The 64,971-nt window shown below is 41.6% G+C and overlaps 2 protein-coding genes and 1 pseudogene across 2 annotated transcripts; 2 read left to right on the forward strand and 1 right to left on the reverse strand.

Annotated features, from left to right (window-relative positions):
* Positions 1-5,669: 5,669 nt before the first annotated feature.
* Positions 5,670-34,672, reverse strand: LOC133107336 (odorant receptor 131-2-like; annotated as a pseudogene).
* Positions 34,673-55,597: 20,925 nt separating this feature from the next.
* On the forward strand, positions 55,598-56,560 carry LOC133107337 (odorant receptor 131-2-like). Its single transcript, XM_061216327.1, has one exon. The coding sequence runs from the start codon at positions 55,598-55,600 to the stop codon at positions 56,558-56,560; it is 963 nt and encodes a 320-aa protein (XP_061072311.1).
* A 6,053-nt stretch (positions 56,561-62,613) lies between these two features.
* On the forward strand, positions 62,614-63,576 carry LOC133107338 (odorant receptor 131-2-like). Its single transcript, XM_061216328.1, has one exon. The coding sequence runs from the start codon at positions 62,614-62,616 to the stop codon at positions 63,574-63,576; it is 963 nt and encodes a 320-aa protein (XP_061072312.1).
* The last annotated feature ends 1,395 nt before the right edge of the window (positions 63,577-64,971 follow it).

Genomic DNA, 64,971 nt, shown 5'->3' on the forward strand with positions numbered 1-64,971 from the left:
GACCATGAGTCTGGTGAACTTTACGCACTATTAAATCCACAATGTGATGCCGTTTCGGTAGGATAAGAGGATGCTTCATTGTCTCCTCAAACTCCCCCCGTGAAATCCTTCCTCCGACCACCAGTAGGTCCTCATCAGAGACACAAGGACTGAGAGAAGCTAGCATGCCTCTCTGTGGCAACTCAACGGAAATTCTTTCTTCTGAACAAAGCAAATTATGGCAAGCTCTGCCTTTTCCATCTCCTGAGAATTAACTGCCAGGGAAATATCAGGTACATCGCCATCTGAGACCTTGAATCTTAGCCAAGCCTTGACTCTTAAAAGCAAGGCAACTCTCCTCTTGAGTTGAAACCATGACGAGTGATACAAGATGAAGTCCTGAACAATATTACTAGCAACACTCAGACTGACTTGTGGTGGCTGTTTGACCTCAGGATCATTTGGATTTACCGTAGCCTTAACATCTGACATAGGCCAGTACTCTACAGGCTTAGTCAGAAACCATGGTCCCTTCATCCACATACTGCTGTCAATGAGGGACTGCGCTGTTACACCACGAGAAATGATATCTGCTGGGTTATCGTGAGAAGCCACATGGCGCCACTGATCAGGCCTGGAACCTGCCTGAATGGCCGAAAACCCTGTTCGCAACAAAGGTGTGATACCGCCTCTGGGGGTTTTTGATGTAGCCTAAAACTATCATACTGTCAGTCCAAAAATATGAGTTCTCAATCTCAATACACAGCTCCCTTCGTAGCATACTGCCAAAGATGCGGCAGATAACTCCAGCCTAGGAATACTTAACTGCTTCAACGGAGCAAGTCTGGACCTTGACATCAGCAAATGACTATCAACGCTATTGTCCACCGACAGGACGCGTAAATAAACGACAGAACCTTATGCTTTGGTTGATGCATCGGCAAAGTGATGCAACTGAAACTTCATTGCACTAGTAGGTTTCACACATCTGTCAATTCTAAACCCCTGCAGCACTGGTAACTCAGCTGACCAATTCTTCCAATCTGTCACAATAGCATCTGGAGGCTGAAGGTCCCTTGACCACAAATGGCGTCACAAATCCAAGAGGGTCAAACACAGCACTAACCCCACTAAGCATGCCTCTTCTAGTGTGAGGTTCGTCTCCAGTATGTACACTAAATGACAAAGTGTCTGAGCCCAGTTCCCAAATTAGTCCTAGGGCCTTCTCATAAGCTACTTCATCTGAATCAAGGTCAAGATACTGAACACCCTTAGCCCTGTCCTCTACAGGGATTGAATCCACAACTTCCCGGGAGTTGCTAGCAAACTTAGCTATTCTAAAGCCGCCTTCTGAAAGCATACCTTTCAAATCTTGAACTAGACGTACAGCACCCTCAACTGTGTCAACAGCCACAAGGCAGTCGTCAACATAGAAATTCCTTTTGACTGTCTCTACAGCCAAACTACCATATTTGGCACTACCCTGGTCGGCAACATGACGCAACACAAACCCACAACAAGCAGGCGACCAAGTACCACCAAATAGATGTGTCGTCATGTGATAGACTACCACATCATCATTCAGGTCCCCGTCCCTCCACCAAAGAAACCGGAGAACATCTCTGTCCCTGGGACAAACCTTGACCTGGTAAAACATAGCTTCTATGTCCCCCTGTACTGCTATTGGTCCAAGTCTGAATCTGAGGAGAACACTAGCTAAATCATTGGTAACATCTGGGCCTTGCATGACATGCTTATTCAGTGAAACATCATTAACCTGTGCTGCACAGTCAAATACTACTCTCACTTTCTTTGGAGAAACAACTGGATGGTGTGGCGAGTACCACACTGGGTCATCAACAGCATCACACTCTGATACCTCCTCTGCATGACCGTTCCTGAACAATGCGGTCATAATCCTGATCCCTTACTAACCTCTTACGGAGCGACTGAAGTCTTCTCTCAACAAGAGGACGGCTATCTGGAAAACTGGGCTGGCCCCTGAATGGAACCGGCAGCACATAATGGCCATCCATATCCTGAGTAATGGTACTGTAGGAGGGAGGCGAAGTGTGACTCTGCCATCTGTGAGGAGCCTGTGAGCTGGGGGTTCTGGAGGAAGCCAAAGTGTGACACTGCCATTTGTGAGGTGGGGGTTCTGGTGTGTGTCAAAAGGGACAAAGGACAATGCTGTTTGTAGTACCTTTTGACGAGTTCCAGACCAGTGACGCCAAGAAGATAAGGGATAGATATATGGTGGGTGGATGAGCGGTTCCCGGGCAATTAGGCCATGAGGGCCATTAAAACTCCTGGGAAAAGAATGTGCCTAAAATCTTATGACCCCACACCTGGTCACTTCCAGGGGGAAAGACTCCGGGCAGTACCACAGTGCCCTCCTTTGGGCACTGCTGTCATTACCCCAGGGACTACTCTATTGGAGGAAAACCAAAAAACTGTTGTTGAGATGGTCAATAGACCCGGTAAAATATTGTAAACATTGCCCATGTGATCCTTGTTGTATTGCATTATGCCCATTGTAGTAATAACATGAATTACATGTAAAATGGATACACAGGAGTGAGGTTTCATGATAACTGCACCATAACAAAACATTAGGATAATCTGTTTGGTATGGATGTGATCCAGTAAAATCAAGGAATCAGATGAGATACATTTCATACCAAATGGATTTTAATAAACCATTGTTTCAATAACTCAAGGGAAAACCTACACGTCCTCTCTTGGTAATCATCTCATTTTCCCTACGCAACAACCCCCAACGGTGGGGGTCTAAATTCCAGATTCGACAACCCCACCAGGCTAATTTATGGCACTGCCACCTGGATCAAACACATGATTTGGCATAAAAGCCAGGGAGACGAGCCTATCAGGGAAGATCGCACTCGACTTCCCACACTGTGCATACTTTGTATATGTGTGTCGCGAAAGCAGGCTGGGTAAGACTATTTCACTCTATTCTTTTTATCTTTAATTTGTCTTTTCGTAATTGACTGTATGATTCTACGCTAACTGCCTACCCGTCTGCGAATAAATTATTTTGTTTGTAACTTGCGTGATCTCCATGACTCAAATTCATCTTGTACCGTTTCAGCCTAAATTACAACTGAATATTGAGGGGGACAATGGGGACCAAAGACTGACCGATCGGCAGTCCCTTGGTACAGGTGATAGTTCTAAGCTGTGAGGCCAGAAAGTTTCTGCCAACGTAAAGGGTCGGCTAGGCACGGCTCTTGTGGTTTGACGCGAAGGGAACCCCTGGGCGTTACGGCGCTGGTTCCTGTCAAATTATCTCTAAGGAGCCCAGTTAATGCTACGCCGAACTGGGCTCGCAACTATCATGACTGTGTTGCATGTATTGTGTTGACTGGACCCTCAGCCTCTGAGTTCTACACCGAACTGAGAGCTTGGTACCCATGTGATAGTTCTAAGCTGTGAGGCCAGCAAGTTTCTGCCAACTTAAAGGGTCGGTTAGGCACGGCTCTTGTGATTTGACGCGAAGGGAACCCCTGGGCGTTACGGCGCTGGATCCTGTCAAATTAGCTCTAAGGAGCCCAGTTAATGCTACGCCGACCTGGGCTCGCAACTATCATGACAGTGTTGCATGTATTGTGTTGACTGGACCCTCAGCCTCTGAGTTCTACACCGAACTGAGATATTCAGCAATAATGTTAATCGCGAGAACAGATATTGAGTAATGGTGGCGCAGGTACGAGTCGAGTGTAATCACTCCCGAGGTTCTCGTAAATTTCAAACCCAAATTTCTAAATTATATATCTTAAATGGAGTCAGATAAACGAGTGGAACGAGAGTAACCACTAAGCTTTCAATACGGCCCCGTTTACGAACGGAGAATATTAGGAATTTTACTGATCTGTTTCAGGCCAGTTGTAAGCGGGATATAGGGCAGGTCAATCCATATCCGACCCGTGGCAACAGACCCAGTATATTCCTAAACATAATTGTGCTCTGTTCGTGTGCGGAGGATGATAATTAAAATCTTTCATTCACTTCCAAACAGCCAGGAAAGAACACGTCGTCCCTTCACCTCTAGCTATTCCCTCATAGGTCTAGCTGTGCAGGTTCTACAGTACCCTTCCACAAACTCAAAGTACGTTCATCCTCTAATGATAACGACTTCTCTGGACCATTCCGCTGTTCCCAACCCTCAACCTTCCAGAACTTTTCGAACTGGACCTCTAAGTGACACTCTACAAAATTTGCTGACAACGACATACCTGTACCTGGCGAAAGTGGCCCATTCAAAGCCCAACCTAATCTGGTCTTGACAGCGTATGGCATGCCAGGACCCGTTTCTTTCCTGACCTCCAAGGGTATCATCAATTCGGCGTTGTCTTGCCCAATATGAATCATGACCTGATCACTTCTCACATCTGGTAGACGTAACCCTTTCAGGTGGGGGAATCTCACCACATCAGCCTCAGTGGCGATGTGAGTCTTGTCACAAGGGATAGCAAACCTGGTGTACACAGGATTCAACAAATAAAACCCATCATGATTAACAGCAGATATTTCAATAGTAACCACCCTGGTATCAATTTTATTAGGCCTATCAATAGTGTTTAGGATCAAAGTTTCAACTTCTCCTCTCACCCCCAGTCTCTCTACCAAACCGTCTGTGCAAAACGTTGAAGTAGACCCATTTTCTAAAAGAGCATAAGTGCAAAACGTTTGGCTGCTACCAGGCGCTTTAACTCTTACGGGTACAATAGGCAAAGCTAGTCTGGATCTGCCTCCACTGACTGCATTGCACCCTGCCTTACTGGCAACATATGTACTCTCAGACTCTGAGTCTGGCTTCCCTTGTGACTCAGGCATATGCAAGAACTTTGTGTGTTTTTGGGAACAACCATCTACGGTACAAAACCTATCCAACTTACAGCTGGATGACACATGACCTGTCCTGAGACAATTAAAACATAAGCGTTTGTTAAGTACATATTTCTTCCTACTTTGTGGAGTCATATCCTTGAACTTGCCACAACCAAACAGACTGTGGTTGCCATTCATACACAATTCACAGCTCTTGTTAGCTGTTACAGCCGGCCTACCTGCTTGAACTGAACGACCCTAAGAGTATCAACATAACAGCTTAAATCATCTGCCAGCTCCTGTAACTTAAATGCATCCTTGGGTCCAATCTGTTGGCCCTCTGCTACCTTCCTAACCCAGGCTTGTGAAATTGTATAATCATCCCCAAATCGCTGTTTCAGTAATTCCCTTGCCCGTGAATACCCATTTTCTAAACACACACAAGGCTCGATGAGGGCTTTGGCCTTACCTGAACAATACTGAATCAAGAGCATGAGTTTGGCAGCATCATCTACTGCAGTCACCCTACTGTCAAAAGCCTTGATAAAAACCCAATACTTCAATGCATCCCCATCGAAACAAATAAGCTCTGGTTTAGGTAACTGTACAACATTTAACATCTGTTGCTGCCCTAAACGGACAGCCTCAGCAACATCTTGAAAAGGCTCAACAGTCTTGACAGCTGCAGGTCGAGGACAAAACTCTTCTGCATCAGCATTCAGTGTCCCGTTCTTTTTGCGGTCCACGTTTGTTGAAGCTCGTTGCTGTTCCTTGTTCGATCGGATGCTTGACACCCGGCTCCCCCCTGTGGCAGCCATCTCCACCTGCGCCGCAGCCAACTAGGTCCTCAGCTCCAGCTCCTCCCTCTGTTGGCGAACACGCAGCTCCTCCCTCTCCAGACGTTGACGCTCTTGCAGGGATTCTGCGATGACAGATAAGGATGCGGCTCTTCCTGATGCTCTTGAACTAGCTGCTCCACTGCAGCTTGATACTCGCGAACCTCCTGCACTACTGCGACCGGCTTGGCTCACAGAATCTTCACGCTTGACGTCATCAGCTGGGAACTGGAATGGGACCTTTCCTTCTTTCAGCTTCTTTATTTTCTCCTCTGTCCATACTCGGAGCTCACGGACTTCATGGTCTATACCTTCAAAATAGGCCTGCAGCTCTTCAATCTCACCTTCTTCATTTAAAAGTTGACATATTTGATCTTGAACACTTTGCAATTTCGCATAAGCCTCTGCCACGGCATCTAGACTATTCCGTAACCGCTGGACATCATCCTCTGATTCATTAATTTCCTTTATCCTCTTGGTTAGCAAACCTCAACGGCTTGCCTTCAGCTGCGGAACCTCCGCGGACATTGTGAGAATTGCAGATAAACTGTGGGCGTTGTTGAACTGTAAACATTTGAACTACAAACGTTTGGACTGACACAGATTCACTATTTGTAGCAATTGTTGAGACTTAGTGGCTTTGTGAACGCAGCCCAATAAATGACGAGATGACACAAATGTTCGTTGAAAATGTATTTCTTCCTGTACACAAGCTAACATAAGCTGTTTCCAAACTGCACATGAGCTAACATAAGCTGGTTGTTTGGTTGACTGATACACGGCTAGCTGAACACACAGCCTGCTGAACAACAGCGTGCCGGATGACGAAATGCTGACCACTACTGTGGGGCCTTACACTGGCTGTACACGTGCTGCGCTGAGCAGTAGTGAGCTGTAGCGATCGTTCTGAGCTGGTTCAACCTGCGTGAACATACATACATTTCCATTTAGTTCAATTACCAAGTGGACCACGCACTTATACATTTTTCTTAACATCAAATATCTCATATACAATGCATCAAATGAAATTCACATTGGTAATAATAAAACAAACAATATTATCGGCATTTTACAAGCGTTTTCCCGACAACACGATAGCTACCGCCATTAGCTCAGTCGCGGAATTATACAAGAATCTACCGAGCTCATTTAGCTTCATACAAACATTCAAACTCGATCTAACATTTGTATATATGATAGTCGGAATACAATTACAAACAGTGCACTTACAACGTTTCCACTTTATCGCATTTAAATTAACACTTGTTTTCTCGGGAGCTCAACTCCATCCAACCATGTGCTTCGTTTCTTTGCACTGTTCTGAATCGCCTGTGCTGCGTGAAGACGTCATCTATGCGCCTCATATTAATGCGATAGGTACATCAATGGTTCCACCTGCTGGCCAGGCGGGCATACAATTATCCAACTCCATAACTTACACATGACATCATTATCAAATCGCATAGCCTGTCACTGACCTGCAATCTCAGTCTCCTCTGATCCCAGATAATCCAGAAATCTGAATAATGAATGTTTACAAACTCGCCCAAGTGATGAATAGGGTCAACAAGTGAAAATAAATATAAATATAATATAATATAATATAATATAAACATTGTGACTTACTTGAGATAGAGGCCAAGGCACTGCCAATAATGTTCATGTGTCTCAAGCTTCATAATAAAGTCAGATCATTTTGGCAGTCAGGCACAGCAGCACACCAGGTAAGCAGTTAAGGAGTAGGAAGGGGGATCTGCAGCACACAATAAGAACAGCAAAACCACGTCCTACAGGAAGGGATGACCAAGGCCTACTGATGAGCCCCCACCAACCTGAATGTCTCCCTGCCCCCACTATTCCTACATCCCCCATGACATTCAATAAGCAGGAACCAGGGGGATGATTAGGCAACCTGGCAGCTCTAAAACAATGTCACCTGTCAAACCATCACAAACAACCAGAGGTGTAGCACAGCTTTCTGGAGCCTGTGCAAGTAAACTCTCTGTGGGACCCCTTCCACATTTTAGTCGAGGCCTTTTGAGGGCTTGCAACCTGGGAGGTCAGTTCCACTATTCCCCCATTGTGATACCCCTGCACACAACTGTCAGTTTGCCCCTGACTACGGAGCAGTGGGCTGTCGTGATGACACTGAATGATGTCACTGGTCACAAGTCTCAGCTGATAAGAAGACTGGCAGAAGACATCTGCCATGTATCCTCTTCCAAGCAGCCAGTCACCAGAGTCACAAGACAACGGCAAGGTAAAGTAAAGATTTTTCATAGAGTGAGTAAATATTTGTTTCATATTGTGAAAAGGGACACCATATTGCACTTTCAGAACCAGTTATGTCTGCTGCAAGGTTTATAGTCAAAGGTATATTCATATAAGTCATGAAATTTATTCAAACATACAGTACATTTACAGGTTATGAGTGCACTGATATACACCCTGTGATTGCTTAGAAGAACTAAAAGATTTAGTGAAATGGATATTTGTCAGGAAAAAGGGGTTCTTTGTATGAGTTTTAAACCTTTCAGACCACCTTTGAATAACAGTGTATGGCATCATATATTCTAAATAGTAAGGCCAAAAAAAAAAAGTTCATTTTTACTGTCAGCAGAAAATGATCACAGGTTACTGAAAGACTGCCGGCAAAAGGGAACAATAACTGCTGTATTTCCAGTTGTGTGGTGTGCCGTGATATTTTCTTCAGTTATTAGTCATAGAGTCTATCTAAAAAATGTTTTATTGATGTTGTCCCTACCAGTCAAGTATTAGAAAGACACTGCGAATAAGCCATACTTTGCATGCAGCTGCATATAAAAATGCATGAATAAGATGTTTTGTTGCAGGACAGAGCAGAACATGGTTGATGAACCAAAACTGATAAATGTTGTGAAGGGCTTGTTATTGCTTGGAATATTAACTGTCATTTATACTGATTTTGTCTTTACTGAAATCTTACTTTTTTACATTTCTGATTATCCCCAGGGGACATGGAAAATGCCTCCACCATTTCCAGCAATGCACAGGAATATTTGTCTTATTCTCACATGCTAAAGTTTAGTTTTTCACTGATTCCTGTTGTCTTCTTCACCTACCTCAACTGTGTCATGCTTTTCACCCTGAAAAGAAAGGCAGCATTCCAAGGAGTGCCTCGCTACATCCTCTTTGGCCACATGCTCTTGGCTGACTCCCTTCAGTTTCTATGTAGCATGCTTTCGTACTTTATCGCCGTGGCAAAGGTGTACCTGAGCAATGGATTATGTGTTATTATCCTGTCTCTGGCAAATATAACCACTTACATCTCCCCACTCAACCTGGCTGTAATGGCTCTGGAGAGGTACTCTGCCATTTGCTTCCCCCTCAGGCATGCTGAGATTGCCACCAGTAAGTGGACTGGTGTAGCCATTGGTGTGGTGTGGGTGCTGGGCTCTTTGAATGCTGTGATACGATTGTTCCTGTTTCTAACAATAGGGCCTCCTTTCTTTGTAGTGCAGGCTTATTGTGGACAAAGACAATTGTTCTATCTGAAATTGTTCTCCAACATTAATAAAGTGTTCACAGCTGTTTATTTTGTTTTAGTCGGGTTCATTATCATCTACACATATATTGCCATAATGGTTGAGGCTAAATCTGCATCCTCCGACAAACACAAGGCCACAAAGGCCCGAAACACTGTGCTGCTTCACCTAATTCAGCTGGGCCTGTGCCTGTCTTCCTTTGCAGTCATTGCTTTAAATGAGCTGGCATCACGCTTGGAGGCCAGCACAAGGTCAAATGTCATGTATGTCAATTTCATGGTTTTCATCATTCTTCCCAGGTGTCTGAGTCCACTGATATATGGGATGAGGGACGAAATGTTCAGGCCTGTCTTTATTTATTATTTCACTTATGGCATGAAAAGCAAAATCAAGCCAGAGGTTAATTAGAGAAAGATGTGCACTCCTATTCATTTTTCAGGTTGCAAACTGATTCATAAGAAAGGACAACCATTAAACTCCTATTACAAACCACAATCAATCATTTCTTTGCTTACAACCCAATGTTTCCCCAATGTTTTTCTTTAACCTCTTGAAAATGTCTGTGTCACATGGTTATGGTTTTTAGTTTCAAAAGAAATGTTGATTTGGAATGAATGTGGAATGCATACTTCACAAAAAAATTTAAAATAAAATAAAATAAATGCATCCTAGATAATTTGGAGTAGCTTCTTTAATAGATTACATTTCTACGGAGCCCCTAAAGGAACATTGAAAAAAACATGAATCATGAAGTATCTCATGCTCACGAGAAAACAAACTTGTGTGCATGAGAAACTAACTTGTACGCATCAGAAAGTAACCTGTGAGCACAATCAGCTATTTACACTGGGTAATTCAAAATGATTAAACAGACACAGGCATGTACTTGTTACTTGACCTCGTGGATAAGGCGTCTGCCTAGTAAAGCCGAGATCCTCGGTTGAAATCCCACCTGCTGACGTTTTCATTTTTCAACTCTTAAATTGCAATTGCCCCAGTTCAGGGGCATTCAATTACATAAAATAACCTGCCATGTGACTTTCAAAAGTAATTATAAATTTAATTGCTTGTGATAAATGTCTCGCACTCTATCGTTTCAGAGGGGAATCCAAAATTCAAAAACAATATCCAGTCTAAATTGAGTTTCCCCTCATAGACTGTTAAGATCTAATTACCACTTTTATGTTTGACGCCAAATTGTACCCAACAGTTTAAATAAATAGAAGATTATTGCAATTGAAAAATGTTGACATTTGTTTGCCACCTTTTTACAATCTCCTAAATGGCCTTTTATCCATAAATATTAAAAATCTGTGAGATTTTAAGCCGAAAGTACAGTAATTGAATGTTTGGCACCTGTATGGGAGAGTGCTACCAGAATCGTCCAGATAAAAAATCCATCCATCCATCCATCCATTATCTTAACCCGCTTATCCTGAACAGGGTCACAGGGAGCCGGAGCCTATCCCAGCATACATTGGGCGAAAGGCAGGAATACACCCTGGACAGGTCGCCAGTCCATCGCAGGGCACACACACCATTCACTCACACACTCATACCCACGGGCAATTTAGACTCTCCAATCAGCCTAACCTGCACTGTGGGAGGAAACCGGAGTACCCGGAGGAAACCCACGCAGACACAGGGAGAACATGCAAACTCCGCACAGAGAGGCCCCAGCCGACGGGGATTCGAACCCAGGACCTCCTTGCTGTGAGGCGGCAGTGCTACCCACTGCACCATCCGTGCCGCCCAGATAAAAAATGAAAATAGTAATTTTTTTGCATGATATACAGATAGAGTTTCATAATAAGCCCACACAACACATTCTTAGGACTTCTACAGGACTTCTGAAAACAAAGCATTATGTTTATTGCATGTTTACTACTGAATCCCACCAAAGGAGATAATTAGAAAAATCAGACAGTGTGAAGATGAAAAAAGGTTACCTGGTTTTGAAAAGATGTGAAGTATTGAATGGGGCCAATATTAGACGTTCAAACTATAACAATAACTATAAATACATAAAAAACAATGACTAAAGCTATCCTTTTGGATCGCACACAGAGCAATTTCTTAATGTTGTTTCACAATGTTCCGCCTATCATAAATTCATAAAAAAGTTAAAATTTATTGTTTATCTTTCACTGACAGAGTTTCATTCTCACAATCAATGCGTTTTTGCCCGCAGAACTGCTGCCCACTGGATGTTTTTGTTTTTTCGCACCATTCTCTGCAAACTCGAGAGACTGTGCATGAAAATCCCAGGAGATCAGTTTCTGAGATTCTCAAACCACCCTGTCTGGCACCAACAATCAATCCACGGTCAAAGTCACTTAGATTGCATTTCTTCTCCATTCTGACATTTGGTCTGAAAAGCAAATGAATCTCTTGACCATGTCTTTTATGAATTTAGTTGCTGCCTTGTGATTGGCTGATGAAATATTTGCATTAACAAGCTGGTGTACAGGTCTATCTAATAAAGTGCTCAGTGAGTGTAAATAAATATATCCCATTCAGTGATGTCACCTTTCACCAATGCTGTTTGTTCTCTGTACAGTTCCTCATTAGGCACTGGGTTGCACTAAATAATTAATGAGTTGAATAATGAAATGCAGTTGTCAAGCACATGGCCACAAAGCACCTTATCATGACAGACCTTTACTGTCGGTAGTTGAACAACACATTACATCATTATCAAATAGCATAGCCTGTCACTGCCCTGCAATTTCAGTCTCCTCTGATCCCAGATAATCCAGAAAATTGATGTCTATTTGAATAATTAATTTTTACAAACTCGCCCAAGTGATGAATAGGGTCAACAAGTGATCTTCTGAATATAAATATTGTGACTGACTTGAGATAGAGGCCAAGGCACTGCCAATAATGCTCATGTGTCTCAAGCTTCATAATAAAGTCAGATCATTTTGGCAGTGAGGTCCAGCAGCACACCAGGTAAGCAGTTAAGGAGTAGGAAGGGGGATCTGCAGCACACAATAAGAACAGCAAAACCATGTCCTGCAGGAAGGGATGACAAAGGCCTACTGATGAGCCCCCACCAACCTGAATGTCTCCCTGCCCCCACTATTCCTACATCCCCCATGACATTCAACAAGCAGGAACCAGGGGGATGATTAGGCAACCTGGCAGCTCTAAAACAATGTCACCTGTCAAACCATCACAAACAACCAGAGGTGTAGCACAGCTTTCTGGAGCCTGTGCAAGTAAACTCTCTGTGGGACCACTTCCACTGTTTAGTCAAGGCCTTTTGAGGGCCTGTGCCCTGGGTAGTCAGTTCCCACTGTGACACCCCTGCTCACAACTCACCCCTGACTACAGAGCAGTGGGCTGTCATGATGACACTGAATGATGTCACTGGTTACAAGGCTCTCTGCTGATATGAAAACTGGTAGAAGATGAGTCTGCCATGCATCTTCTTCCAAGCAGCCAGTCACCAGAGTCACAAGACAACAGCAAGGTAAAGTAAAGACTTATCATAGAGTGAGTAAATATCTGTTTGTAATTGTGAAATGGGACATCATATTGTACTTTCTGAACCAGTTAAGTCTACTGCAAGGTTTAAAGTCAAAGGTATATTCATATAAGTCATGAAATTTATTCAAACATACAGTACATTTACAGGTTATGAGTGCACTAATATACATCCTAAAAAATGGTTCCAATAATAATTCTGTTTGAACCCAATTAGAGTGAAATGGTTCTTTGTCAGGCAAAATGTTTTCTTTTCATGCAAGTTCTCACATTTCACACCTAAAGCCAAAGAAACCTTTCTGAACACCTTTGTCAAAGAGTGTATGGGATCATATATTCTTAACAAAAAGTCCAACATGAAGTTTCTTTTTTACTCTTGGCCGAAGATAATCACAGGGTACTAAAAGACTGCCGACAGAAGAGAACAATAAGATGTTTGGTTGGGGGGACAGAGCAGAACATGGTTGATGAACCAAAACTGATAAATATTTAGATAAATATTTTACTTGTTATTGTTTGGAATATTAACTGTCATACATTTACACTATGTTTGTCTTTACTGGAACCTGAATGTAAAGCTAATTTATATCAAGCTTTTTGTCATTTCTGTTTATTTCCAAGGGACATGGAAAATGCCTCCATCATTTCCAGCAATGGACAGGAATATTTGTCTGATTCTCACCTTCTACAGTTTGGTTCGTCAGTGATCCCTGTTGTCTTCTTCACCTACCTCAACTCTGTCATGCTTTTCACCCTGAAAAGAAAGGCAGCATTCCAAGGAGTGCCTCGCTACATCCTCTTTGGCCACATGCTCTTGGCTGACTCCCTTCAGTTTCTATGTAGCATGCTTTCATACTTAATTGCCGTGGTCAAGGTGTACATGACCAATGGATTATGTGGTGTTTTTCAGTGTCTGGCAAATATAACCACTCACATCTCCCCACTCAACCTGGCTGTAATGGCTCTGGAGAGGTACTCTGCCATCTGCTTCCCCCTCAGGCATGCTGAGATTGCCACCAGTAAGTGGACTGGTGTAGCCATTGGTGTGGTGTGGGTGCTGGGCTCATTGAATCCTGTGACACAATTTTTCATGTATCTAGCAATAGGGCCTCCTTTCGCTGTAGTGCAGGAGTATTGTGGACGAAGAACTTTCAGCCTGAAATTGTTCTCCAACATGAATAAAGTGTTCACAGCTGTTTATTTTGTTTTAGTCGGGTTCATTATTATCTACACATACATTGCCATAATGGTTGAGGCGAAATCTGCATCCTCAAACAAAAGCAAGGTTGCAAAAGCCAGAAACACTGTGCTGCTTCACCTAATTCAGCTTGGCCTGTGCCTGTCTTCCTTGGCAGTCAATCCTTTAAATGCTCTGGCGTCACACTTGGAGGCTCGCACAAGGGCAAATGTTAGGTATGTCAATTTCATGGTTTTTGTCATTTTGCCCAGGTGTCTGAGTCCCCTAATATATGGGATGAGGGATGAAATGTTCAGGCCTGTCTTTATTTATTATTTCACTTTTGGCCTGAAAAGCAAAATCAAGCCAGAGGTTAATTAGAGAAAGATGTGCACTCCAATTCATTTTCCAGGTCTCACACTGATTCATGAAAAAGGACAACCATTAAACTCCTATGAAAAACCACAACCATAGACTTCTTTGTTGACGACCCTATGTTTCCTCTATGTTTTTCTTTAACCTAATGAAAATCTCTGTGTTACATGGTTACGGTTTTTAGTTTCCAAAGAAATGTTGATTTGGAATGAATGCGGAATGCATACTTAATAAAATTTTAAAAAAATTTTAAAAAATTAAAAGAAATGCATCCTACATAACTTGGGGTAGCATCTTTAATAGATTACATTTCTACGGAGCCCCTAAAGGAACATTGAAAAAAAAAAAAGAATCATGAAGTATCTCATGCTCACGAGAAAACTAACTTGTATGCATGAGAAACTGACTTGTACGCATGAGAAAGTAACCTGTGAGCACAATCAGCTAGTTACGCTGGGTAATTCAAAATGATAAAACAGACACAGGCATGTACTTGTTATTTGACCTCGTGGATAAGGCGTCTGCCTAGTAAAGCAGAGATCCTCGGTTGAAATCCCGCCTGCTGACGTTTTCATTTTTCAACTCTTAAATTGCAATTGGCCCAGTTCAGTTACTACAACAGGGCATTAAATTACATAAAATAACCTGCCATGTGACTTTCAAAAGTAATTATATATTTGATTGCTTGTGATAAATGTCTCGCACTCTATCGTTTGACAGGGGAATCCAAAATTCAAAAACAATATCCAGTCTAAATTCAGTTACCCCTCATAAACTGTTAATATTGAATTACCGCTTTTATGTTTGGGGCTGGGCGGCACGGATGGTGCAGTGGGTTGCAGTGCCACCTCATAGCAAGGAGTTCCTGGGTTTGAATCCCCGTAAGCCGGGGCCTCTCTGTGTGGAGCTTGCATGGTCTCCCCGTGTCGCGTGGGTTTCCTCTGGGTACTCTGGTTTCCTCCCACAGTCCAAAGATATGCAGGTTAGGCTGATTGGAGAGTCTAAATTGCCCTTAGGTATGAGTGTGTGAGTGAATGGTGTGTGTGCCCTGCGATGGACTGGCGACCTGTCCAGGGTGTATTCCTGCCTTTCGCCCAATGTATGCTGGGATAGGCTCCAGCCCCCCTGTGACCCTGTTCAGGATAAGCGGGTTAGGATGATGAATGAATGAATGAATTAATTAATTAATTAATTAATGTTTGGGGCCAAATTGTACCCAACAGTTTAAATAAATGCAAGATTATTGCAATTGAAAAATGTTGACATTTGTGTGTCACCTTTTGACAATCTCCTAAATGGGCTTTTATCCATAAATATTAAAAATCTGTGAGATTTTAAGCCTGAAGTACAGTAATTGAATGTTTGGCACCAGTATGGGAGAGTGCCACCAGAATCGTCCAGATAAAAAATGAAAATAGTTATTTTCTTGCATGATATACAGATAGAGAGTTTCATAATAAGCCCACACAACACATTCTTAGGACTTCTACAGGACTTCTGAAAACATAGCATTATGTTTATTGCATGTTTACTACTAAATCCCACCAAAGGAGATAATTAGAAAAATCATACAGTGTGAAGATGAAAAAAGGTTACCTGGTTTTGAAAAGATGTAATGTATTGAATGGGGCCAATATTAGACGTTCAAACTATAACAATAACTATAAATACATAAAAAACAATAACTAAGCTATCTTTTTGAATCATACCCAGAGCAATTTCATAATGTAGGCACAATGTTTCGCCTATCATAAATTCATATAAAAGTTCAAATTTATTGTTTATCTTTCACTGACAGAGTTTCATTCTCATTATCAATGCGTTTTTGCCGCAGAACTGCTGCTCACTGGATGTTTTTGTTTTTTCGCACCATTCTCTGCAAACTCGAGAGACTGTGCATGAAAATCCCAGGAGATCAGTTTCTGAGATACTCAAACCACCCTGTCTGGCACCAACAATCAATCCACGGTCAAAGTCACTTAAATTGTATTTCTTCTCCATTCTGACATTTGGTCTGAAAAGCAGATGAATCTCTTGACCACGTCTTTTATGAATTTAGTTGCTGCCACGTGATTGGCTGATTAAATATTTGCATTAACAAGCTGGTGTACAGGTCTATCTAATAAAGTGCTCAGTGCGTGTAAATAAATATATCCCATTCAGTGATGTCACCTTTCACCAATGCTGTTTGTTCTCTGTACAGTTCCTCATTAGGCACTGGATTGCACTAAATAATTAATGATTTGGATCATGAAATGCAGTTGTCAAGCACTTGGCCACAAAGCACCTTATCATGACAGACCTTTACTGTTGGTAGTTGAACAACACATTACATCATTATCAAATCGCATAGCCTGTCACTGCCCTGCAATTTCAGTCTCCTCTGATCGTAGATAATCCAGAGAATTGATGTTTATTTGAATAATTAATGTTTACAAACTCGCCCAAATGATGAATAGGGTCAACAAGTGATCTTCTGAATATAAATATTGTGACTGACTTGAGATAGAGGCCAAGGCACTGCCAATAATGTTCATGTGTCTCAAGCTTCATAATAAAGTCAGATCATTTTGGCAGTCAGGTCCAGCAGCACACCAGGTAAGCAGTTAAGGAGTAGGAAGGGGGATCTGCAGCACACAATAAGAACAGCAAAACCACGTCCTGCAGGAAGGGATGACAAAGGCCTACTGATGAGCCCCCACCAAACTGAATGTCTCCCTGCCCCCACTATTCCTACATCCCCCATGACATTCAACAAGCAGGAACCAGGGGGATGATAAGACAACCTGGCAGCTCTAAAACAATGTCACCTGTCAAACCATCACAAACAACCAGAGGTGTAGCACAGCTTTCTGGAGCCTGTGCAAGTAAACTCTCTGTGGGACCACTTCCACTGTTTAGTCAAGGCCTTTTGAGGGCCTGTGCCCTGGGTAGTCAGTTCCCACTGTGACACCCCTGCTCACAACTGTCAGTTTTCCCCTGACTACTGAGCAGTGAGCTGTCATGATGACACTGAATGATGTCACTGGTTGAGGCTCTCTGCTGATATGAAAAATGGTAGAAGATGAGTCTGCCATGCATCTTCTTCCAAGCAGCCAGTCACCAGAGTCACAAGACAACAGCAAGGTAAAGACTTATCATAGAGTGAGTAAATATTTGTTTGGAATTGTGAAATGGGTCATCATATTGTACTTTCTGAATCAGTTAAGTCTACTGCAAGGTTTAAAGTCAAAGGTATATTCATATAAGTCATGAACTATATTCAAACATACAGTACATTTACAGGTTATGAGTGCACTAATATACATCCTAAAAAATGGTTCCAATAATAATTCTGTTTGAACCCAATTAGAGTGAAATGGTTCTTTGTCAGGCAAAATGGTTTCTTTTTATGCAAGTTCTCACACTTCACACCTAAAGCCAAAGAAACCTTTCTGAACACCTTTGTCAAAGAGTGTATGGGATCATATATTCTTAACAAAAAGGCCAACATGAAGTTTATTTTTTACTGTTGGCCGAAGATGATCACAGGGTACTAAAAGACTGCCGACAGAAGAGAACAATAAGATGTTTGGTTGAGGGACAGAGCAGAACATGGTTGATGAACCAAAACTGATAAACATTTAGATAAATATTTTACTTGTTATTGTTTGGAATATTAACTGTCATACATTTACACTATGTTTGTCTTTACTGGAACCTGAATGTATAGCTAATTTATATCGAGCTTTTTGTCATTTCTGTTTATTTCCAAGGGACATGGAAAATGCCTCCATCATTTCCAGCAATGGACAGGAATATTTGTCTGATTCTCACCTTCTACAGTTTGGTTCGTCAGTGATCCCTGTTGTCTTCTTCACCTACCTCAACTCTGTCATGCTTTTCACCCTGAAAAGAAAGGCAGCATTCCAAGGAGTGCCTCGCTACATCCTCTTTGGCCACATGCTCTTGGCTGACTCCCTTCAGTTTCTATGTTGCATGATTTCATACTTAATTGCCGTGGTCAAGGTGTACATGACAAATGGATTATGTGGTGTTCTTCTGTCTCTGACAAATATAACCACTCACATCTCCCCACTCAACCTGGCTGTAATGGCTCTGGAGAGGTACTCTGCCATCTGCTTCCCCCTCAGGCATGCTGAGATTGCCACCAGTAAGTGGACTGGTGTAGCCATTGGTGTGGTGTGGGTGCTGGGTTCATTGAATCCTGTGACACAATTTTTCATGTATCTAGCAATCGGGCCTCCTTTCGCTGTAGTGCAGGCGTATTGTGGACGAAGAACTTTCAGCCTGAAATTGTTCTCCAACATGAATAAAGTGTTCACAGCTGTTTATTTTGTTTTAGTCGGGTTCATTATTATCTACACATACATTGCCATAATGGTTGAGGCTAAATCTGCATCCTCAAACAAAAGCAAGGCTGCAAAAGCCAGAAAGACTGTGCTACTTCACCTAATTCAGCTGGGCCTGAGCTTGTCTTCCTTGGCAGTCAATCCTTTAAATGCTCTGGCGTCACGCTTGGAGGCCCACACAAGTGAAAATGTTAGGTATGTCAATTTCATGGTTTTTATCATTCTGCCCAGGTGTTTGAGTCCCCTGATATATGGGATGAGGGATGAAATGTTCAGGCCTGTCTTTATTCATTATTTCACTTTTGGCCTGAAAAGCAAAATCAAGCCAGAGGTTAATTAGAGAAAGATGTGCACTCCTATTCATTTTCCAGGTCTCACACTGATTCATGAAAAAGGACAACCATTAAACTCTTATGAAAAACCACAACCAAAGATTTCTTTGTTGACAACCCTATGTTTCCTCTATGTTTTTTCTTTAACCTCATGAAAATGTCTGTGTCACATGGTTATGGTTTTTAGTTTCAAAAGAAATGTTGATTTGGAATGAATGTGGAATGCATACTTCAGAAAAAAAAAAAAAAAAAAAAAAAAAAATGCATCCTACATAATTTGGAGTAGCTTCTTTAATAGATTACATTTCTACGGAGCCCCTAAAGGAACATTGAAAAAAAAAAAGAATCATGAAGTATCTCATGCTCACGAGAAAACTAACTTGTGTGCATGAGAAACTAACTTGTACGCATGAGAAAGTAACCTGTGAGCACAATCAACTATTTACACTGGGTAATTCAAAATGATTAAACAGACACAGGCATGTACTTGTTATTTGACCTCGTGGATAAGGCGTCTGCCTAGTAAAGCAGAGATCCTCGGTTGAAATCCCGCCTGCTGACGTTTTCATTTTTCAACTCTTAAATTGCAATTGGCCCAGTTCAGGGCATTAAATTACATAAAATAACCTGCCATGTGACTTTCAAAAGTAATTATATATTTAATTGCTTGTGATAAATGTCTCGCACTCTATCGTTTGACAGGGGAATCCAAAATTCAAAAACAATATCCAGTCTAAATTGAGTTACCCCTCATGAACTGTTAATATTGAATTACCGCTTTTATGTTTGGGGCTGGGCGGCACGGATGGTGCAGTGGGTTGCAGTGCCACCTCATAGCAAGGAGGTCCTGGGTTCGAATCCCCGTCAGCCGGGGCCTCTCTGTGTGGAGTTTGCATGGTCTCCCCGTGTCGCGTGGGTTTCCTCTGGGTACTCTGGTTTCCTCCCACAGTCCAAAGATATGCAGGTTAGGCTGATTGGAGAGTCTAAATTGCCCATAGGTATGAGTGTGTGAGTGAATGGTATGTGTGCCCTGCGATGGAATGGCGATCTGTCCGGGGTGTATTCCTGCCTTTCGCCCAATGTATGCTGGGATAGGCTCCAGCCCCCCTGTGACCCTGTTCAGGATAAGCGGGTTAGGATGATGAATGAATGAATGAATTAATTAATTAATTAATGTTTGGGGCCAAATTGTACCCAACAGTTTAAATAAATGCAAGATTATTGCAATTGAAAAATGTTGACATTTGTGTGTCACAGTGGAGGCTGGTGACTTCCAGAATTGAGGAGGCCATTTTTTTCCGCTTGCTCACTTCACTCGCGATGGAATGTTCCCTGTTCTCTTATCTGTGTAAATGAGCTCCCTCATCTATCAACTCATTGATAGGCACGCGGCCAAATAGCTTCAGCCTGGTATTCGAACCAATGTGCTCACTGCACTGGTCATGCCTTTTCGTAGCCCTGTCTAAATTCTTAGCATCACTGAATCCTTGCACAGACCAAACGTCAAAAGGTGCTTGTTTCTTCCCCATCAGAAGGCATGGCCAACAGTACAAACAGTTGGTCTTAGCGCTCCCCGCCATCCAGGAATACCTGTCATACCAGCCCGCTTTCATCTTATAATATTTATTCTGTTTCTGCTTACCGCCGGCTCGAGTCACACGACTCATCTTGACTTCTGGAGTTGGTCGGCCAGCAGATTTTATCTTCACTTTTGAAGCATGGTCTAAAGTATGGAATGGCTGGGACAACAAATAGTCGACTAGATTTTCTTTCCCATCCCATGGCCTGCATCTAGGTTGAACTCCATCCTCCTCTTCCACTGGATTCGGACCCATGCCACCACCACAAGCACCTGTTCCATGTACATTTTCCTCTCTCACATCCATTTTGCCTGGCTAATCTAGGCTTACTCGAACACACACAGCTAACTGGATGGAAAACAATGAGCTAAACTTCAACTGTAAAAATGTCCAAACTACAGATATTCAGAGATAAATGTCAACGAGCGATTAGCAGCAGCAGCTTTTGCTTTCGAAATCTGTCTCAGAGATGTTGTCAACTCAAGGAGAAATGCCTAGAGTGAAGGGTTTAACGTTAACGTTATCCACTAGAGGGCAGCACTCTATTCGTATTTAGAGTGAATTTCCTCACAGAGCAACAATTCAGTAATTTGATATGGAAGATTATTAAATTGACTTGTAATAAAACGAAATGGACTACATTAAAAATAAAACTGTTCAATAAATCCCAAATGGTGTCTAACATGACCTATTGAATGTCATTCTCACTCCCTAGTATCTGGAATCTGCATATCTCCAGCCCAAGATCTCAAATTGCGCCAGAATCTCGCCGACTTCCGAGGTCGTTTTAAGCAAAAGTATTTGGCCAAATCAGCTATAACCTTCAGGGATGATAGCCAGGGGTGTTCCCTAAATTTCCTGAAAAGCACAAGTTGATAGACTCATAGCCACTATGGCGAGTGTTTGTTTGACTGAAGTGACTGGCGAATTCTCAAAATGGCTTCTGTGTTCAATAGGAAAGGAAAGGATAGTTGATTCCAAATGAACCAGTAGCATGTGATTGGATGAACAAAATGTCAATCTTTCAGCCCTGGACACAATGCATGGTGAGGCCAGGCCTCCGTTGCCCACCCATTTTCAGTGATCTGGCCAATCACATATTGGCATGAAAAAAAATGCATTACATTGACTTCTATGAGAAGCTAATTTCCTAGGGGAGGCCTGGCCTCCCTTAATACAAACTGATAGGGAAATCTGGCCTGTTGCTTTACAATTGCAATATTGGGTTTTAGCCATGGGAAAATTTAGATTTATGAACAAAACTAAAATAATATGAATATAAAAAATAAAAAATATGTTTTTTGTTAAAATAAATAAATAAAATAAATATATTTATTGTTTTTTTTTAATCTCTCTCTTCTCTCAAATTATTGGGGAGGCCAGGCCTCCTCCACCTCTATGGAGGAGCCTCCACTGGTGTGTCACCTTTTGACAATCTCCTAAATGGGCTTTTATCCATAAATATTAAACATCTGTGAGATTTTAAGCCTAAAGTACAGTAATTGAATGTTTGGCACCAGTATGGGAGAGTGCCACCAGAATCGTCCAGATAAAAAATGAAAATAGTTATTTTCTTGCATGATATACAGATAGAGAGTTTCATAATAAGCCCACACAACACATTCTTAGGACTTCTACAGGACTTCTGAAAACATAGCATTATGTTTATAGCATGTTTACTACTAAATCCCACCAAAGGAGATAATTAGAAAAATCATACAGTGTGAAGATGAAAAAAGGTTACCTGGTTTTGAAAAGATGTAATGTATTGAACGGGGCCAATATTAGACGTTCAAACTATAACAATAACTATAAATACATAAAAAACAATAACTAAGCTATCTTTTTGAATCATACCCAGAGCAATTTCATAATGTAGGCACAATGTTTCGCCTATCATAAATTCATATTAAAGTTAAAATTTATTGTCTATCTTTCACTGACAGTTTCATTCTCATTATCAATGCGTTTTTGCCGCAGAACTGCTGCTCACTGGATGTTTTTGTTTTTTCGCACCATTCTCTGCAAACTCGAGAGACTGTGCATGAAAATCCCAGGAGATCAGTTTCTGAGATACTCAAACCACCGTGTCTGGCACCAACAATCAATCCATGGTCAAAGTCACTTAAATTATATTTCTTCTCCATTCTGACATTTGGTCTGAAAAGCAGATGAATCTCTTGACCACGTCTTTTATGAATTTAGTTGCTGCCACGTGATTGGCTGATTAAATATTTGCATTAACAAACTGGTGTACAGGTCTATCTAATAAAGTGCTCAGTGCGTGTAAATAAATATATCCCATTCAGTCACCTTTCACCAATGCTGTTTGTTCTCTGTACAGTTCCTCATTAGGCACTGGATTGCACTAAATAATTAATGATTTGGATAATGAAATGCAGTTGTCAAGCACATGGCCACAAAGCACCTTATCATGACAGACCTTTACTGTCGGTAGTTGAACAACACATTACATCATTATCAAATCGCATAGCCTGTCACTGCCCTGCAATTTCAGTCTCCTCTGATCGTAGATAATCCAGAAAATTGATGTTTATTTGAATAATTAATTTTTACAAACTCGCCCAAATGATGAATAGGGTCAACAAGTGATCTTCTGAATATAAATATTGTGACTGACTTGAGATAGAGGCCAAGGCACTGCCAATAATGTTCATGTGTCTCAAGCTTCATAATAAAGTCAGATCATTTTGGCAGTCAGGTCCAGCAGCACACCAGGTAAGCAGTTAAGGAGTAGGAAGGGGGATCTGCAGCACACAATAAGAACAGCAAAACCACGTCCTGCAGGAAGGGATGACAAAGGCCTACTGATGAGCCCCCACCAACCTGAATGTCTCCCTGCCCCCACTATTCCTACATCCCCCATGACATTCAACAAGCAGGAACCAGGGGGATGATAAGACAACCTGGCAGCTCTAAAACAATGTCACCTGTCAAACCATCACAAACAACCAGAGGTGTAGCACAGATTTCTGGAGCCTGTGCAAGTAAACTCTCTGTGGGACCACTTCCACTGTTTAGTCAAGGCCTTTTGAGGGCCTGTGCCCTGGGTAGTCGGTTCCCACTGTGACACCCCTGCTCACAACTGTCAGTTTTCCCCTGACTACTGAGCAGTGAGCTGTCATGATGACACTGAATGATGTCACTGGTTGAGGCTCTCTGCTAATATGAAAAATGGTAGAAGATGAGTCTGCCATGCATCCTCTTCCAAGCAGCCAGTCACCAGAGTCACAAGAAAACAGCAAGGTAACGTAAAGTCTTATCATAGAGTGAGTAAATATTTGTTTGGAATTGTGAAATGGGACATCATATTGTACTTTCTGAACCAGTTAAGTCTACTGCAAGGTTTATAGTCAAAGGTATATTCATATAAGTCAACGTTTTCATTTTTCAACTCTTAAATTGCAATTGGCCCAGTTCAGTTACTACAACAGGGCATTAAATTACATAAAATAACCTGCCATGTGACTTTCAAATGTAATTATATATTTAATTGCTTGTGATAAATGTCTCGCACTCTATCGTTTCACAGGGGAACCCAAAATTCAAAAACAATATCCAGTCTAAATTGAGTTTCCCCTCATAAACTGTTAAGATTTAATTACCACTTTTATGTCTGACGCCAAATTGTACCCAACAGTTTAAATAAATGCAAGATTATTGCAATTGAAAAATGTTGACATTTGTGTGTCACCTTTTTACAATCTCCTAAATGGCATTTTATCCATAAATATTAAAAATCTGTGAGATTTTAAGCCTAAAGTACAGTAATTGAATGTTTGGCACCTGTATGGGAGAGTGCCACCAGAATCGTCCAGATAAAAAATGAAAATAGTTATTTTCTTGCATGATATACAGATAGAGAGTTTCATAATAAGCCCACACAACACATTCTTAGGACTTCTACAGGACTTCTGAAAACATAGCATTATGTTTATTGCATGTTTACTACTAAATCCCACCAAAGGAGATAATTAGAAAAATCATAGTGTGAAGATGAAAAAAGGTTACCTGGTTTTGAAAAGATGTAATGTATTGAATGGGGCCAATATTAGACGTTCAAACTATAACAATAACTATAAATACATAAAAACAATAACTAAGCTATCTTTTTGAATCATACCCAGAGCAATTTCATAATGTAGGCACAATGTTTCGCCTATCATAAATTCATATAAAAGTTCAAATTTATTGTTTATCTTTCACTGACAGAGTTTCATTCTCATTATCAATGCGTTTTTGCCGCAGAACTGCTGCTCACTGGATGTTTTTGTTTTTTCGCACCATTCTCTGCAAACTCGAGAGACTGTGCATGAAAATCCCAGGAGATCAGTTTCTGAGATACTCAAACCACCGTGTCTGGCACCGACAATGAATCCACGGTCAAAGTCACTTAAATTGTATTTCTTCTCCATTCTGACATTTGGTCTGAAAAGCAGATGAATCTCTCTTCATTCATATAAGTCATGAAATTTATTCAAACATACAGTACATTTACAGGTTATGAGTGCACTGATATACACCCTGTGATTGCTTAGAAGAACCCGATTTAGTGAAATGGTTATTTGTCAGGCAAAATGGGTTCTTTGTATGAGTTTTAAACCTTTCAGACCATCTTTGAATAAGAGTGTATGGGATCATATATTCTAAATAGTAAGGCCAACATAAAGTTTATTTTTACTGTCAGCAGAAAATGATCACAGGTTACTGAAAGACTGCCATCAAAAGGGAACAATAACTGCTGTATTTCCAGTTGTGTGGTGTGCTGTGATATTTTCTTCAGTTATTAGTCATAGAGTTTATCTAAATCTTTTTTTATTGATTTAGTCCCTACCAGTCAAGTATTAGAAAGACACTGCGAATAAGCCATACTTTGCATGCAGCTGCATATAAAAATGCATGAATAAGATATTTTGTTGCAGGACAGAGCAGAACATGGTTGATGAACCAAAACTGATAAATGTTCTGAAGGGCTTGTTATTGCTTGGAATAATAACTGTCATACATTTACACTGTTTTTGTCTTCACTGAAACCTGACTTTTTGTCATTTCTGATTATCCCCAGGGGACATGGAAAATTCATCCACCGTTTCCAGCAATGCACAGGAATATTTGTCTGATTCTCACCGGCTAAAGTTTAGTTTTTCACTGATCCCTGTTGTCTTCTTCACCTACCTCAACTGTGTCATGCTTTTCACCCTGAAAAGAAAGGCAGCATTCCAAGGAGTGCCTCGTTACATCCTCTTTGGCCACATGCTCTTGGCTGACTCCCTTCAGTTTCTATGTAGCATGCTTTCATACTTTATCGCCGTGGCAAAGGTGTACATGAGCAATGGATTATGTGGTGTTCTTCTGTCTCTGACAAGTATAATCACTCACATTTCCCCACTTAACCTGGCTGTAATGGCTCTGGAGAGGTACTCTGCCATCTGCTTCCCCCTCAGGCATGCTGAGATTGCCACCAGTAAGTGGACTGGTGTAGCCATTGGTGTGGTGTGGGTGCTGGGCTCTTTGAATGCTGTGATACGATTTTTCCTATTTCTTACCATAGGGCCTCCTTTCTTTGCAGTGCAGGCTTATTGTGGACATAGACAATTGTTCAATCTAAAATTGTTCTCCAACATCAATAAAGTGTTCACAGTTGTTTATTTTGTTTTAGTCGGGTTCATTATCATCTACACATATATTGCCATATTGGTTGAGGCTAAATCTGCATCCTCAGACAAAAACAAGGCCACAAAGGCCCGAAACACTGTGCTGCTTCACCTAATTCAGCTGGGCCTGTGCCTGTCTTCCTTGGCAGTCAGTGCTTTAAATACACTGGCATCACGCTTGGAGGCTCGCACAAGGTCAAATGTCAGATATGTCAATTTCATGGTTTTTATCATTCTGCCCAGGTGTCTGAGTCCCCTAATATATGGGCTGAGGGATGAAATGTTCAGGCCTGTCTTCATTTATTATTTCACTTTTGGCCTGAAAAGTAAAATCAAGCCAGAGAATTAGAGAAAGAGGTGCACTCCAATTCCTTTTTCAGGTCTCAAACAGATTTCTTTACTTACAACCCTATGTTTCCCCAATGTTTTTCTTTAACCTCATGAAAACATCTGTATATGGTCATGGTTTTTAGTTTCCAAAGAAATTGATTGATCGATTGATTGAAATTGATTTGGAATAAATGTGAATAAATAAAAAAACTAAAAAAGCATCCTAGAAAAACAGAAAGATTTGTTTCACCGCAAAAAGCTTTTGGCAATATCAACGTGAATGAACATGAATCCAACTAATTTTCCCACTGCAATTTGTTTTCTATTTAGACGTTTCCTTGAATAATTTTCTTTTGCATTTCCACTGTTTCTCTTGCTCAAGAAAACTAACTTGTGCGCACAAGATGCTTTATGATTTTTTCAGCAGGGTTCGGAGGGTTACTTTGTATATGTATTCCACTCCAGATTACTGAACACATGCTCCAAAATGTAGCCTGTAACGTATTCCGTTAGATTAGGTCAGAAACATAATTTAATACTTTGGATTACTTTTAGAATACTGTTTTATAAGTGTAAGGGGGATGAAATTTAGTTAGTAACAGCCTACTTAGAGAGTGACCCTAAAATTCACACACTTTGATATCAAAACAGAGTGGTATGAACATAACGGAAATCAGAGCGCTTCCTAGCATTAAGCAGGACTTAAGACACAAGCACATTCACCAGTGTAGGATCCCAACAAAGACTGACCTGACCGACATACGGATTCAGCATCTAGCTAAAGAAAGAAGGCTGTGCAGCTTCTATGCGTTAGGAGAGGTAGAAACTGTGGACAACATCTTAGTCTCCTGCCTAAAATACAAAACAATTGGACACCTCCCAAAATCCAAAAGTACATACAGAGTGAGGTGGCAACTTAAAATATTAAATTAAATTATCTTATCCTGGACACAAAGAAATGTAAATGAAATTGTTAAAATAAATGAAAATATCAATCAAACCACTTTAATTGACTTTGGTGACATTTCAGTTCACTCAGAGATTGGAGAACAATACATTACAAGACACAAGACAACAGCAAGGTAAAGACTTGTCATAGAGTGAGTAAATATTTGTTTCTTATTGTGAAAAGGGACACCACAATGTAATTTATGTACCAGTTAAACCCTCTGCAAGTCATAAGAAGTTTGTTTTTGACTGTTAGTAGAAAATGGCCATGAGGTGTTGCTTATTATATTAAGCTTTTTGTCATTTCTGTTCCGCCTATAGGATATGGAAAATGTCTCCACCATTTCCAATGCAGATGGATATACATATTCAAACTGGCTAAAGTTCAGTCTGTCACTGATCCCAGTCGTCTTCTTCATCTACCTCAACTCTGTCATGCTTTTCACCCTGAAAAGAAAGGCAGCCTTCCAAGGAGTTTCCCGCTACATCCTTTTTGGCCACATGTTCTTTGCTGACTCCTTTCAGCTTCTGTGTAGCATGCTTTCATACTTAATTCATGATATCAAAGTATACATGAGCAATGGATTATGTGGTGTCTTTGTGTTACTGACGAGTGCAACCACCCGTATTGCTCCACTCAACTTGGCTGTAATGGCTCTGGAGAGGTACTCTGCCATCTGCTTCCCCCTCAGGCATGCTGAGATTGCCACCAGTAAGTGGACTGGTGTAGCCATTGGTGTGGTGTGGGTGCTGGGCTCTTTGAATGCTGTGATACGATTTTTCATGTTTCTAACAATAGGGCCTCATTTCTTTGAAGTACAGACTTGATTTGTTGAATTTTAAATTTTACTCTGATATGAATAAAGTGTTCACAGTTGTTTATTTTGTTTTAGTCGGGCTCATTATCATCTACACATATGCTGCAATAATGGTTGAGGCTAAATCTGCATCTTCTGACAAAAGCAAGACTGCAAAGGCCAGAAACACTGTGCTGCTTCACCTAATTCAGCTGTGCCTGTGCCTGTCTTCCTTTGCAGTCAGTTCCTTAAATGCACTGGCGTCACACTTGGAGGCTCGCACAAGGTCACATGTTAGATATGTCAATTTCATGGTTTTTATCATTCTGCCCAGGTGTCTGAGTCCCCTGATATATGGGCTGAGGGATGAAATGTTTAGGCCTGTCTTTATTTATTATTTCACTTTTGGCCTGAAAAACAAAATTAAGCCAGAAGTTAACTAGAGAAAGTGTGCACTCCAATTCATTTTCCAGGTAAATGGTAAATGGCAGGCATTTACATAGAGCCTTTATCCAAAGCACTGTACAATTGATGCTTCTCCATTCACCCATTCATCCACACACTCACACTCACACTCAGGGACACTTCGACACCGCCCGGACGGGGGATCAAACCGGCAACCCTCCGACTGCCAGACGACTGCTCTTACTGCCTGAGCCAGGTCTCAAACTGATTCATAAGAAAGGACAACCATTAAACTTTTATCTCCAACAACATCCAATGTTTTCTTTGTTCATGATCATCCTTATATTTACATATATGGGTGGATAGCATATTTCTGAGTCTTGATTGAACCTCATGAAAACATCATTAGTGCCAAATGAGGAACTGTGCAGACAACAAACAGTTGTGTCGACAAGTGGCACCAAATTAAATAGGTAAATATGACATATACTGTATTTATTTTTAAAAAGTCCTAACTAGTTTTATACAGATCACATTCTGTCTCACAGAACCACCAGATTATTGCTTTCAGAGAGTTTTCTTTACCAAATAGAATTTATAGTTTATAGTTTACATTTGATAAAAGAAAATGAAAATTATTTCTCAACTACATTCAATTGATCAAAATTATGATCTCCCAAAATTGGTTTCTTCGTTTTATGTCCCCAAAAACAGATAGATCACAATCTAGAAAAATAATGCTGTGGCGATTTGAAAATATTGGATCACAGTCTTCTGAAAAACTATTAATGTTATTATTCAGTGAATTGGGTTCAGTTTTCCCGGACAACCATGTGTATATGTTGGAAGCCTACACTGAATGGATCACATAACAGGGGAGGAGAATATTATTGAAGACCAGTGGCTGGGAGTATACAATCGCAAATGGGGGTGGGGGTGGGGGTGTTGGGAGCAGGATTGCATACCACCTGCTGAAACCCCTGAGGGCCTTCCGCAGGGTTGCCCAAGGGTGCAGGAACAGGGTAGAGCCCTGGCCTACATGATAGCATAACATAACAGAACAGGCCATTCAGCCCAGCAACGCCTGCCTTTTCCCACCCTTAAGTGTACCTACTGCCTAGTTTGCCTAAAAGTGAAATAATATCTAACACCGTATCAAGCCTGGTCTTGAAAACCCCCAGTGTTTCTGCCTCCACTACAAGTAATGGTAAGCTATTATACACACTGACGACTCACTGTGTGAAAATATACTTTGTAATATCTGTAAAGAATTTCTCCTTTGCCAATTTCCATTTGACCTTCTCGTTCTGCTAACCTAACTCACCCTGAATAATCGCCTATAATTCACTTTGTTAATCCCTTTAATGAATTTAAAAGCCCCAATCAAATCACCCCTCAATCAAAGTCTCCTTTTACTAAGCTTGAAGAGAGTAAGCATCTTAAGTCTATCCTCGTAACTCTTATCTTTTATACATGGAATCAATCTGGTTGCCCTTCCCTGAACCTTTTCCGGTGCTTCAATATCTTTCTTATAGTGTGGTCCTCAGAACTGCACACAGTACTCCAAGTGTGGTCTGTAGGGACTACAACTTCCACATTCCCACAGGAAAATTCCACGACGTCCACCACGAATGACGTCTAACTTGGTTCAGCCAATCCCGTAATGGCGGGAGCAATAAACGGTCCCGTATAAGAGCAAGACACGTTCTTGGGATCTCTCTTCTGCTTCTTCTGCCTCTTCTGCTTCTTCTCTTCGACGCACTCTTTTTGGCCATTCGCTTCAGCTCATCTGCTCCGAGACTCGGACAGAGGCTGAATGCTGCACAGCGCACTACCAGGCCTACGGACACACCCAGTTACCTCGCGGTAACTTCGTGGCCTATAGCGAGTGGAAACTGGTGTACGCGGAACGCTACATCAGTTTACCCCTGCCAAGCTCACCAAAGAACAACAGCAACGAACTTTTCCACCCTGAAAAAGGACAAGCAAACATCCTTCCAGCAACCGAGTGGACCAGACGACAGCGCACGGCTAAGACGCCCCAGCCTGTGCATTTCTCCAGGACATGCATTCACAGCACCATCGCGGCTCCTATAAGGACAGCACGCCTTTTGGATCCAATGCATATGGACTCAGTAAGAGAACAAACATTCAGGCATAGCCAGTGTTTAGTTTAGTCTTAACTGTTTTTGTGAATCTGTGTTTCAATATTTACCATCCTACTATTGTAATGTGTTTGGTTAGCTACATATATATGTACGTGAATTGATTCGCCGTCTTTTGCGCATATATAGAGTAAAACTACTCAAGTAGTCCCATCCCACAGCTAACTCTAATTCATTACCATATCCAGAACTCTAGCTTACTCAAGCTAGCTACTCCCACCTTTCCTTTGTTCAAGCGACACGCGCGCTCGCGCGCGCCCACACACACACATACACGCCCTAACTTAACCTACTAAATTTCCTTACTAACTTCCCGTTAGTTTATCTGTTATGTGTTTGTATGTTTGTTTAATAAATATATTTTATTAAACCCCGGTGTCCGTTTTGGAATCGCATAGACATGAGAGCCAAGTTAAAGCAGTCTTTCGAAGAACTTCCAACCTTCAGGTTATCGGTATGTTTAATCATTAATATCGGTTATTTTAATTATTATTAATTAAAATACTAAATTTGTGGTTAGATATTTCTGATAATAGTAATTTTATGAGACTGATTACTTTTTGCAGTTATACTGCTACACAACGTTTAACTGGCGCCCCGGTTTCGTAGAGAGTAAAATCCCTGCGTTATTTGGCGGCCCGTGCGTGGACCCTACATAATTTGGAGTCCCGTGCGAGGACCCCTACAGGTCTAACAAGAGTATTGTGTAATGTGAGTATAACTTCCTTGGACTTATACTCAATACGCCTGGCTATATATCCTAGCTACCGCACATTGACTACAACCTGAAAGGCTTTGGTCAACTATTGCCCCTAAGTCTTTTTCAACTTGAGCACTGTTATAACTACAGGAAATGCTTGGACACCCACTTCAAGTTGGTCCAGGGAGGATGAATATGTAAGCTTATTGTATCATGGTGTATTGTACACGTAGACCTTTGTCATTAAATCAATCTCCTCCGTTTAACAGTTCATTAATGTTGAGAAAGGGGATAGCTCATTTTGGTCTTTTTGGGTTTTTGTCTTTTTGAGGCGTTAATGTCCATATCTAAAATAAGTAGCATCCTTCACGACCTCTGAAATGACCGTAGACATCTAGCCAGCTCATGAGTCATGCACATAATGGCCGACATGACATGTGGTGGGACCAGTGGATAGTTCAGAGAGCAAGGCAGGATTCAGTAACAGGATTTGTTTAGTGATCAAGTGTAAACTATCAATAATCTACAAAAGTGTTGCAGTACTGTGCAAAAGTTTTAGGCAGGTATGAAAAAATGCTGTAAAATAAGAATGTTTTCAAAAATAGAAATGTTAATAGTTTATTTTTATCAATTAAAAAAATGCATTAACAGGAGAAGTGAATGAACAGAAGAAAAATCTAAATGAAACTAGGCAGGTAGGTTGTTCCAAACAACAAAGTTTCCTTGGCCGACCACTGCATCTACAGTTCTCAACATTGCCCGTTTCTTGGTTTGAAGGCAAAGGGTGGTCACACCAAATATTGATTTGATTTAGATTTTTCTTCTGTTCACTCACTTTGCGTTTTGTTCATTCATAAAAAATAAACTATTAACATTTCTATTTTTGAAAGCATTCTTACTTTACAGCATTTTTTCACACCTGCCAAAAACTTTTGCACAGTACTGTATATATTAATAAAATTCTTAAATTGGAGTCAAATGAAGGTATATTTATTTGGGAGATTCTTGGTCAGCCTGGAACAGAATAAAGCAGAAGTCAGAGTGGTACTACTGTGTTCATAACTTGGTTTATTTATTGGCTGATCTAGTCTCTGCACAGAGTGGTCATTATTTAAACTCACTAACTTCTTTTCAGCAACATCAGAAGGACAAGCACGAAGATACCTTCTCCCAACCTAAATTCCGTGGTTAGGTTAGCACGGGGCTGACAGAGGTTTGACGCCTTGTGTGTTCAGAGATGCTCTTCTGAATACCACTGTTGTAATGCATAGTTATTTGCGTTACTGTCACCTTTCTGTCAATCAATCTGGCACGTGTCCTAAGACAGTCTAAAAGTCTAAAAAGTCTAATTAATACCTAATAAAGTGCTCACTGAGTGTATATTGAAACCTGTGACTATTGAATGAAACATGAGAATATACATTGAAAACCTGAGATTACTAAATAAAACTACAGTAAATTGAAAACCTGAGAATATGAACATCTTATTCGGTATTTATTAGACTTATTTTTAGAGGCATTTGTTCATTATTATTGATGAGGCATTTGTTCATTATTATAATTGAACAGGCATTTGTTAATTATAAGTCCTTGCTGCTTCCCTATATTTTATGTAGTTGAGAGCTGGTTCTCGGGCTTCTTCCTGATCAGCTGAGGTTTGAGTATCAGTACCACCCCATAAAGTAATGTATACAGGGAAGATCCCCACTAACAGCTGCAATATCAGCACCTTCTCATTCAATTGCAATAAAGTAGGTCTGTTGCCTACAGTACACTGGTTCTGTGTTATTCCTTTCTTTGCCTTAAATTTGTTTCCCATTATTTATTTATGTGTCATAATGTCACATTTCCAAGGTGCTACTTTCCAACGGCTCCACAGTTTTGATAAGTGTGCATGTGTGGGACATGATGTGCACAAAATATGCTACGCTAGGTAGTTTGTGGCTTGACCCTGTTCCCTGGTAAGATTAAACATTAAACAGGCCCAGAGTTGCGGGGATAATCAACCAGATCAACCAGGAGTCATTCGAGTTTTGGCATTCTGAGGCAAGCAAGCAACTAATGGAGGAGAGGGGTATTGCTATAAAAAAAGCATCAGTTTCCCCATATCAGCCATATCATTAAAAAAAATGTCATAATGTAAAGTCAAATACATGACAGTTATTTATGCATGTACTGAACACTTGTTGACCTTTTTTTATTTTCTTCATTGAAAAAAATTCACTTTTGGTTTTCAATTTAAATGATGTACCTTATGAACGTAGTATCTGACCTTTTCTTTGTGGGGGAGGATTTTTTCTTGCACTGCCCACAAAGGGCATAATATTTCAATAGCAATAAAAACTTTTAATTCCTTAAGCCATACACAAGTGGACTGAGACACCGTGGGACAAGAATGAAAGCAATATAGTCAAAATATCTCAAATTAATGAAAAGTTTCAAATCAATCTCCATTACTACCATCTCTACGAATGGGCACCACATCTGAACCAAACAAAGAAAGAGCTGGATTGCATGAAGGGCGACTGTTCTGAGACCCTTGGTGGCAGATTTCTTATTGTCCGTCGAAGCAAGTTTGGCGGCGGCCATTATTTTTACATACGTGAAGACAATGACACTGGACATGACCAGAAAGTACAGCTGAGAAATTGCTGACCTGAGGTAACCCTTGTGCAAGATGAACAGCTCCACATCGCACAGCCTGTCAGTTGCGTAAAAACATATTGGGACGGAGTAGATGAAGATAGGACTGATAACGATGGGGTGTATAGAGCTGAGCACGCGCGTGGTTGACTGGGATGCAGCGTATGGCTTTAGACGGGGTGGAGATTTCTGCGTGCCTTAGGGGTAAGCAGATAGCCACATAGCGCTCCAAGCTCATGGCCATCAGGGTCAGAGGCGTAGAAAACTTGAGGGTGCTCATGACCATATAGAAGCACAGACGCAGCCCAAAATGTATTGGGACGTGGGTACGGCTCAGGGGAAGCAGGATGTTTGTCAAAATCAGGAGCAGGCTGTCACAGAATGTGTGCAAAGAGGATGTAGCGAACATTGTTACGAAAGGCCTCCTTCTTGAAAAATGTGAAGCTCATGACACAGTTCACATAGAGAAGATCCCCACTAACACCTGCACTAACAGGATCTTCTCATTCATTGGCCGCAATCTGGGGCTGGTGCCCATGCTGCCATTCTGGGCTGTGATGTTTTTAGCCACGCTGACTCGCTGGTGTCTGGAGGAAGAAAATGTAAAACCAGTGAAATGCAGCACTGCAAAAGAGCTTTCAGTACCACATATTTATAGGGTCATCCAAACACAGTGTTTCCTCTAAGGGCCTTGTTTTGAAACTGTTGTTAAATCAGGTCCATGGCAGCAATTTATGGAAATGGTAACTAGCAACTGAATGACAGAATTCTAGCAATGCTGTGGGTGCTGTTGGTGGAAATTAAACAGTGTGTTAACACATTAAATGTGTTAATCCTGCTTTACAAACATTTTATTTTAGTGGCAAAGCATTCAACAAAGCAAGCCACAGAAGATAATGACCAGTGATTACTATATTGCTGAATATACACTCAGTGAGCACTTCATCAGGTACTTATTAGACTTCTTTTTTAGACTGTATCCACTATAAGACAAATGTATTCATGAGGTTCAATCAAGACTCACAAATATGCTATCTACCCATATATGTAAATATAAGGATGATGCAACAATGAACAAAGAAAACATTGGATGTTGTTGGAGATAGAAGTTTAATGGTTGTCCTTTCTTATGAATCAGTGTGAGACCTGGAAAATGAATTGGAGTGCACATCTTTCTCTAGTTAACTTCTGGCTTAATTTTGTTTTTCAGGCCAAAAGTGAAATAATAAATAAAGACAGGCCTAAACATTTCATCCCTCAGCCCATATATCAGGGGACTCAGACACCTGGGCAGAATGATAAAAACCATGAAATTGACATACCTAACATGTGACCTTGTGTGGGCCTCCAAGTGTGACGCCAGTACATTTAAAGCACTGACTGCAAAGAAAGACAGACACAGGCCCAGCTGAATTAGGTGAAGAAGCACTGTGTTTCGGGCTTTTGCAGCCTTGCGTAAAATTTCAAATTCAAATTTCCCTTTACAATAAGTCTGTACTAGAAAGAAAGGAGGCCCTATCATTAGAAACAGGAAAAATCATATCACACTTTTCAAAGAGCCCAGTACCCACACCAATATCAGCATGCCTGACGGGGAAGCAGATGGCAGAGTACTGTAACCCTTATTTTTGTAGGGGTAGCTTTCTCCAGTCCTTCTGGCCTGAGTTACGCACGGGTTACAATGGATATTATCACTGTTTATTTATTCCAATAACGACAACCAATACGGCACGACAGTAACTGACAACTCCACACTGTCTCCCCCACTAAACTGTCCCCCGCACACAACAGCAGGTAGGAACCAAAAAACTCAGAAATGTTACACCTGCATAAAACAATAGTCAAAGAGCAATTAATATACTTGAAAATGTAATGGGTCTATTAACTAAGGTTACAGTCTTCCCTTGCTACAAGAAGAAATGTCCTCATTTCAATCAACCTCTCAAAACAGTGTAACACCAACAAATCCCATCATGAAGTCAACAGTCACAACCCAGTAATCTGAATAAACTCAGGATGTAGCAACTCAGCAACACACAAAACACTTTCTGTAAGAAAAAAAAATTAAAAAATTAAAAACACAAACTAATGTAGTTGAAAGGAAGTCCTTGATCTGACGTATAACCCAAATAACAGTCAGGTACATATAAACAATGTAACACAAGATCGCAACACCTCAACAAGAAAAACAACATGTAAGGGTCTGTCAAAGTCCAATCAAAACACCTCAAGTAACAAAGTCTCCGTACTTGAGTGGCTGCTTAATCAGGCGTCCACAACGTGACGTGACACGAAGGGGCTCCTGAAGAGACGAGGAATGGCCATCAGTTGAGGAGGGGGGAGGGGGGGAAAGATTGGGAGGAAGAGGAGAAGGTGGAGCACTGCACTGAGGAGCAATACTGACAGGAGCAGGTAGAGGCTCCCTCCCGGCTCTGGCAGGCACATACGGGGGAGTAGGAGGGTGAAAAGGCAGGGCCCCCGACAAAGCGGTGAGAGAAGGGGCTGATGTCACTGATGTACCCGCATCAGCTGGCACTGAGGGTGTCCGGCTGTTGACAGGGGTAGCTGGCAAAGTCCCTTTATAGGTTTTTAGTCTATTATGGTGAACAATCCATGTCCGTGAGCGTGCATTCCTCGGATCTGTGATCTCATAGGTGACGCCAGGTTGTCCATCTCTGCTCATCCTTTGCTGGACCACAAACGGGCCCTTCCATCTGGGAGCAAGCTTGCTCATCCTTTGTGCTGGGTCATCCAGGAGAACAAGGTCTCCTGGCTGGTGAGGGTGAAATACCACCTTCTTGTCGTACTGAGTCTTTTGATGCTGTTTGTTTGCAGCAGAGTTTTTGCCTGCATCCTTGAAAGCAAGTGACAAGCGCGTGACAAGGTCCTGGGCATAAGCTGCTGGTGTACCTGGTGTGGACAAGGTCACAGCAGGACTACAGTTCAACATGACACCCAGTGGCAAGTTAGGTTCTCTCCCATGAACGAGGAAGAAAGGAGAAAATCCTGTACTTGAATGAACACTTGAGTTGTAAGCAAGCTCAAACTGTGGCAGGTACTGGTCCCATTCGCCACCACTTTGATATGTACTTAGCAAGTTGATCTTTCAATGTCCTGTTTAGTCTTTCCACCATACCATCTGACTGAGCATGGTATGGTGATGTGCGTGTTTTGCCAATTTCAAGTGAGCTGCAAAGATGCTTGATGAGATCTGACTCAAACTGGCGGCCTTGGTCAGTGTGAATTGATTCTGGCAAGCCATGATGTCTTATATAGTCTTCAAAAATGCACTTTGCAACCGTAGTGGCACGCTGGTCTTTCAGTGGAAAAAGGTTAACATAGCGCGTAAAATAGTCCATTACTACCAGAACATACCTGTTGCCTTGTGTAGTGACAGGTAGCTCCGTGATGTCTGCAGCAATCTTCTGAAATGGCCTCTCTGCTTGAATTGACTGTAATGGGGCTCTTTCATGTGGAGTTGGGGAACCCCGTGTTTGACATGGCAAGCACTCTGCACAAAACTTGTGAATATCGCGGGTCATGTATGGCCAATAACAGATGCGTCTGGCTCTTTGCAGTGTGCGCTCTGCGCTCAAATGACCACTGAACTGATTTCCATGCAAACCTGTCAAAGCTGTGGGAATGAGAGCTACAGGTAGAACAACTTGAAAGGTTGCAGGTTTGTGTGGGCTTTGTTTTACTGTCCTGCAGAGGATACCATGTCGAATGGTCAATTTGGGACACTCATGCCAGAGTTTCCTCAGTGTAGGGGAGGAATATTTGAGGCGACCTATAGGTGGTCTATGAGCATTGTCCTCTAGCCATGCAATGACTGTACCGAGACATTCATCCTCGCCTTGCTGTTCCTGGAGTTTTCCCAAGTCAATTGACAGTGTGTGGCTGATTTCAGGAATACCTGAGGTAGTGTTGTCATGGCTGTCTGTGGAGGTGATGGTAGAGATGACACACTGAACAGCTTTGTTGTGGGTCCCAGAGTTGGGACGCCTAGACATGGCATCTGCGTTGGCATGTTTTTTACCTTCCCGGTGCAGGAGGGTGTAGTCATACACATCCAGCTCAAGTATCCACCGACTGCGTCTGCCAGTAGGATCGTTATCCACTGGAGCTTTCCTCAGACTCAGGAGGGGCTTATGATCCGTGATCACTGTGAATGAGCTGCCAGACAGGAAGTGTTTAAAATGCCTCACAGACCAAACAACTGCCCAGAGCTCACGGTCAAAGGTAGACCATTTTCTTTCGGGAGGCCTGAGTGTGTGGCTAGCATAGGCAATGACACGTTCTTTATTGTCTTGACGTTGAGCCAGCACAGAGCCAATGCTATCCTGTGAAGCGTCTGTGTACAACAAGAAAGGCTGTGTGAAGATGGGGTGTGCCACAATCGGTGGGTGAGTGAGAGCATGTTTCAGTGACTGAAAAGCATCCTCACATTCAACAGTCCATGTGAACCTCGCTCCTTTTTGTGTGAGAGCGTGTAGTGGAGCGGCCATGACAGAGAAGTTTTTGACAAACCTACGGTAGTAGGAGCACAGTCCAACAAATGCTCTCACCTCTGTGGTTGTTCTGGGTGTAGGCCATCCACAAACCTTTTCAAGATTCCTTGCATCTGGTTGGAGTCCATGATTGGAGACTACATGTCCCAGGAAGGTCACTTGTGTTTGTGCCAGCTGGCACTTTCTGGCTTTCAACTTGAGACCAGCGGAGCGAAACCGGCTGAACACCTCTTCCAGGCTCTGTAGGTGACCTGCAAAAGAGCGACTGAACACAAGGACATCATCCAGGTAAATCAAGCATTCCTTCCAGTGTAGACCATGGAGCACCAGCTCCATCAGCCTTTGAAAAGTTGGTGGGGCGTTGGTTAAACCCATAGGCATAACTTTGAACTGGTACAGAGCACTGCCAGTGCTGAATGCTGTTTTCTCCTTGTCAAGTGGCTCAAGCTCAACCTGCCAATACCCACTAGATAAGTCCATTGTGCTGAACCAGCATGCACCTGACAGACTGTCAAGCACATCGGCAGGGTGTGGCAGGGGGTATGAGTCTTTGATGGTGACTGCATTCAACTTTCTGTAATCGATGCAGAATCTGTAGCTACCATCTTTTTTTCTTACAAGAACAACAGGGGAAGACCAGGGGCTACAACTGTCCTCAATGACGTCTTGTGAAAGGAGCTGCTGAACCTGCCTGTCTATCTCTGCTCTGATGTTGGGTGAGGTTCTGTATGCTCTTTGTCTGATAGGTGGAGCATCTGTTGTCTTGATACTGTGTCTGACTATGTTAGTGCGTCCATAGTCTTGGTCATGAGCACTGAAAACATCACTGTAAGTCAACAATAAAGCTTCAAGCTGTTGTCGCTGGTTGTCAGTAAGTGTTAACTGATTGAGGTCAACATCTGGTAATGTCTGCTGAGGGGAGGATTCTGCTATCATAGCAACTGTAGCTACGTCCGCTTCCGCTATAGAGTAGTCGTCTTCACTATTTCTGCCTAGTGGATGAAAGTCTCCTAGCCTAGTGTCACAGGATACTTGTAGGTCAGCATTAGTCGGGTTCATTACTCTGACGTAAATCAGCCCTGCCTTTACAGGAGCAAGTGTGCGTGCAGCTAACAGGCCTTGAAAACTAGGTGGACCCGGCTCCAAGATACCTGTGTAGTCTGCTTCGAGATCCAGTACACCAATAGTGGGCTGAACCTTAGCCAAAACAGTCATCTGTGACATGGCAGGGACTACAACAGGAGATAAAGTGACAACGTTGCAGCTCAAGGGAGCAGTCTCAGTAGCACTCAAGAGAGGGACGCTAGTACGATTCCCTACTTTAAAAATTCCTTCCCTCAAATCAAAAACTGCATAATGTGCAAGTAGGAAGTCCCAACCTAAGATCACTGGTTGTGTAACATTTCTGACCACTTGAACCTTGTGGGTGAAAACCTCATTACCTAGCCTGATGGTAATAGGAAGTGTGCCTAGACTGTCTAAATAATCACCAGTCACTGACTTAGGAAAAAGTTCAGAGCGTTGCATAGCTTTTGTTCTCAGAGATGGAATAGACATTCTAAAGGCTTCACTAATTAGTGATATGTCTGAACCTGTGTCTAAGTAGACTTTTGTGGCAATGTCCTCAATGACAGCCATTACATAGCGTGTGGCCTTTTTGTGCGAGGGTGGCAACACCTGTTATGGGGCCTCATCACCAGTAGCAGCAGATACTTGGCCCACAGCATCTGCTACCATTCGTTTCCCCGCTCAAGGGGGTCTTCTTCAAAGCTCACATGATGGTTCCTCTCCCTGTGTGGTGGGTGTCTTTCCCCAGCAGGGTGGGCTTGGTGTGAGTCATACCTGGGTCTAGCTGAATCATATGGGGAAGAGTAGGAGGCGTGACTGTAGGAGTCATTTTGGTGTGTGTATCTTGCGTTGAAGTGGTCAGGAGAGCGGCACCTGTCTGGGCTGTAGTGCCTGAAGCGATCCTGACTGCTGGCAGAATGATGATCATGTCGATGATGTGGAGAAGATGGAGGAGTAGGTGAGTAGCGCCTATCACGGTGACCAGGAGAGTATCTGGGATGGGGATAATCACTCTGAGACCTGCTGGATCTCTGATGGTTGGTTGCAGAGGAGTAGGCACCACGCTCAGGAGACACAGATGGAGAGCGGCGATATCTTCCTCTGCTACCCTCACCCTCGTACTTGTGTTTGAAGAATTCAGCATGGGGAGCTCGGTGACTAGCAGAGTGGCTAAAATCTTGTCCCAGCTGAGTAACTTCAAGCCTGAGTGCATGAACATCCTTTGAGAGCTGCTTGACAGCATCAAAAAGTCCAGCAGATGGGTCAGAGTGAGGTTTTCCATGGTTGGTGGCAATCATAGCTGAAAGTGGCTCACCTTGTGGAGCAGGAGGAGCAGCATACTGTGTGGTTGCATGTGAAGAAGCAGGTGGAGGAAGGAATTTCAAAGCTTCCTGTGCACGTTCCCATCTACATGCAACAGCTAAGGCATCCTGCAGTGTAGCAGCGCCATGTTCATGACATTTTGCTTGAAGAATGGGATCTAAACCAGCAACAAATCTTCTGAAGCGTTCCATTGTAATAGCTGGCCCGCCATATTTAGGAAATGCCTCCAGTACCAGCCTTGTGATTTCCGCAGCATAAACCTCTAAAGGTTCCTTAGGCAAACGCTGTCTGGCATTCACAAAAGACTGGAAGTGAAGCAAAAATTCTTTCCTCCCAAAAACATCATTTAGCTTAGCTGCACAGTCGCCATAGTCCCGCTGCACGTCTGGTGATAACGACAGCCAATATGCCAGTGCATCTCCACTAAGGCGGGTGGGAAGTATCGTGGCAATATCTAACTGCTGTCCATCTGCACAGGCTTTAACTGCCAGCTCCAATCTACTTTTCCACACTGAAAAACTGTCTTTATCCTTACCATCTCCATGGAAATAAGGCGGTAATTCCACTCTGTAGTGAAACACAGTCTTTGTCGTCTCTCGTTGGGCCGCGTCGCCATTAGCGTCGGGAGACTCGTCCTCAGCATCATTGAATACTGACCGCAACGACATGCTGAAAGTACTGTCCAACTTAAACAGCCTGGCGAAAATAAGTTAAAAAAATATTCGGTCTGCTTTTCCTTCTACAAGTGTCCGTTTCTTATTTAACAGTCCGTTTGACTGAAACAAACTCACGGAGTGCACCCGTAGACCGCAGCCGTTATTCGATAATTCCGGCCGGCGTCTGTTAGTTGAGTGCCTTGGCTCACGTCGAAAATTAAGAAAACACCACTGCCACCAATCTGTAACCCTTATTTTTGTAGGGGTAGCTTTCTCCAGTCCTTCTGGCCTGAGTAACGCACGGGTTACAATGGATATTATCACTGTTTATTTATTCCAATAATGACAACCAATACGGCACGACAGTAACTGACAACTCCACACTGTCTCCCCCACTAAACTGTCCCCCGCACACAACAGCAGGTAGGAACCAAAACCCAACAACTCAGAAATGTTACACCTGCATAAAACAATAGGCAAAGAGCAATTAATATACTTGAAAATGTAATGGGTCTATTAACTAAGGTTACAGTACCTCTCCAGAGCCATTACAGCCAAGTTGAGTGCGGAAATGTGAGTGGTTGTACTCGTCAGTAACACAAGGACTCCACATAATCCATTGCTCATGTACACCTTGTGTTCAAATAAACTCTACGAGTCATGACTACAGAAAATATCACTGCACACGACTCAACTGGAAATACACCAGTTATTGTTCTCTTCTGTCAGCAGTCATTCAGTAGCCTGTGACCATTTTCCGCAACAGTAAAGAGGAAACTACATCGGCCCTTATGTTGGGAATATATGATGCCAGCATACACTCTTAGACAGAGGGGTTCTGAAAGCTTCTTTGGCTTTAGCTGTGAAGTGTGAAAATTCTCATACAAAGAACCGTTTCACTGTATAGGGTTCGTTTATGGAATCTCAGGGTTTTTTGGAGCAATTTTCTTACATTTTCTAACCCGTAAATGTACATTTTTTAATACATTTCATGACTTATATGAATTTACCTTTGACTTTAAACCTTGCGGTACACTTAACTGGTTCAGAAAGTACAATATGGTGTCCCTTTCCACAATATCAAACAAATATTTACTCCCTGTATGATAAGTCTTTACTTTACCTTGCCGTTGTCTTGTGACTCTGGTGACTGGCTGCTTGGAAAAGGATACATGGCAGATCTTCTGCTACTCTTCATATCAAAAGAGAGCCTTGTGACCAGTGACATCATTCAGTGTCATCACGACAGCCCACTGCTCTGTAGTCAGGGACAAACTGACAGTGTGCAGGGGTGTCACAGTTGGGGGGATAGTGGAACTGACTACCCAGGGTTCAGGCCCTCAAAAGGCCTCGACTGAAAAGTGGAAGGGGTCCCACAGAGACTTGCGCAGGCCCCAGGAATTTGTGCTACACCTCTGGTTGTGTGTGATGGTTTGATAAGTGACATTATTTTAGACTCAGAGCTGCCAGTTTTCCTAATCAGTCCGCTGGTTCCAGCTTGTGGAGTTTCATGGGGGTACTGGGAATAGTGGTGGCAGGGTGACTTTTGGGTTGGTGGACTTGCATTGTGTTTATTTCTTAATTGACTTTCAGGTTGGAAGGGTTGTCCAAGGCCTACTCCTCAACCCTTTCTGCAGAATGTGGTTTTGCTGTTCTTATTGTGTGCTGGAGAACGTGGCCCTGCAGACCCCCCTTCCTATTCCTTAACTGCTTACCTGGTGTGCTGCTGAACCTAACAGCCAAAATTATCTGACTTTATTATGAAGCTTGAGACACATGAACATCATTGGCCCCTATGTCAAGTCAATTGAAAGATTTTTATTCAGACATCCAAACTATGACCCTATTCATCACTTGTGCCAATTTGCTAGCATGATTAAATCAGGTATCATGGCTGTCTGGGATGAAAGGGGTCTGAGGTTGTGGTTACAGGCTACGTGATTTGATAATGATGCAATGTGTTGTTCAGCTACAGACAGTATAATATAATTTCATAATAAGGTGCTTTGTGCCTGTGTGCCTGTGTTTGTTCATAGAACTGGTCATTAATTATTAACTGCAAGCCAGTGTCTAATGAGGAACTGTGGGAGAACAAACAGCCTTGTTGAAAGGTGGCATCATTTAATAACTGATCAATTTAGCATAGGCAAATACAGGTTATATTTGTAAAGTTTTCCTGACTAATTTTACACAGATCACAGTCAGTCACAAATAATCACACATTGCGTTCAGTGAATAGTCTTCATCTAATACCATCTTTTGTAAAAAATTCAATAAATAACAATATGTTGCATATCATACAGCTTGTTACGTGGTGGGACCAAATGTGCATGATGATCAACCAGCAGGCTCATGTACCTGCTGCCCAAGCCTTCTAAGAGAGACAGAATCCAATGTTTTTTTAGGTTTAGTGTTTTGTAATGTTTAGCCTTTCCTTCTTTTATATGAATATCATGGGATGTATTCATTTGACTAAAGAAAGTGAAAAGGTTTTTTCTCATCTACTGTTATTTTTCCAGCATGTGTGTATCTCTCCCTGATCCACATTTGGATTAAAGTTTTTTTTTTAAACTATTAATGCATGTACTCTGCATGTCTTTGTACTGTGGGAGTACCTGGAGTAAACCCACACAGGCATGGGGAGAACAAGCAGACTCCACACAGAAGAGCCCTGGCCAGGTTTTGAACTCAGGATCTTCTTGCTGTGAGGTGACAGTGCTATCCACTGCACTTTTTTTAGGTGGAAACACACATGATTGTGTTCTGTCCCGGATCCTATGTACTGCTTCACCCAAGACCCAGCTACCACAACTACGGCAGGTCCAGCTTCCTGTTTTGTCCCGGGTCCAGTCTCCTGCTTCATCCCAGATCCAGACCACAGCACCGCACCAGGCCCAGTTTTGTGGTTCCATCCCTGATTCAGTCTCCTGTTTCACCCCAGACCTGGTCCCTAACACCACTCCTGACCCAGCTTCCAGCACGGCCTCAGGTCCAGTCCACAGCACCAATCCAGTTTCCAGGAGCGTCTCAGACCCAGTTTCATTCCCTGTACCAGGTCCAGTATCTCCACTGCCTCCCTAGACCTGGTACCTGGAGTTGCTCCTCTACCAGTGTCCAGCGTGATCTCATGTCCAGTTCATAGCGCCTCTCCCGGTCTGGTTTCCAGTACTGCTCCAGATCCAAGTCCCAACTCAGTCACAGACTCCTTCTCCAAAACCCTGTTGAACTCTGCCCCAGGCCCAGTTTCCAGTGCTCCCTTGGGTCCTGCTATCTGTTCACCCCAGACCCAATTTCCTGCCCTTGCTCAGGACCAGTTTCCAGAACTGTACTCCACTCGTCGGTCCTTGGTTGCACTTCTGGCGCCTTCTCTGTCTCTGACCACACCACCTCAGCCTTTGCCCACGACCTCAACCCCTTCTTCGGGCCCATCTCTGGATCCATCCTACCCAGATCTCTGGGCCGGATCCGCGACAGTTCCGGCTGAAAATCTTTGTCAAACTCGTTAGTGAAACTAGTCCAAGGTTGTCTCTTTCAAATCAAATGACTTTGAAATGTCTCATCATAAAAAATTTAAAAATGTAAAAAAATGTTTCATGGATTAAAGAGCCCACCCCATACATACTTGTTTAGGACATATTTTCTGGCCTTATTGAATATATACCAAATCAACAAAATTTCTATGGAAACCAAAAACCAAACCAAACTCTTGTGGATTGCATAAAATAATTAATGACCAGTTATATGATTCGGATAATGAAAATCAATTCATTATAAGGGCGGCATGGATGGTGCAGTGGGTAGCACTGCTGCCTCACAGCAAGGAGGTCCTGGGTTCGAATCCCCGTTGGCCAGGACCTCTCTGTGTGGAGTTTGCATGTTCTCCCCGTGTTTGCGTGGGTTTCCTCCGGGTTCTCCGGTTTCCTCCCACAGTCCAAAGACATGCCGGTTAGGCTGATTGGAGAGTCTAAATTGCCCGTAGGTATGAGTGTGTGAGTGAATGGTGTGTGTGCCCTGCAATGGACCTGTCCAGGGTGTATTCCTGCCTTTCGCCCAATGTATGTTGGGATAGGCTCCAGCCCCCCTGGGACCCTGTTCAGGATAAGTGGGTTAGGATAATGAATGAATTATAAGCACGCAAGCACATAGGCAAATATTATACTGTCAGTAGCTGAACAACACATAGCATAATTTTGAAATCATTGCCACTGCTCTGCAATCCACTGATCCCAGATAGCCTGATATCTGATATTTATGAAAATGCAATCACAGTGATTAATATGGCCAGATGTGTTGACTTCTGAATAAAAATCTTGTGGAAAACTTGAGATAGAGGCCAAGGCACTACCAGTAATGTTAATGCAGCTCCTAACCTCCATCATAAGGTTCTACTATACCAGGTCCTCCAGCAATATCTGTCAATAAAAACAGTGAAACTGTCTTCTGCAGGAAGGGTTACCCAAAGGCTACTGATGAGCTCCCAATATTGTGAAAATCCCCCTGCCTCCACTATTCCCAGTTCCCCCATGAAACTCCACAAGCTGGGACCAGGGGGCTCATTAGACAAACTAGCAGTTGTGTGGGTCTATAATCATTTATCACCTGTCAAACGGTCACACACAACTGTCATGTTACCCCGGACCACAGAGCAGTGGGCTGTCGTGATGACACTGAATGATGTCACTGGTCACAAGGCTCTCTGCTGATAAGAAGAGTGGCAGAAGACATCTGCCATGCATCCTCTTCCAAGCAGCCAGTCATCAGAGACACAAGGCAACGCCAAGGTAAGGTAAAGATTTATCATAGCGTGAATAAATATTTGTTTGTAATTGTGAAGAGGGACAACATTGTACTTTTTCACCCAATAAAGCCAACCGCAAGGTTAATGTCGTAAGTATATTCATAAACATCATGAAATTTAACTGAGCAAAGATCAACTGGTTGACATCTGGTAGAGCGCATCATAGTCTTGCCATTGCTTTTTTGATAGATGGCATCATATATTTCCAAAATAAGGACGAACACAAAGAAGAAGAAAAAATTGTCATGGGGTGTTTAATGCCGGCAATAACCAGTCTTGTAAGCCTTTGCAAGAGGTTATACATACTGTATGTAACTTCCATGATTCAAGGATAGAACAGTAGTGAATATGGTTGAACTATTCTTAATGAACGTTCTGAGGGGAACCTTGTTATAGCTATGAATATTAACTGTCAAACATTTACATCATTTTGGTTTTCTCTTTACTGAATCCTGACAGTATTGCTAATTTACAAGCTTTTTGTTATTTCTGTTTCTCCTATAGGACATGGAAAATGCCTCCACCATTTCCAGCAATGCACATGAATATTTGTCATATTCTAATAGAGTAAAGTTCAGTCTGTCTCTGATCCCAGTCGTCTTCTTCATCTACCTCAACTGTGTCATGCTTTTCACCCTGAAAAGAAAGGCAGCCTTCCAAGGAGTGTCTCGCTACATGCTTTTTGGCCACATGCTCTTTGCTGACTCCCTTCAGCTTCTATGTAGCATGCTTTCATATTTCATCGCCGTGGCCAAAGTTTACATGATCAATGGAGTATGTGTTATCCTGGTGTTACTGGCGAGTTCAACCACACGCATTTCCCCACTCAACCTGGCTGTAATGGCTCTGGAGAGGTACTCTGCCATCTGTTTCCCCCTCAGGCATGCTGAGATTGCCAACAGTAAGTGGACTGGTGTAGCCATTGGTGTGGTGTGGGTACTGGGCTCTTTGAATGCTGTGATACGATTTTTCCTGTTTCTAACAATTGGGCCTCCTTTCGTTGTAGTGCAGACTTATTGTAGAAAAGGAGATTTGTTCAATTTGAAATTGTACACAGACATGGATAAAGTGTTCACAGCTGTTTACTTTGTTTTAGTGGGGCTCATTATCACCTACACATATGTTGCGATTATGGTTCAGGCTAAATCTGCATCCTCCGACAAAAGCAAGGCCACAAAGGCCCGAAACACCGTGCTGCTTCACCTAATTCAGCTGGGCCTGTGCCTGTCTTCCTTTGCGGTTGGTGTTTTAAATGCACTGGCATTACGCTTGGAAAACCACACTCACAGGTCAAATGTTAGGTATGTCAATTTCATGGTTTTTGTCATTCTGCCCAGGTGTCTGAGTCCCCTGATATATGGGCTGAGGGATAAAATGTTCAGACCTATCTTTGTTTATTATTTCACTTTTGGCCTGAAAAACAAAATCAAACCAGAGGTTAACTAGAGAAAGCTGTGTACTCCTATTCATGGTTTTCCAGGTCTCTAACTCAAATAAGAAAGGACAACCATTAAACTCCTATTACCAACATTGTATGTTTTACAATCTTCCCTATGTTTCCAAATACCTGTACATAGGGATTGAGTATGTGTGAGTCTTGATTGAACCCCATGAAAATATCTGTGTTGCACGTTTTTGGTTTTTAGTTTCCACAGATATCTCATAAATAATATATTTTTTCGGTGGCTTTTTTTAGCCCATTTAATGGCATACATTTATATTTTCATTGACATGGATAATGTCATGAAGAGTACAATTTGGAAGCAGACAGATTCAACTGCAAATTATATTAGGATAACATTATTATATTAGGAAAGGTTGATCTGGGAGTAAGGAAGAAGTGATTAGCTTTGGCATGGCTTCTCACAAAAAGGCATATCATTTCTGAAGGTAACTCACCATGAAACATTCTGTGCCCACTGTTTATATATATATATATATATATATATATATATATATATATATATATATATATATATATATATATATATATATATATATATATATATATATAGTATATACATGCACGCACAATATACACTCACTGGGCACTTTATTAGGTATTTATTACTTATTTTTTAGACTTCTACAGCTGTAGCCTATCCACTTACAGTTATGATGCATTGTGTCTTCAGAGATGCTCTTCTGCATACCACTGTTGTAATGTGTGGTTATTTGCATTATCGTCACCTTCCTGTCAGATTTGACCAGTCTGGCCATTCTCCTCTGATGTCTCTCATTAACAAGGCATTTCTGTCTGCAGAACTGCTGCTCACTGGATTTTTTTTTTTTTGCACCATTCTTTGCAAACTCTCGAGACCCAGGAGATCAGCAGTTTCTGAGAAGCAACAATCATTCCACGGTCAAAGTCACTTAGATTGATGTGAACATTAACTGAAGCTCCTGACCTGTATCTACATGACAGTATGCATTGCACTGTTGCCACACAATTGGCTGATTAGATAACTGCATGAATAAGTAGGTGTAATAAAGTAAAGTTCCTAATAAAGTGCTTGGTGAGTGTATATACCATATAATAAAGACTTTATTTTTCTTTCTTATGTATGTTTCCTTTATTGTGTTGAAGCTGACACTGGGTGAATTTTAAATCTCATTTTGGTAAGGCAACCATTTAGGTTTTTAGCTTTTAGGGAGTGGTGTTTGCCCATTTCATTAGCCATTTATGTTTTGTCTTATCTATATACTTCTTAATTCTCACCCCCATAATGGCTTCCATGACTATGATTGGCACAACTCTAGTCCCCATGTTGACAAAGGCCAATAACAGACTCCAAAGCCAATCAAAAGCCTAGACTCAAGAGTAGACACTGAACACTTTCATATACCTGCATGAAGGAAGTGATTTACTACACCCAACTGATCAGAAACAGCAGAGAAGCCAACTGTCCAATTACTTTTGGTCTACTAAAATGGGGACCTATGTATAAAAAGGGTTGTAATCCCAAAATGGCTCACCAAAATACCTCTTATTAAATATCTCAAAGGTAACAGTCTGCACTTTAACTTCATGCTCAATGTTTCATTTCTAATTCAGTACAGAGCCAAAGGGACAGAAATTGTACCACTGCCCAAACACTGAAAATCCCACCAAAAACCTGTGGCCTGAACCTGTGGTTGTCAATAAGAACAATCCCAAGGATATCATTGATTTTGATATCTGCATGGAGGAATGGTCAAAAATTCCTCCAAATGTGTTCAGTAAAAAAAAAAAGAAAGATATATATATAAATCCATTGCCTTTTTCTTGACGACATTAAATGGTTAATAAAAGCTGAGAATGTGCACTTTAACCATGGGACTACAAGTAGTTTGATTGACTACACCAGAGAAACCATCTCTGATTCTCTGATTCACATCATCATATTACCATCCCTCTTTGCCTTCCAGCATAGTCTGAAGACCCATGTTTATGAAAATTTAAATGCTATTTTTTATTTTTTTTTATGACTTTGTATCGACTCACACTGTAAACACTTAGCTCAGGAGGTAAGAGCAGTCGGAGGGTTGCCGGTTCGATCCCGCCCTGGGTGTGTCAAAGTGTCCTTGACCTAGACATCTGACCCCCAATTGCTCCCGATGAGCTGGTTGTTGGCTTGCATGGCAGCCAATCCCGTTGGTGTGTGAATGGGTGAATGAGAAGCACCAATTAATTGTACAGCGCTTTGGATGAAGGCGCTCTATAAATGCCAACCATTTACCATTTACACCACTCTTTATAACAATGGGAATGGTCAGAAGTCCATCAGCAGTCAGCTGAGTAGTGAGAGAATACCTTGTTGATACTATCTTTGATATAAGACAATAGGGAGAGAAACTTAATGTACTGACATACATCAAATGGCAGAGAAGGCATATAGGCCTATATTTTTAATCAGAGCTTACAGTGAAATTCAGGCTATCGTATCTTTTAAATTGACTCTCTTTTCCTTTGCATTGTTCTAAGTTGGTACAATGCAAGCACAAAAAGTGCCTTGGTCAGAGAGGCGACCAAGAACCCAACGGTCAATCTAACAGAGCTTTGGAAGTTCTCTGCAGAGATGAAAGATCCTGCTGGCAGGACGACCATCTCAGCAGTACTCCATCAATCTGGCTTTTATGGTATAGTGGCAAGACAGAAGCCACTCTTGAGTAAAAGGCATATAGCCAGCTTGGAGTTTGCCAAATGGCATTTAAAGGACTCTGAGAGCATAAAGAAAAGGATTCTCTGGTCTGATGAGACAAAAATTGTACTCTTTGGGCAGAACTCCAAGCACTATGTCCGCGAACACCAGGCACTGTTCACCACCTGGCCAATACCATCCCTACGGTGGAGCATGGTGGTGGCAGCATCATGCTATATTGGTGCTTCGCAGCATCAGGGAGACTGATCAGAATTTAGGGAAGGAGGAATTCAGCCAAATACAGAGCCATCCTTGAAGAAAACCTGCTCCAGAAGGCACGCAAGCTCATACTGGGGTGACAGCTCACTGTTCAGCACAACAATGACCGGAAGCATATAGCCAAGACAATGCTGGACTGGCTTCGGGAAAAGTCTCAGACTGTCCTTCAGTGGTCCAGACTTAAATCCCATCAAACATCTGTGGAGGCATCTGAAGATGGCAGTTCACAGAGCTTGAGATGACCCGGCAGGACGAATGGGATAAACTGCCCAAATCCAGGTGTGCAAAGTCACGGTTCTAAGCTCCTGTCGCAGGTGGTCTGATTACCGATGGAGTTCAGCTGCGTGTCTTTCTATTTAAGTCCCACCCTCCACAAACCCGTACCCACATGCACCCAGTAGCGCCCCTAGCGGCAGGGAAGACCTACCAGCTAATTTGATCATTTTGGGGATCCTGTAGGTTTTTGTGTGGGTTTTCTACCTTTTTTTTGGATTGTAATGAATAAACTCTGTTTTTATTATTGAATCCATATCTCTGCTTGTTCATTTAGTAGAACATACCTATGTGAGGATTGATCACCAATTCTTACAAGCCATTTCCTTGGGCGTATTTCCCAAGGTGGCGTAATCGAGTGGTGTTATGCCAGGTCACATAAGAGTTATGTATGTTATTGCACACATAGTACTAAGTGTCAATTCACCGCTGTCGGAGGTAAAATCTGTATTGACGAGTTTTGTGCAACTCCGATCGTTCGGGGATCTGGTGTAGATCCTAGTGGCAGATTGCATTGTTAGGTTATGTCTTCATAATCCTCTATACCCGAGAGGCTGATGCTTTGTGTTACCTTCTTAGTGCATGTCTGTTTTAAGGTTAACTACACATGTTTTGGAGTTGCCGCTCCTCTCAGTGGAAAGCTGAGCAAAACTCTGATAGCCCTATGTGTGAGACCATCAATGCTGCTCGTGTTTTTAGCTCACTTTCTCGTGGGTCTCCTGCACATTCAGTTGAGCCAAGGTGAACATCTGGTGATTATCTGCGGTTGCTGACTTTCCTAAAAGTCAAGTGGTGTACATGGTCGTTGGGGTATTGCCCTTCTCAGATGAGGTCTTTGCAAACTCACTGATAAGCTTGGGGTTCCATAACTGACACCCCCGTCACTGTGTATACTTCCTCCCTCTGTAGTATCCCTGCTGCGTCAGTTGAATTAGAAGGTTAATGTGTTTCATGAATTCCCGTTTCTTTTTAAAGTAATCCTGCTTTGTCAGTTGAATTAGATTGTTAATGTTTTTTCATGTATTCTAGTGTCAGGACCAGTATTCCTGCTTCGTCAGTGGAATTAGAAACAAGATATCACTTTGCCGTCCCCGTCCTAAGCGGGCTATAACAGAGCTGGGAGCCTGGGTAGGGTCTCCCTTGCGCTATAGACATACCCACTTCTTACTTGCGTAACCCCTACAGTGCAACGAATGTGATGACTAGTGGGTCAGAGCTTCAGGCTAATTTTTATTTGTGGAGACTATCATTCTATGTTCAACTGCAGTCATAATTACATTTTTACTTTGAGGTCTCTGTCTAATCATGTTCTAACCTGCAATACAGGCCTTCCCTCAAATGCTGTCATCCCTGACTGGATTAAACTGGAGAATGTGCATGCCAAAATGGGATGAGTACAGATGGAGAGGGAGACAGCCAATCAGAGAGTTGAATTTCCCTTGGTGAGGAGAGCCAACCTGGAGGTTGCTGCAGGTGTCACACATCACCACTGAGTAATCTTGTTTGTTCAACATAATGGCAAACAGGAAGGTGTAATTAGATTCATGTCTACAGGGTCGTCTGTTAATAATTAATGAATGTTTACCATTGAACCTGAGAAATGGCTCAAGTCTTTCTAACTGTACTCTAGAGCTTTCTGCCACACAGCCCAAACAACCTTTGAAATCCTACTCTCTTGTTTCATCATCACACTATTAGTGTAACCTATTTTTGTCAAATGCTTTTAAGCATGCATAATCAGCAAGCAATGCATATCTGTGATAAAACATAGAAAATAATGAATTACTATAAGCAAATGTTACAAACAGGGCAAAATGAGTTCTGTAACACAATAAGAATAATAACTGCAATACTTAATTCTGATTAAAACGTCCTAAATGTGCATGTTTAAAGACAGTTTATTAATTTAACAAGCAGCCAAATCCAAATCTTGACGATATATGTAGTTAGAGATGGATGGAAATAGCACATGACTTAAAAGGCATCCCATCTACCATGGCATTCCCTGCACATACTGAAGTGAAGCAGTGAAGCAAACTGCTGCAGATTCATCCACAAGGTATAACTTATAATAACCAAATAACACAAAACCCTAAAGGGATACTAATTTTTCACTGTATATGATAGATCTGATTAATTAATGTCAAGAAGCATCCCGGACATTAATCAATTTTATTTGTAGATATAAAAAAATAATCTTTTCTGCCACATGTACGGTAAATTGCCTGGCCTTGGGTACAAGCATCAATTTAATTGTCAGCCTTCACTAAAAGCCTGTCTTGTGTAGTCCAGGGATATGTCTGCTGCTCAAAAATATATGTATATATAATAATCAATTTACAATAACATTTATACTATTACAAGAAACCTAGTTACTGATAATACAATATCACATTGACTTCTGAGCAAGTTCTAAGTGTCAATTTATTGTCAAGTAGCTGTGATTGACAGACCTTGCTCCCAATTTCCATAGTTTGTTACCATAGCTACCTCCATGATACATGCTCATCTTGGGGGACTGAATGTTCACAAGCTAGCCAATTTAGCATATCAACTATTGATAGCTAAGGAAAGGACGTTGACTTATGCAATTATAATTTTTGCTGGCCAGCTAGCCAAGTTAAGATAAAAGCACAACTATAACATCCTTATGAATGCAAACTAGCTAGCTAACGTTATCAATAATGTCACCTTATGAAAGTAAACTAGCTAGCTAGCTAAATGAATATAACCAGAAATAGTCAGAATAGTCCTTCAAAGGCACTCTAATTTAACTGAACCTAACGTTAGTCAAATATTTGCATTGCTGAAGAGAACATTCTCAACAGGTTGAAAATAGAATGATAAATTTAAAACGCTTCTCCAAAACTAAAGAACAGATATATTTAATACTTTCATCGTGTTTCTTGAATGCGCTCTTGTGCAAATTGCATTAAAAAACCTAGAAAGTGTGACCAGCCACCATGTTGCACCATTAATGTGAAGTGCCACTCTCCTCTATCCTCACCTCAGATAAGTGTGATTTTTACCAAATGTAAACATGAAGTCACACAAAATGGCCATTCAATTTTTGAGGTAGTGCCTCTTGTTTTGGAGTAATGAACAGTGTGAGAACCTACCTAGGTGACAATTAGCCCTCACTTCCCTTAATGAGGAGATATTAGGTGAAGACAAAACAGAGATTGAGACTATAATTTATTATGTAATGTATGTCCAATCCTGCTCAACATACTTGAGTTCTTGGGCATTACTTGCTATGGTTGAATAGCCAGAAGACTTCAGCTGCTTTGATGAAACATTCCAGTGTATTGTCTGTCATAATGAAAACTTACCACTGATCTCATCAAGTACAATTAGGACAATTACGCAAATACACATTTTATCAAATCTACATTTGCTACCACACACAATGGGTATTATTACAGGGGGTTTTCAGCAAGTTACTGCCCATTCAACAGCCTGCCATGGTGGTAGCATTTTCCGCTACCAGCTGGTTAGCATGCCAAAGCCATCCAGTCATGTCAAATCAATCAACTCTACTCCCTCCTCACACATTTGCATTAAAAGCACCTTCTCTGTTGGCTGCTCGCCACAGCTCTATTGGTATGTACTAAATGGGCTTATTTATCAATTAATCACAAACTCAGGGCAAAAAAATGATGTTATCCCAGAACTTTCACAATGTGAACATGAAATTGTGTAGAAATGCTGAAGTGCAACTAATTAAGTGTACAAAAGTGAATCACATTCAATCTTGCAAGCAGCTGTTGATCAAAGTTATTTCTGTGGCTCACTAATGGTTCAAAGCATGCATTGTGACAATGCCATCACATTAATTTACCCCTTGGGAAATACAGAACAACAAGTTTTAAAGTGACAAAACAGTTACTCTGAGAATCCCTCTGAGAACTAATAAATGAAAATCTTATGGCAAACAATTATATAAAAGCGACAACTCCTTCTGCAACAAAGCATTAGCCAACTGACATTGACGAGGTAAGTATGCGACGGCTTCATGCAATATGCAATATGATTTTTCTGCATGGAGATTTAGTATCAGGATATTTTTTTAATATAAGATTTTTTAAATGGTTGATTATTAATGTTCCACTAAACATTGTGCTTGGGACCCTAAATACTATTACTTTATAAATGAAGGTCTCTTTTGAACTCAAATGGCATTGAATTATTTTTAACTGAAACATTCTTCTACAAGGTGATAATGTTTCCAATGATATTGATATACTGAGTGTTAGTTACAAGAAATATTCAAAACTGTTCATTATTTCTTTTCTTTTTTTGCTATTTTATGATAACTTAATTCACTGTGTGCATGCATGTTTGCATTTTATTTGTTTTCATAACAAGGTTGCTTCAAGTGCTTTTTTCTCACTACCACCCTGGATGATGCAAAATCTGACAGAGTATCCAGGAAACTCAACATTCAACATGGTCCAAATAACAGCACTGAAAATGTGTCTTCTCATCCCACTTTTTTGCATCTTCCTCTACTTCATTGTCCTGATGCTGCACACCCTGGCATCACACAGGCAGTTCTGGGAGAACCCACGCTACATCCTTTTTGGCTACATGCTGATCAATGATGCCCTGCTGGTGGTGTGCTCCGTCCTGCTTTATGTCTTCTTCAACGCCCAGTTACGCCTTTCCATCATCCTCTGCATGTCCATGATCTTCATCACCACCGTCACCTTCCTCAACACTCCGTTTATTCTGGCGACCATGTCACTTGAGCGCTACGTTGCCATATTCTACCCCCTGCGCCGGCCAGCTGCCTGGCGTGCAGACTGCATTTGGGCCGCCATCCTGCCCACGCTGCTGATCAGCCTGGCGTTCCCCACCATCGAGATGGGCCTGGGGAGGCAGTACCCCGGCTCCAGTGCCTTCACCACCATGGTGCTCTGCAGGAGCAAAGACCTCCACAACTCGCCTCTCATGACACTGGTCAAGGTCTCCCTGTACGGGATGTTCTTTGTGGCGACGGCCCTCACCATCTTCTTCACCTACGGTCGCATCCTGCAGAAGGCGCGGACGATGCGTCGGGACGAGGCGGTGGGCAAGGCCCTGTACACGGTGCTGCTGCACGGGCTGCAGCTCTTGCTCTGCGTCATGTCCTTCACCCAACCTGTCACAGAACAACTCATCGTAGTGCACTCACGGTGGCTCGAGGAGGAGATTCCCTTCTTAAACTATTTCTTTTTCGCCCTGCTACCCCGCTTCCTCAGCCCGCTCATCTACGGGGTACGGGATGAGAGTCTCAGGGCCCATTTGAAGAGGGCCATCCTGTGCTGCTCCCCCAACACTACACCTCAGCAAATGGGTAAACCTCTCAGATCAGTGAAGGCAGGGTAAATTAAACATCCTGAAGGTCCCTACCTGGAGCTCTTTCACAACCGTTCTGTAACATTCTGAGAATTCACTGCTGTGAAGGATTAATATGCACTTGGTTAATGTGCAGTATACTTGTACTTGTAGGATTAAAAAACATTTTAATATACTTGACTTGCATATACGCTCAGTGAGCACTTCATAAGGTAGACCTGTACATCAGCTTGTTAAGGCAAATATTTAATTAGCCAATTATGTGGCAGCAACTAAATGCATAAAAGTATGCAGACATGGTCAAGAGGTTCAGCTGTTTTTCAGAAATGTGATCTAATTAAGCGTTATGGAATGAGAACCCGTGGTATATTGTGGATATTGGCACAGTTAGCAGGGTGGTTCAGCACGACGTGAAGTAGTAGTTTATTGGTTGCGAAGCAATTGTGAATGTTAGCTAGCAATAATGTATCCCCCACTCCACTATTAAAGCAACAGTACTAACGTTAGCTAACATTTGTAGGAATAATCTATCCCCACTGCATTAACGTTAGCTAACCTGCTAGTTTACAGTACACCAGACAACACTTACACACACAAGTAATTTGTTTTTGTTGTAGACGTTTATCAGGACACTGCCAGATAACATGCAGTTACTGAAATATCTATGTCGTTATGAGTCATCATTTGCTTTGCCACCGTTTGGTGGTCTTGCTGGTATTTCGATCTGAGGAGGTTCACTAAGTTGTATTGTTGTAAGTTGTTCCTACTCCTTTTCAAATAAAAGGACACTTTAAACTCACTCATTTTACTTTACTTTGGTAGGCTACTAGCGGCGAGATGATAAAGTTTCTTTCGAATAGACACAATGGACCGGACCTATGTTGTATAAGTGACTTTGACCATGTTATGATTATTGGAACCAGACAGAGTGGTTTGAGTATCTCAGAAACTGCTGATCACCTGGGATTTTCATGCACAACAGTCTCTAGAGTTCGCAGAGCATGGCGCGAAAAAACAAAAAACATCCAGTGAGCAGCAGTTCTGCAGGCAAAAATATGTTATTAATGCGAGAGGTCAGAGGAGAAGGACCAGACTGGTCAATGCTCACAGGTATATAGCATGTCTGACATCTACATAAATACACCAGATAAAAATATTAGATTAATGACGGGGCGGCACGGATGGTGCAGTGGGTAGCACTGCCGCCTCACAGCAAGGAGGTCCTGGGTTCGAATCCCCGTCGGCCGGGGCCTCTCTGTGCGGAGTTTGCATGTTCTCCCCGTGTCTGCGTGGGTTTCCTCCGGGTACTCCGGTTTCCTCCCACAGTCCAAAGACATGCACGTTAGGCTGATTGGAGAGTCTAAATTGCCCGTAGGTATGAGTGTGTGAGTGAATGAATGGTGTGTGTGCCCTGTGATGGACTGGCGACCCTGATCAGGATAAGCGGGTTCAGATAATGGATGGATGGATGGATGGATTAATGACGGAGAGGCGAAACACTCCAAGTCAATGTTAATCAATTAAAAATAAAAATTTCTCCTCAAAAGTGACATCAGGAATAAGGAATTCCATAAAACAAACATGGTTATATAATCAAATCTACAGATTAACTAGAAAATGTTGTTTGGAGATGTAAAACTTTGTATTGCCCAATGAATTAATATGTACGTCAAACACAAAATACTCTTTGTCTGCAAATGTCACAAAAATATGTCACAAGATTGCCTCAGAGGAGACAGGGTACCATTATTTAGCATTTTCATCTAATTTACATATGATGACTGGACCTCCGGATTCCCTTGGCAATAGTGCCCCCTAGGTGTGCTTGTACATCCATCTTTGCAGGAATGGGTCAATATGCTGTAGGAATCTTTCATTAATAACAGTGAACAGGAAAATATGTATTGTATTGTTGCTTATGCCTGTAAACTACAAAAAGATACATTTTTGGGTTTAAATTTACAACAATACCACATTGTCCACATTGTAAATAGCTATATTGTAAATATTCCACCAATTCCAGTTTTGGTTGTGTTAATTTTATATTGAAGCATTTCAGAAGAGAATGAATAGTTTTATAGGGGAAGTAATGCTATGTTCAAATGTTAGTACGTTCTAATTATAGGTGGAGAAACAAAGCGGGAAAATTAAAAATGACATCTGTTTGTCGGCCAGAGATTTGATTCTGTTATCTTTTTAAGTGTATTATTTTTTATTTATTGGAAGTTGTTCATCATAACCATACATGTTTTTTAAATTAATTATACCCAATTCTAAATCAGTGATGTGTAGCAATATTATAAAAAATCTAAAAAGACTTTGGGGATCATGCTGTATATTTTCCAACTGATTATGCTTTTATTCAGAAACAAAGAAAATTGCTTGAAAATGTCAAGAAAATAACAAGGGCAATATAGAAGATAAAATGCTGTCTGGCAAAATCAATCAATAAATTAAATTACAGTAATAAATAATAAGTTTAATTTTAGCAGGAAGGCTAAGTATTAAACATCTTTTGTGAAAACAGCCTCTATGAAGTTAGACCAGTTTGCAGATAAATGTGTACACTCTCCCACCACAGAGCTTGGTGTGCAGCAGAAGCTGCATAAGAGGAGGTGACCTGGTACGTGAGCAGTGCTATGATTTCACACTCATGGCATGAATCGTAAATATCCCATACAGAGAGAACATGAGAGAAACACTTTAATATTGTGAGTTGTGACTGAGACGACCGTAACCACTGACATCCAATGACATAAACCTGGAACTAAATGCCTTGCTTAGTGTGTGCTTATTCTTACTCATGGGTCTGCCCTCTTAAGTACTAGACAAATAATGGCCCTTATTATATAGTTTGAGCACTGCAGTGCAGTGGGCAGGACATCTCACAAACCAGACATGATGTTGTGAATGAACCGCAACAAGCTATTTCTGTGCTGCACTGTCCATTATTCAATAATTAAGGGGAGCCAATGAAAACTAATCTCAATAAAAATATTTTCAGCGATGTACACAAACACACAACAATTGTCTCCTGTACTTTGAGCCTTCATCAGTAGCCACTACGCAATGACAATTTTTCTAATTCAAAACATCTGAAAAAGCATCCATCTGTGACATACAGTAGCAAGAGAGGAGAAAGGTTTCCTGGCCAATAGCTGCTTTTCATATCAGCAGAAATTTTTATTTATTTTGTTCTATATTATTTTTCTATATTACTATATTACTTCAAGAAAAGTGACATACTATAAATGCAAAGCAAAGGTCTTTGAAACAAAGACATCAAAATGAACATACTTTTCAGAAGGTCGACATTTCTGGATTATAAATCTTTTTTTATCTTTCACTTTATGTGTAATGAATCTAGAATATATGAAAGTTTCACTTTTTTCATTGAAAAAAAATTCAAATTTTTTTAGAGGCACCTGTAGTGCCAATGGCCTTCCATAGAATCACATACTGCAGTAGTGTACCAAATTCGGATCGTTCATAGTTTTTACCTGATCTAGTAAAAATGTCCACCCTCACAAAAATTTTAACGCGTGCGGTGCTCATATTGTTTTGCAAATTCAATATCTTTTCATACCTTTGGTGTATCAGGCTCCACAGACTACCTGCATATTATGTATAATCCCCGCTAATGGCCGATTGATTCTAAATTTTACACACTCGTACTAGAAAGGCAAGAGGTCAATATACATACCAAATTTCATTATGTTTGAAATCACAATAAAGATTTAATGCTGGCAGCTGCTGCATGCCAGGCATCCAATCTCCCGTGACCCACTCCATGAATTCAAGCGACTCAAGCGACTGACGACTCCATACAAATAATCGGCAGCAAGCCTTTCACCCAATGAGACCAGGACAGAAATTGTGATGGCTTTGTGGTGGGAATTTTAATTTATTCCTGTAAGAAAACACTCAGAGACAGAGACAGTAAATAAAATCCAATCTTTACTATGCGCATAGGGTCCAAGTTGCATGCAAAAACAAGGACAAAGGTTTTCTCCTTTGTCTGGATATATGTATGCGCTGAGCGCAACAAATGTACGCCCCCTTTGATTAATATTCCCAATGATCAATATTCAAAGACAATCCACCACTCTTCTCCTTACTACAAATGTTTATTCATATCTCCCCCCCTTCAAGGTACTGTTTATGCAGATATATGTTCTCAGAACATTCCAGCACGATGTATACGCAGGGCCTGCGCAGGGTCTGAGCAGTTTATCTTATCTTGTTTTAACTTCCTATCTCCAGGGGGAGATAATCCCCATGGTAACCTCAGTGCTGAGGTCTTATGTTTTTGGTCCTGCAGGCTCACAGATAATATAGAACACACAGTTTATGGCCGTAGCCTTGGAGGCTCAGAGGGCACAGAAGGAGAGAGACATCTCAACTTTTTAGCTGCAGTGAGGCCAGCCACCCAAATGCATTTTTGAGGTAGAGATAAATCAAGTTTCAAGTAGTCATTCAAAATTACTAATCGAGGACAGCATGGAATAGCTCTGTTAACAATATTGGATAAAGTTGCAGCCACGGTCAGTGTTCATGAGTTGCCATTTTAGTCAAAGCCTGTTTGGCTCCAGCCTGTGTTTCCTAGAAGGTAACTCAAACTCATTAGCATTAGCATAGAAATATCACCTTAACAACCAACTTAACTTGGCTAGCCAAGTTGACCAGGTATCATTGGCTATTTGAATGGGTACTCCATTTCGAATGACTGGGGAGAGGTATAAGAGTTGTGCTGCCATCGTGTGTAGTCTCTGCAGTACGTCAAAGATATCCTTCTCCCGATTTCTGGAGATAACGATAAGCGGTCAGAGCTGCTAGAAAGCTGTTAGCTTTGGCTGCTTCGTCCTCCACTGTCTGTCTTTCTCGCTCACACAATTCTTCTTCTGTAAATTCCACCTCAAAATGTAACATATTTCTTTGTCAAAATCAAAAAGAACATCTTGTAACTCAGACCTGTCCGCCATATCGCTCAGGCTTGCCAAATTAGGTCAGGTGATATTTGTATGCTAACATTACCATATTGAATAATTTGCACTGCAACATGTGGGAATATCTGGGATTACATTTTTTTTTTTTGCCCTGAGTTCGTGATTAATTGATAAATAAAACCAAATGAATAGCTTAATCTATAAATTAGGACATAATATGTTAATACATACCAAGAGAGCAGCAGCCAATAGAGAAGCTGATTTTCAGGAAAGTGTGTGAGGAGGAAGTAGAGCTTTGATTGATTTGGCATGACTGGGTGGCTCTGGCATGCTAACCAGCGGGTAGCTGGTTAGGAAAACCTTCCCTCATGAACTCAGGGCAAAAAAATGTTATCCCAGAATTTTCACAAATTGAAAATGTAATTGTGTAGAAATGTTGCAGTGTAAATTATTCAGTGTACAATGTGCATCACATTTAAACTTCCAAGAAGCTGTTAAACTTCCTGTTCTGTTTCTTTTCTTAAAGTTCTTTCTGTAGCTCACAATTTGTTAAAAGCATGCGTTGTGACAATGCTGTATTAATTCACCCCTTGAGAGTTACAAAACAACCTTTAAAAAAAGGAGCAAAACAGAAAATCCCTCTGAGAACTAATGAATGAAAGTCTTATGGCAAGCAATTATATAAAAGGAACTCCTTCAGCAACAAAGCATTAGTCAACTGACACCGACAAGGTAAGTGTGTGACATTTACATGCATTATGATTTGTTTTTAAACTGCATGGAGATGTATTATTGTGAGATTATCTATAGTATTGATTATTAATATTCCACTCAGCATTGTGCTTTGGAAATTCACTCTTTCAATCAAAATCCATGAATGTATTTCTGATTAATTGTCTCCTACATTATTACAGGTGTTATTGTTTGCAATAATATTGATATACTGAAAATTCAAAACTGTTCTTCAATGTTTGTTTTTTTGCTTTGAAACTACCTTGATATGTTTTGAACTTGTTGATGTGTTTTGCACGTTCTAATGAATTTGTGTGCATTATTATGTTTGTATTTTACATTTTATTTGTTTTTTGTAACAAGGTTCCTTGAAGTGCTTTCAATTTCTCATTGTCCCAGTAAATGATGCAAAATCTGACAGAGTATCCAGGAAACTCAACATTCAACACGGGCCCGATAATAGCACTGAAAATGTGTCTTGTCATCCCACTTTTTTGCATCTTCCTCTACTTCATTGTCCTGATGCTGCACACCCTGGCATCACACAGGCAGTTCTGGGAGAACCCACGCTACATCCTTTTTGGCTACATGCTGATCAACGATGCCCTTCTGGTGGGGTGCTCCGTCCTGCTTTTCATCTTGTTCTTGGCCCAGTTACGCCTTTCCATCATCCTCTGCATGTCCATGATCTTCGTCTCCACTGCCACCTTCCTCAACACTCCGTTTATTCTGGCGACCATGTCACTTGAGCGCTACGTTGCCATATTCTACCCCCTACACCGGCCCGCTGCCTGGCGTGCAGACTGCATTTGGGCCGTCATCCTGCCCACACTGCTGATCAGCCTGGCGATCCCCACCATCGAGCTGTGCCTGGGGAGGCAGTACCCCGGCTCCAGTGCCTTCACCACCATGGTGCTCTGCAGGAGCAAAGACCTCCACAACTCGCCTCTCATGACGCTGGTCAAGGTCTCCCTGTACGGGATGTTCTTTGTGGCGACGGCCCTCACCATCCTCTTCACTTATGGTCGCATCCTGCAGAAGGCGCGGACGATGCGTCGGGACGAGGCGGTGGGCAAGGCCCTGTACACGGTGCTGCTGCATGGGCTGCAGCTCTTGCTCTGCATCATGACCTTCACCCAGCCTGTTACAGAACAACTCATCGTAGTGCACTCACGTTGGCTCAAGGAGCAGATTCCCTTCTTAAACTATTTATTTTTCGCCCTGCTACCCCGCTTCCTCAGCCCGCTTATATACGGGCTGCGGGATGAGAGTCTCAGGACCCATTTGAAGACGGCCATCCTGTGCTGCTCTCCGAACATTACACCTCAGCAAACGGGTAAACCTCTAAGATCAGTGAAGGCAGGATAAATTTTACTTCCTGAAGGCCCCCAACAGAGTTTGTTTGATTATCTTTGCAGGAATTGGTCAATATTCTGTTTGAATCTTGATTTAATACTGGTGAACAGGAAAAGAAGAATATATGATAAATGTCTGCATTGTTGCTTATGTCCATATTAAACTGCAAACATTTTTAGCAAAGACATTTTTGCATTTATATTTTCTTTTCAAAATGTTTATCATGATCCTATTAATGTACATACAGGCATGAACTGTACACTCAGTTAGCACTTCATTAAGTATTAGACTTATTTTTTAGAGCTGCTGCTGCCCCACGGTTGGCTGATCAAATATTTGCATTAACAAGCAGGTGTACAGATCTACCTAACAGTGGTCACAGAGTATACATTGTAAATAACTACAATTTCATTTCAAATGTTAAGCAGGAGAATAAAAACGGACTTCTGTACGTAGGCCAATGATTGCATTTATTTCTTTCTTTTATTTTTTTTTTTTTGGGGGGGGGGATTGTTCATTGTTACCACAAAAGTCACTGCATTTGTTTTTATTCACATCATCCACATCAGTGATTCTGTAGCATTATTGTCCGAGACAAAAAAGCTTTGGGGATCATATTTTCTACTTGATTGTGCTTTTACGCAAAAACACCGACATTGCTTGTAAATGTCAAGGAAAATATATAGTACTTAGAAGATAAAAATGTATCAATAACCTAAATTACAGTAATGAATAATAAAAAAGTAAAATGAATTCTGCATTTTTGCAGAAAGTCTGTTTTTTTCTCATCTGTTGCAAAACACTACACAGCCTCTATTCCTCTTCTAATTAATCTGCATAAGAGGAGGTGACATGGCACATGAGCAGTACTATGATATCACTGCATGAATCCTAAAGATCCAATAACGAGACAACACTAGAGACACAATTTATTTTCTGAGTAGTTCTGCCTGAGACAACCATAATCACTGACATCTAATGAGGTAGACCTGGAACTAAATACCTTGCTTAGTGTGTGCTCTAAGATTCATGCTGGGAAATCCAGGATATTCTTACTCGTGGGTCTGCCCTCTTAAGTACTAGACAATGAATTCCTCTGTTAATGTATAGTTAATGTATAGACCTCTCACAGGCTTAATGTTATGAATGAGCCAAAATCAATCAATTTTTATTTGTATAGCACTTTTAACAAAGGGGCTTTGTCATAAAGCAGCTTTACAGAGAACCGGCCCCCAAGAGTACGCCTAGGGCAACAGAGGAAAGGAAAAACTCCCTGGCTAAGAGGAGGAAACCTTGAGCAAAACCTGACTCAGTAGCAGAACACATCTGCCTCTGGATGTCAAATATGACCAGAGGCATATCGGGCTGTAAATATAAACAGAATTGTTTATATTGTTTCCAAGGCTG

This window comes from Conger conger, chromosome 13 (assembly GCF_963514075.1).
Source record: "Conger conger chromosome 13, fConCon1.1, whole genome shotgun sequence".
NCBI lineage: Eukaryota > Metazoa > Chordata > Actinopteri > Anguilliformes > Congridae > Conger > Conger conger.

What these genes read in the sequence shown, in the direction of transcription:
- LOC133107338 (XM_061216328.1), top strand. Translation starts at nt 62,614, where the DNA reads ATGCAAAATCTGACAGAGTATCCAGGAAACTCAACATTCAACACGGGC.
- LOC133107337 (XM_061216327.1), top strand. Translation starts at nt 55,598, where the DNA reads ATGCAAAATCTGACAGAGTATCCAGGAAACTCAACATTCAACATGGTC.